General features: G+C 46.0%; 3 protein-coding genes across 3 annotated transcripts; 2 read left to right on the top strand and 1 right to left on the bottom strand.

The window, feature by feature from the left end:
• Window positions 1–23,527: 23,527 nt before the first annotated feature.
• LOC123397534 (pentatricopeptide repeat-containing protein At1g71460, chloroplastic) lies at window positions 23,528–25,716 on the top strand. The gene has a single exon (XM_045092061.1). The coding sequence runs from the start codon at window positions 23,585–23,587 to the stop codon at window positions 25,646–25,648; it is 2,064 nt and encodes a 687-aa protein (XP_044947996.1). The 5' UTR covers window positions 23,528–23,584; the 3' UTR covers window positions 25,649–25,716.
• An 84-nt stretch (window positions 25,717–25,800) lies between these two features.
• LOC123397535 (probable serine/threonine-protein kinase At1g54610) lies at window positions 25,801–30,332 on the top strand. Its single transcript, XM_045092062.1, has 9 exons — window positions 25,801–26,746; window positions 27,153–27,536; window positions 27,615–27,899; window positions 27,975–28,292; window positions 28,399–28,626; window positions 28,924–29,024; window positions 29,172–29,274; window positions 29,537–29,878; window positions 29,978–30,332. The coding sequence occupies exons 1-9, from the start codon at window positions 26,696–26,698 to the stop codon at window positions 30,119–30,121; spliced, it is 1,956 nt and encodes a 651-aa protein (XP_044947997.1). The 5' UTR covers window positions 25,801–26,695; the 3' UTR covers window positions 30,122–30,332.
• Window positions 30,333–32,318: 1,986 nt separating this feature from the next.
• LOC123396509 lies at window positions 32,319–33,446 on the bottom strand. The gene is made up of 2 exons (XM_045091425.1): window positions 33,093–33,446; window positions 32,319–32,939 (listed from the first exon to the last, which is right to left on the bottom strand). Exons 1-2 carry the CDS (start codon window positions 33,444–33,446, stop codon window positions 32,319–32,321), a joined length of 975 nt encoding a protein of 324 aa, XP_044947360.1.
• Between the last annotated feature and the right edge of the window lie 38,643 nt (window positions 33,447–72,089).

The raw sequence follows: 72,089 nt of genomic DNA, 5'->3' as shown, positions 1-72,089 counted from the left end.
ACTGATGAAATTCATGCTTACGTCAAATTTAAAAAAATTAAAGATCTCTGGGAAAGATTACAAGAGCGAGATAAGAACCTGGGAAAAGCATGTGGGTTATGGGGCCACTCAAAGAAACCACCGTTGAAAAGATTGCTCAGAAAGAGAGATACTGCACCGGTATAAAGAAAACTAGATTAGATGAGACCCTCAAAGTAATTGAAAGAATTCAAAACAAGAACTTATGAGATATCTTCAACACTCCGGATAGGGAAGAGAGTAATGAATAAACAAGATAGACTGAACAAGAATTTCAAACATGGGAAAGAATTTAAAGGATGAAAAGGATGTGATGACACGGATAATTTAATTAAATTCACCGGAAAAGATAACAAGATTGAATAAATATGAACACGAAGCTCCTGAGAATCTTCACAACGAATCACCGGATAGGACAAGGAAGAAAAGATAGCGGAAGCAACAATGAAAAGAAAACTCTTGGATGAAAATTGAATCACTCAAGAAAAGGGTGGGAGGGCGGGAAAACAAATACAACTTGGGACAGATGAGATGAACCCCGAAAAAAATGAGAGATTGATCTTGCAAAATTGGAGAGGACTGAATTCACTGAAGAGGAGCACACCGGTTAAAAAGAATTGACACAACAACTCCGGTTGATAAGAATTGAAAAGACAACTTGATTTGACAAAAAGGAATTAGCATTCCCATAAAAATATGAGAACACCTTTTGGAACAGATAGGAATTCACCACTTGACATCGAAGCAACTTGAATTACCATACTCCAACAAAAACAACACTGCGGCTTATGAAACAAGCCAGAACAAATTCATGAGAGAGATTTCGTCCGACATTTTCGTGGACAGGATCGCACGGGCTCGATCCTTATAGTAGCCATCCTGTGCAAGGCAGTGCACACGACATACGAAGCGTCCCCGAGTCGTATCAAGCTACAAGACTCTTTAAGACACAATGAGAACCGATGTAAGTCGAGCATGACCAAACAAATCCACTAGATGTCGAACCCCAACCTAACATCATGCATTTGTTGGAAGATTGTCCTATAAGTAACTACTTGAATTCCCACCTAAGAACTCCCGAAATTTCTGGTCATGCAATCTGGTCCACGGATACAAGGAGTAATATATCACTCAACTCCTATACTAACCCGTCCAGTGTATCATATCCGTCAACACATAACCAGAATCTTGGAAGTTCATCTATCTCAGACACTCGTAACCACAACGATACTAAGTATGGCCATATATCCGGAACTCTCTGCACGAGTACTGGAGAAGCCGGACTCCTCTCGCAACTACTAGTATTGAAGCAATTTCGAACATCCTTCGTCCTGAGATACTAAGAAATCTGAATGATAGCGATGTGTTCAAGAATACCCTGGAGCTCAACTCCCCGAAAGAATCAAGTCAGACAAGAGGCACCAAGACAGAACTTTGTCACATCGACATCATATAGATTCCAAAAATATCCGCGTGATCCTAATTTTTTTTTGAGTGAGAAGAGGGGTAGAATTAAAATTCCTAAGTCGTGAACCTTACCAGAGCATAGAAGAGGAGAAAAAAAAGAAACCTACTCTCCGATATAGCTAAGACTCAAAATAGTTTTTCACTAGACTCGACTCGGCCAAGTTTGATCAATCAAGGGGGCTCCTAGGTCGGTACTGCTCTGATACCAACTTGTAACGCCCAAGATGCGACCCTATCCTTAATTTGGCACGAGGGCCTCGTCAGGGATAGAAGTGCATCTCGTCGTTTCACAAGAATGGATATCGTTACAAGTACATGTACTGAAGAGAAGAGTATATGGAATTGGCTTACACTCGCGACAAGCTACATCAGAGTCACATCGGTACAATATATAAACATCATGATGAAGAGCAGGGTCCGACTACGGACGAAAACAAATAAGAAAAGAACAACGTCCATCCTTGCTATCCCAGGCTGCCGACCTGGAGCCCATCCTAGATCTATGAAGAAGAGGAAGAAGAAGCAACTCCAAATGAACAATCAACGCGCTTGCATCACGTAACCTTTACCTGTACCTGCAACTGGTGTTGTAGTAATCTGTGAGCCACACGGGACTCAGGAATCTCATTTCCAAAGGTATCAAGACTAGCAAAGCTTAATGGGTGAGGTATGGTTAAGTGGTGAGGCTGCAGCAAGCGTCTAAGCAATATATGAGGTGGCTAACTTACGAGTACAAGAATAAAGAGTGGGTGATCTACGCATAACGGATGTGAACTACTGTTGATCAAAAGAATGATCCTGAACACCTACTTACGTCAAACATAACCCCACCGTGTCCTCGATCGGAGAAGGAACTCGCAAAAGAGACAGTCACAGTTACGCACTCAGTTGGCATGTTTTAATTAAGTTAACTTCAAGTTGTCTAGAACCAGTGTTAAACAAAGTTTCCACGTTGCCACATAACCGCGGGCACGACTTTTTGAAAAGATTTAACCCTGCAGGGGTGCTCCAACTAGTCCATCACAAATTACCACAAGCCGCATAGAAATCCTCGATCGCGAAGCTTGCGATCTCGTCAGATTCCTTAGTGGAAAACCTCAACTTTGAGATTACCCAAAGCATCACCGGAATCTCGATGCACAAGATATTTCGTCAAAGGTAACACTAATCCAGCAAGGCCGCCCGACATGTCGACGAACCCGATAGGAGTCGTGTATCTCGTTCTCAAGACACGACGGATGGGTCACACTAGGTGAAACCAAACCTCGGGTTGCCCCGCGGTGGCCCCGTAGTCTGCCAGTTTGGACCAACACTCATGCGGAGCACTGGCCCGGGGGGTTGATTAATTATCTGCGGGTGCCGGCGGGTCCCTATGCATTATTATTAGGTTATTAGGCAAATGAAAACCAAAGTTGGGCCTTGCCTGACTGAAAGTGCATGCTATGCCCCTAATTGTCTTTTGGTGCTAATGACAACACAAACATAGGAAACTAATCCTATTTGTTGAGTCTATCTCAGGACGGCAAGTACTTTAGTAGATTAAGATTTATGTGCCAAAGGTTGCTGAAAAGATTGGTGAGTTATATTTCGAGAAGACTCGGGATTAAGAAGAGATGCTGTAGAATAGTCTTTTGAGTTTACTGATATTGAGTATAGGGATCCCGCACTATTAAGAGGGGATCACAGGCTTTGCGATAAACTTTCTCATACCACATCTCTACAACCATATCAAACACCACATACTGTCCACTCTCTACAATACAACATATGTCCAATCTCCTCGGACATCCGGCTCCCTCCGGACGTCCGAGGGCCGGACGTCTGGCTGGCTTCGGAAATCCACAGCCAGACACCAGTAGTTTGTTAGGATTATACCTCGGAAAGCCGGCTCCCTCCGGACGTCCGAGGGCTGGACGTCCGGCCAAGCTCCGGAAATCCGGAGGTCAACACCAGTAGTTTGTGTGCACTATACCTCGGAATCCGGCTCCCTCTGGACGTCCGAGCGCCGGATGTCCGACACCCATCAGACATCCGGAAGCCACCACTAGTAGAAATTGTGCTGTATAACACGGACTTCCGGGCCACTACGAACGTCCGTATGCTGATGAATTCAAATACGTTCAGGCACATCTACAGGCCTCGCACGACCGACTCCTGCCGGACGTCCGGCCGCTGATGAATTCAGAAGAGTTCCACGCATGCCTACAGGTCTCGGACGTTCGGCCCCTCACGGACGCCCGGACTTCCGACAAGTGTCGGACGTCCGGACCCTGTGTGACTTATTGCACCTCCAACGGCTGGATTTCACTCCACACTATAAATACTCTTCTCCCACCTCGTGAAAGGGTGTTCAACACAGCTAAGACACATCCAAGAACACCTTTCCTCTCACTCACTCTTGTCTACACCAAATCCTAGATCCCAAGAGCATTTGTGAGTCCTTTTGAGTGTTGTTCCAATCAAAAGATAGATCGTATCCCTCTCCTCCTTCCCACCAAAGTGATTTGTGATTTGAGCAAGTTTTGAGCAATCCCCGTGATCTTGTTACTCTTGGAGGTTGGAGACTCCTAGGCGGTAGGAGTCTTCAGAGAGGAATCAAACCATTATGATATCCCCCGAAAAGTTTGTGAAGGTTTGGAAGCCACCTCAAGGCTTACCACTAGTGGTTGAGAAACGCCTTCGTGGAGTTATCTCAAAGGGAGAATAGGGTGAGCCTTCGTGGCGTTAGTGTGCCTTCGTGGTAACATCCTCCCCTCTAATGGTGACGTAGCTTCCCTCCAAGGAAGTGAACATCGGGATACATCCTTGTCTCTCTCGGAGTTTCGGTTATTCCTAACCCTAACTCTCTACTTGTGTTAATCCTTATTACATACTTGTATTTGCTTATTGTTTACCGCTTGCCTTGCTTCACTCCTAATAGCTTACTCTTTGTCATATCAATTATTAGGCTTACACTTATATTCCGCACTTTAGCCTAAAATTGCTAAGTAATTGTTAAAATTTGGATTTGTACCTATTCACCCCCCCCCCCTCTAGGTCCATCTCGATCCTTTTCAATTGGTATCAGAGCCTCGTGCTCTATTTGTGTGGCTTAACCGCCCTAGAGCGAGATGGACGTGAATCCAGCTACGGTAGCTACAGTGCAAAGGGACGGGACTTCCTCGGAAGTCAAGTCTTTCACCTCTGAGGATCTGGAACGGGCCCTTGCCAAGCAAAAAGAGGAGCATGATGCTTCTCTTGAGACCATGATCCAAATGAGACTAGCATCACTAACCACGGGGACAACCACGTCCCCGAGGGCCTCAGGGCCCCACGTGCACGGTACTCCATTTGGCCAACCTCCTCCAGAGAGGAACCAAACCAGTGTTCCATGGCTTTATGCTAGATCTCAAATTGAGAAACCTAAGTACAATCCTGGAGGAAAACCTCCCTTGCTTGATGACAATTCCGATTTTGCTTTGTGGAGAGTTGGTATGCAGGATCATCTTAGGTACGCCAATGATGAGATGCTGGACATCCTCAAACATGGGTACAATCCTGTTGATCCAAGATGCCTCACGCCCAGAGAAACTTATGACAAGCATCTCAATGACACTGCGATCATGTGCATAAGAAAAGGAATGAATGACAAGCAACGAAGACCTTACATTCACATCACAAGTGCCAAGGAATTGTGGGACAGCATCATAAGGACCAAGACCGGTACCTCCACTCTTCGGCTTGCTCAATATGAAATTGCCAAGGGGCAATTACAAAATTTTTGTATGGAAAAGGGTGAATCTCCCAAGCAGCTACTAGAACGGCTCATGACTCTCGCCACAGACATTGAGTCATGTGACTGTGACAAGACGGAAGATGGTTTCAATCTGACCAAGAGATTCCTTGTGGACAAGTTACTTCACGCTCTTGCTCCATATCACCATCAAATGGTATGGGACATGAAACAGCATCATGCTTTCAAAGAAATGACTCCGGATGACATCATATCCACTTTCCAATTATTTGAAGAGTCAAAGGCAAATGCAACAAAGCACCTAGCCATGCATGGCACTTCAACATCAAAGATCAATCTTGCTTTGAAAGCCAAGCATGAGTATGATGAAGAAGAAAGTGAAGAAGAAGAAGGTGATGATGACTGTCAAGATGGTGATGATGTTGACTCTGATGAAAGCCCATCGTTTGAGGACATTACTCTCTTTGTGAAGAAGTTCAGTGCAGGGAAGTTCAAGGGAAGATTTCCAAAGAAGAAGGTAAGGAAATGCTATAACTGTGAGGAAACCAACCACTTCTCCAACGACTGCCCTTACGAGAAGAGAGAAGACAAACCAAGGTTTCCAAAGACCTTTGTAAAGAAGAAGTTACCAAACCCTATGAACTCCAAGTCCAAGAGGACAGATGGAAGAGCAATGGTTGCACAAGAAGAATCAGATCCAGAAGATGTTGGTGGAGTTGCCGGAGTAGCTCAAGATACACTGAGTACCTTGAGGCTAGTCAACAAAAGTGGTGATGTTGTTCACTACAACTATATGAAGGACTACAAGGGCAACGCTCACAAGTTTTTGATGGCAAAGACTGCCATGGGAGATGGGGAAGACCAAAGCTCCCATGATAAGGTTAAGGTAACCCCACGGTTAAACTCTTTCAGTCTAGTTTCTACCCACTCTGATGAGTATCTTGATGCGGAAGATCATTATGAGGATGATGATTTAGATCATCCCATGTTTGCTAAAATGAACAAATTTATGTGCTCTCTTAAAGGAAAGAAGCTCACTATGTTTCGCATACTTATGGAAATGGTGAGTAAGCACACCAATACCATCAAGGAACTCGAAACCCTCGTCACTGAGGAGAAGGAGAGAAATGAACTCCTTGAGCAGAAAGTCCTTTATGAGGAAGCACAAAATGATGCATTATGTTCAAAAGTAGGTGAAAACCTTGATAAACATGCTAATGATCTTGCCTCCTTGAAAAAGGCTGAAAATGTGTGCAGAGAATTACTAAATGATAAAGACCGACTTGTGAACTCTCATGCTTCTCTTTCTAAGGACTGTGAGCGTCTATCCTTGTCTCTCAAAGACAAGGAAGAGAAACTCACTGTTCTTACAAAGAGCTTTGAGGCACTTAAGGTCACTTATCTTGACACTCTAGCTAAGGCCTACTCCTCACCTATTATCAATGTTGATACCTGCACTACTAACCCTAGTAGTGAACTGACATCTATCCTTGAGGAAAACTGTACATTAAGGGCACAACTAGACAGAGGTATCATGACATGTGCACAAGGACAAAAGACTCTCAATGAGATCTTAAGTCGACACAATGGAGGTGTCGCCAAGAAAGGGCTTGGGTTCAACCCAAGCACTGCCAAGAAAAGTGCATCTCCTCTGAAGCGTACCACTCCTCTTAAGGAAATATTTGTACCAGAGGGACACACGGAGAAAGGTAAGGTTGTGAGTGGATCGGCCACTAGGGGTCCGTCTACTCACAACAAGACAACCGAATTCATGCCTCCATACTATGTACTACGCAAATCAAAAGAAGGAGAAGTTTATGCTAAATTCGTTGGTCCCCGTAATGCATTTCGATTCTATGCCATTTGGGTCCCTAAGACTCTTGTAACTAATGTGAAAGGCCCCATGACAAAATGGGTACCTCAAACCAAGTCTTAATTCTTTACACGCTGTTTTCTCCGGTGGAGCAAAATGGGTGATCGACAGTGGATGCACCAATCATATGACCGGAGATAGTAACTTGCTCTATGACTTCATGCAAGCCATTCGACCATACATGAGCATTGTATTTGGTGGAGGGTCGAAAGGGCAGGTAATTGGGTTGGGCAAGGTGGCAATCACTAATGACATGTCTATTGCAAATGTCATGCTTGTTCAATCTCTTCAATATCATTTACTTGCAGTTCGCCAATTGGCTTCCGTCGGTTATGACACACTATTTGGACTAACGGATGTGAAAGTCTTTAAGAGAGAAACTCTTGAAGTGGCTTTTGTTGGAGAGTTGGATGGCAACCTTTACACAGTTGATTTCTCGAAAGAGAGCACTTTCCATACAACTTGTCTAATGGCCAAGGCCGACATGGGATGGCTGTGGCATCGCCGGCTCGCCCATGTTGGCATGAAAAATCTTCAAAATCTCTTAAACGGTAATCACATTCTTGGACTAACAAATGTATCTTTTAAGAAAGATCGTGTGTGCAGTGCATGCATAGCTGGGAAGCAACATCAATCAAGACATCCACCCAAGAACGTTGTATCCACTTCGAGGCCGTTAGAGCTCCTTCATGTTGATCTATTTGGGCCTCCTTCATGGGCAAGTCTTGGAGGGAAAAAGTATGGCCTAGTCATTGTTGATGATTACTCAAGATATACATGGGTGTTCTTTCTCAAGTCCAAGGACGAGACGAAGGTCACTTTCATTGACTTTGCCAAACAAGCCCAGCGGAAGTTTGACAAGGACATCAAGGCAGTAAGAAGTGATAATGGCTCTGAGTTCAAGAACTACACTCTAGAAGAATTTCTTAGTGATGAGGGGATTGAACATCAGTACTCCGCACCTTACACCCCCCAACAAAACGGTGTGGTAGAGAGGAAGAACCGGACACTTGTGGAAATGGCAAGGTCCATGTTAGATGAATACAAGTCACCACATAGATTTTGGGTTGAGGCCGTCAACACAGCATGTCATGCATCAAACCGGCTCTTCCTCCGATCAATATTGGAGAAAACTCCATATGAGCTCCTAACTGGGAACAAGCCCAATGTTAAGTACTTTCGTGTGTTTGGATGCAAATGCTTCATCCTCAACAAACAGGAACGGTTAGGGAAACTTCAATCCAAAACAACTGAAGGGATTTTTGTTGGCTATGGGTCAAATTCTCACGCCTACAGAGTCTACAACAAATCCACTGTATGTGTTATAGAAACCTGTGGCGTGACGTTTGATGAATTTAACCGCTCCCATGGGGAGCAAGTTGATCTAAATGTTGCAGGTGAAGAAGACTCCCCACAAGATATCTTAAACATGGGTGTAGGTGCACTTCTGCCTATGGAACAAAGACCCCATGATGATGATGAAGATGATGAGAACATCTCGCATCCTCAAGACAGTTCACTACCCGTACCTCCAAAAGATATTAGCACACCCATCATGCCAGTTTTTGAGGATCAAGTGGGAGATGACACTCAAGAACAAGTTGATCTTCAAGAGGTAGACTAAAGTATGGGTATGCTTGATGATGAACCTCAACAGGTGCAACGCGAAGAGGAATATCTTCCTCTGCACATAAATGATCCATATGTTGAGGACATTGATGATGGAAACGAAGTTGAACCTCGTGAAACCTTGACCTCCATCATGCCATGTGTGGCCGGTCGTGTTGATATTGATCAAATTCTCACAGGCGTATCGGAAGGTAGAGTGACTCGTAAACAATTAACAAACTTTTGTGCTCACTTTTCATTTGTTTCTAGTATCGTGCCACACAGGATTCAGGATGCACTATGTGACAATGACTGGCTACTTGCTATGCAAGAAGAGCTAAACAGTTTCACACGCAATGAAGTATGGTCATTGGTAGAACGACCAACTGAGGAACATAATGTTATTGGAACTAAATGGATTTTCAAGAACAAGGAAGGAGAACGGGACTGTTCTACGCAACAAGGCAAGGTTAGTAGCACAGGGGTACTCCCAAGTTGAAGGTTTGGACTTTGGTGAAACTTTCGCCCCTGTTGCTCGTCTTGAGTCCATTCGCATTTTATTGGCCTATGCTGCTTTCAATGGTTTTACCTTGCATCAAATGGATGTGAAAAGTGCTTTTCTTAACGGTCCTCTACAAGAAGAGGTATATGTATCACAACCACCTGGTTTGTTGACCCTCATCACAAAGACCATGTATATAAACTTCACAAGGCACTTTATGGTCTTAAACAAGCACCCCGTGCTTGGTACGGTCATCTTAAGAAGTTCCTACTCGATGATGGCTTTGTGGTGGGGGTGATCGATCCCACTCTTTTTACTAAGAGGGAAAATGGTGATTTGATCTTATGCCAAATCTATGTAGATGACATCATTTTTGGTTCTCCTAACATCCATTTGTGCAAGAAGTTTGCGGCCTCCATGACCAAGACCTTTGAGATGTCACTCAACACGGACTTGAAGTTCTTTCTTGGTTTTCAAATACAACAATTTCAAGAAGGGATTTTCTTGTCTCAAACTAAGTACCTCAAGGACATTCTTGAGAAATTTGATATGACAAATGCTAAACCAATGAAGACACCCATGGCCACCGATGTAGTTTTAAATGAAGACTCAAACGGTATTCCTTTTGACCCATCTACTTATCGCTCCATGATTGGTTCGTTGCTTTACCTTTGCGCATCTAGACCGGACATCATGTTAAGTGTAGGAATATGTGCTAGATTTCAAGCTTCTCCTATGGAAAGCCATCACACGGCGGTTAAGCACATTCTTAGATACCTTGTTCACACCCCAAAGTTAGGCTTATGGTACCCTAAGGATGCAAAGTTTGATCTTATTGGGTATTCTGATGCGGATTGGGCCAGTGATAAAGTGGGACGGAAATCCACTTCCGGTGCATGTCAGTTTCTTGGATGCTCATTGGTAAGTTGGTCCTCGAAGAAGCAGAACTGTGTTTCTCTCTCCCCGGCCGAGGCCGAATATATTGCAGCCGCAAGCTGTGCTACTCAATTGCTATGGATGAGGCAAACACTGAAGGATTATGGTATCATGTATCGACACGTTCCTCTTCTCTGTGATAATGAAAGTGCCATAAAGATCTCCGTAAACCCCATTGATCACCCTCGCACAAAACATATTGATATTAGGTATCATTTCTTGAGAGACCATGTGCAAAAGGGTGACATCGATATTACCCATGTGGGTACCGACATGCAGTTAGCCGACATTTTCACTAAGCCACTTAGCGTAGCTAGGTTCTGTCAACTTAGGCGTGAACTTGGTATCTTGGAGCTTGACAATATATCTTGAAATCTTGCACACATACATACACTCACATTATGGTTGTGTCTTGATGTGCGCATATATTTAGGGGGAGTGCGTAGTAATTCTATGTGTTTTAAGCTTACAACGTACGCACAGATCATTTCATGCATGTAATGCTTCTAGGAAAACAGTGCTCATAGTTTGTCTTATATATATATATATACCATGCAAGTCATCATCATCAAAACACTCCCCTCCTCTATCTCTCGGACGTCCGGCGCCAGAGCATCCTTCGGACGTCCGACACCTCTCGGCCGTCCGACCTCCGGACGTCCGACGCCTCTCGGACGTCCGACGCCTCGGGGCCCCTATATAAAGCTGGGCGCGGGGCTGGGCCTTTTGCCCTAATCCCCTGCGCCCCCTTTTTCCCCCAGCCGCCACCGCCAGCCCTGGGAGCTGCTCGAGGAGCACCTCCCCAGCGCCGCCACCCCCGAGATCAAGCCGATCTCCTCCACGGATCCCCTACTTCTCCGTCCGCACTCATCACGGGATCCATCTCAGGTTGCTCCTCCGTCTTTTCTGGTGTGGATTTGATTTATCCCATGTCTCTCCTTGTTCGTTCCTCATTTGGGGATTCTTCATCCGCGTAGGGATCAATGGCAAGACCAAGCACACCGCTCGGAAGACCGTGGCCGGCTCATCCTCTCGCATCCCTATGAACACGAGGTCGGAATCGGATGAGCCACACCGTCCTTTCAAACGGGCTGCCGGCGTTCTCCGCCCCGGCGGTCTCCGTCTCCCTCGCCGTCTGATGATGCTGACCCCGACTTCGAGGAGGAGCTTGCCGCCGAGGAACTTCCTCAACCCGTCGCTCGAAGGTCCAAGCTCGGGTCTCGCAGGGCGTCCTACATGCCACAACCGCCTCCTGCCCAGCCTGAAGGTGAAGCTCGCCGCATCTCCTTAGAGCCTCCTGCCACGTTAGGTCATAATATCACAAACTTTACCACACTTGGGGCAGCTTCCTATCTTACTTTCCGCCGCGACGTAAATCAATACGAGGTCGGCAGTGATTCTACGGATTCACGTTTTCACACAAACGTCCAGGCGGACATCTTTTCCACCGTCATAGTTCCTAAGGGCTTATCTAATCATCTTTACATTGATATTGAGCATATTCGCAAGCACCCGGCGAAATATCCGGGTGCCATTGAGCTTATTGAGTCTTCGGGGCTTGCCGTCCCGTTTGCTTTTCATTGCGACTATAATGCTGCTGCCATCCACCAATTCTATGCCACATGTGACTTTGGCTCCGACAACACTGTCACCTGGATGACCTCTGACATTCGTTTCAAAGCCACTTATGCTACTTTTGTTGCCGCTCTGGGTTTTCCCCATTCCGGTTATAAAATACATAAGGATGATCCTAACCATGCGCCTAAGACTATTGACGTGTGTGGACACCTCCTCAAACCACTACGTGAGCTTGATGAGGATGAGCACCAGAAGGACCTTAACCAGGTATCCATCTGGCGCTCACCTTACTTCATTATCTTCAGTGTGTCATCCGCACCATCTATCCCAAGATGGATGATAAGGGTTCTTGCAGTGGCTATTGTATCGACATCATGTACCACTTGTTCTAGAACCCTAAGACCAAAATCAATGTGCCCCATTTACTATGGCATGAGATTCAGCTTGCTAGCTTTCAGTACAAGCGAGCCTTTCCTCATGCTCCTTTCATCCAGACACTTATTAACCACGTTGCTGATTTCTCTGTGGCTACCACTCACATCCATCGCAAGTGGTCCATTCCCGCTCACATGGCAAATGATTTTGCTCCCAAGCACGCCCCTTCTTCCTCTACTACCACTCGTCGCACTGCTGCACGGGCCGCCACCCCTTCATCTAGCTCCGCTTCTCTCGGTCGCATTGCCAAATTCCTTGGCAAAGCTCACTCTGCTTTGATGAAGGCTGTCTCCTTTCAGTGTGGTCAAACCCATGATGTGGTTTCCCGCTTAGTTTTCTCTCAGAATGCCCTCAAGGCTCGTCTGAGAGCCTCGGGCGATCTTACTGTGAGTGATGATGAGGCCCCTCCTACTGCTCCTTCCATTGACTTTGGCTTCCCTTCTGGTCCTGAGTGGTCTGAGTTCTTTGACGAGGCTGGGGGCAGTGGTTTGGCTGATGATGCTGATGATGATGGTGATGAGCTCTGAGTTTGGTTGGTGTTATTGATGGCTCCCTTTTTGGTACTTGGTGCCAAAGGGGGAGTAATGTATCGTAGTTAAAAATTTTATTCTCGTCATTTTTAGTCTTTGGAGATTTAATGTAATGGATAAAACTCATGTATGGCTACTTATGAATGGTTGTGATTTGCTATGATATCATCATAGACTATTATGTCTTGCTCCTTTATTTCTATGATGATCTGTTATTCTTCCATGTCGATCCATTTGGAGCTTCGATTTCTTTATCATGCATATCCTAAGGGGGAGCTTCGTACTAAATATCTCCTAGACTATAATGTATGGTTAATATTTTTGAGACCTATGTATATGTTGTCATCAACTACCAAAAAGGGGGAGATTGAAAGTGCATGCTATGCCCCTAATTGTCTTTTGGTGCTAATGACAACACATACATAGGAAACTAATCCTATTTGTTGAGTGTATCTCAGGACGGCAAGTACTTTAGTAGATTAAGATTTATGTGCCAAAGGTTGCTGAAAAGATTGGTGAGTTATATTTCGAGAAGACTCGGGATTAAGAAGAGATGCTGTAGAATAGTCTTTTGAGTTTACTGATATTGAGTATAGGGATCCTGCACTATTAAGAGCGGATCACAGGCTTTGCGATAAACTTGCTCATACCACATCTCTACAACCATATCGAACACCACATACTGTCCACTCTCTACAATACAACATATGTCCAATATCCTCGGACATCCGGCTCCCTACGGACGTCCGAGGGCCGGACGTCCGGCTGGCTTCGGAAATCCGCAGCCAGACACCAGTAGTTTGTTAGGCTTATACCTCGGAAAGCCGGCTCCCTCCGGACGTTCGAGGGCCGGACGTCCGGCCAAGCTCCGGAAATCCGGAGGTCAACACCAGTAGTTTGTGTGCACTATATCTCGGAAATCCGGCTCCCTCCGGACGTTCGAGCGCCGGATGTCCGACACCCATCGGAAATCCGGAAGCCACCACCAGTAGAAATTGTGCTGTATAACACGGACTTCCGGGCCACTCCAGACGTCCGTATGCTGTTGAATTCAAATACGTTCAGGCACATCTACAGGCCTCGGACGACCGACTCCTGTCGGACGTCCGGCCGCTGATGAATTCAGAAGAGTTCCAGGCATGCCTACAGGTCTCGGACGTCCGACCCCTGTCGGACGTCCGGCCCCTCACGGACGCCCGGACTTCCGACAAGTGTCGGACGTCCGGACCCTGTGTGACTTATTGCACCTCCAACGGTTGGATTTCACTCCACACTATAAATACTCTTCTCCCACCTCGTGAAAGGGTGTTCAACAAATCCAAGAACACCTTTCCTCTCACTCACTCTTGTCTACACCAAATCCTAGATCCCAAGAGCATTTGTGAGTCCTTTTGAGTGTTGTTCCAATCAAAAGATAGATCGTCTCCCTCTCTTCCTTCCCACCAAAGTGATTTGTGATTTGAGCAAGTTTTGAGCAATCCCCGTGATCTTGTTACTCTTGGAGGTTGGAGACTCCTAGGCGGTAGGAGTCTTCGGAGAGGAATCAAACCATTGTGATATCCCCCGGAAAGTTTGTGAAGGTTTGGAAGCCACCTCAAGGCTTACCACTAGTGGTTGAGAAACGCCTTTGTGGAATTATCTCAAAGGGGAATAGGGTGAGCCTTCGTGGTGTTGGTGTGCCTTCATGGTAACATCCGCCCCTCTAACGGTGATGTAGCTTCCCTCCAAGGAAGTGAACATCGGGATACATCCTTGTCTCTCTCGGAGTTTCGGTTATTCCTAACCCTAACTCTCTACTTGTGTTAATCCTTATTACATACTTGTATTTGCTTATTGTTTACCGCTTGCCTTGCTTCACTCCTAATACCTTACTCTTTGTCATAGCAATTATTAGGCTTACACTTATATTCCGCACTTTAGCCTAAAATTGCTAAGTAATTGTTAAAATTTGGATTTGTACCTATTCACCCCCCTCTAGGTCCATCTCGATCATTTTCACTGACCAGTCTTAATCTAAAACGAATTATCAAGGGGGTCCCCATAACAACCCCGATCGTGTTAGGAGCGCTCAATTATGGAACATAACACCGGTAGCCAAAACTAAGGGGGCAAAGGTGGAACAAAACACCAGGCTAGAGAGGCCGAGCCTTCCACCTTTTACCAAGTATATAGGTGCATTAAATTAAATAGCATTTAATAGGGTGATAAAACAAAGAACCCATGTCATCACATGGAAGCAACTACACCTGCAACTAGCAAGGCTAACACATGGTTAAGCAAGCGGTATCATAGCCAATCAGTGGTTTGCTAGTTTGTGAACAGGTTGAAGGTTTTCATGGCAATGTTGGGACGCTGATATTAAACATGTGGTAGGCAACGAGACATAGCGACAGAAACGATATTACTAGCATGGCAATGATAGTAATGGTATCTGGGAAAATGGTCATCTTGTCTGAGATCCCGCTTGGAAGAAGAATGACTCCATGAAGTAGACGAACCGATGTAGTCGAACGGGTCCTCACATCCGACACGCTTGCGGAAATCTATCGAGATGAAGCAAACCGAAAACAAGAATCAACACACGATATACACCACACGATGCACAACACATATGATATATGAACGGTTGGATATATGCAAGACATAGCATGTCAATTCACAACAATCAACTAATACACATTAAGTGAAGTTCAATATGCAACGTGTTGCATATTGACGAAACTCCACATACGAATTATTTAGTTCTATCCCGATTGTTTACTCGACAATATTAAATGTGGTTAAACATGGCAAGAGGTGAAACGTAATTGATCTACCTATCTAGGCATCTTAAATGAGGTCGGAAACGACATATAGCATCTCCAAGATGACCTCATACGTTAATTTATAATTCTGTCCAGATCTGAACTAACATGTTTTAATATTTGTTAAACAGCAAAATAAATAGGTTCACGTGATTCTACGTGTCGTTACAATCAATTTACACATAGAGAACATCTCCAACGGAGCTACGGTTCAAAAGATACGAACATCGCAAGATATGATGGCATGAATGCAATATGTGTGCAACGACAGTCACAAGCATTTCAAAACATACAACCAGAAAGATAAAATGAAACTACACGAGGTTCTAAGCAAGTTTCATATAGGACACGACCAAAACGGAGCAACGGTTCAACAACTACGAGCTAAACAAGAAATCACTACAATCTGTCAAAATCAGCCACATAGCATTTTCTACACCCTCGAACAACTAGCTAGACAAATCCAAAATGCTCAAACAAGGCATGAGGCAAAAGAGGTCAAGATCCATTACAACATACAACTAATAACACCTAGCATGGGAGCATGGATCACTAGGGAAAGGACTAATAAAATGGCATCCCACACATAGTTTCAGACTTCGAGAAAATATCAGTTTTAGACAGTGCAGTTTTTGATCTGAAGGCATATTGACAGCAACAAAACTATATGTTACAGGACTCCTAATGGCATGAAAATTTACAGCATGCTAGAGAATCTTAAGGGCTACAACTAACTCCATTTCACCAACCTCAAAAGAGCTACAGATCACCAGATAATCTCATGGAAAGACAGCAACAAAATATAATAGATTTCAGGCTTAGAAATATTTCAGCATCTACAAATCAGTACTATTTCTAGCATGTTAAGAGCAAGCAAACAACACCTAAACATGGATTTCTATTGCAACCAAAATTACCAGAGGCTAGCCTACATATCCAAGGACAAATCTCTAGTTGACAACTCCATCATATCATGCACGGATTAATTCCCACAAAATAAAAAAGGACAACATGGCAAATTATCACGCGCACTAACTTGCTCAAAAGCTAAAACTAATGCATAGTTAAATTCTATGGATTTTTCTACACCGAAAACATATATAACATGAGGGGTTGCTACATAAAAATATCGCCACACATATATGGGCGATTATGTCCTAAACATGATATAGCAAACTAGAGACAGAATCCTACATGCAAAAATACAAACAACTACTCTAAAATACATGGCAAAAGGTCCCTAAAATTGTGAGCATTATATCCACGGGGTTTGAGCAACCCGGACCCACGCGAAAATAAATACGGGATAAGCAACCTATTAGGACAGCACGCGTTTCTAGGCATAAGGCAAGTTAAATCACTTCAAACATGCATGCAAGTTGCAAATTATGAATCTACGTGAAAAACTACAAAAGTTTCATATATGAATCACTCCGATCCAATACATGGTTTAAAATCTACGGGTGTTTTAAAATACGACATATTTTTGAAATTAATAAATAAATCTGAATAATCATAAATAACTACACGTGCCGAAACAGGGTGCTATTGGCCCTACACAAGGCAGCACAAGATAATTAAGTTCTGCCCGGGGCGCAACATAGGGGGCCTCGGGATTCACCTTGGTGGGGCGTGGCCCAGGATGGCGGGGAAGGAGGCAGCCTGGTCGGACGGGCGAGACAGGCCTGGGGGCGGTGCAGCGCTGGCCTGGACCGGGAGGAGTTTGCCAGCTGGGCCAGGGAGGCCGCTGGGCCTGGGGCGGCCTGGAGCGTGGCGCGGCCCAGCGCGGGGTCGCGGCCCAGGTGGAGGAGCGCTCGAGCTCCTCCCGTCACTCTATTCGCTCCCGAGCGCGTCAGAGGTGGCGGCGGCAGGTTCGCCAGCAGCAGGGGCAACGACGAATGGCGCGAACTCGGCGGGACCAGGCCGAGGGGCTCGATCCCGGTTGGATCCGGGGGGCGCACGCGACAGCTGCCGGATCTGTCAAGGAACGGCGGCACGGGGCGGTTCCAGCGGCCAGGGGTGCTGCGGCGGCTCCGGTTTCTCGGGGCCGGTGGCGGAGGAAGACAGGCTGCGGGGCACAGGCGAGGCGAGGCGGCCGGAGGCTGGAGGCGAGCTATAGGCGGTGGGGCGGCGCGCTGCGGATCCGCGGGAGGAGGGAGCGAGCGCTAGGTCGGCGGGTCGGTTGCACTATGGTCACCCGGACATGTCCGAGTTGGCCATGGATATGTCCGGTAGGTGGGGTTTTGGACGAATTGGGGCAATTGGATCGAAATCTAATGGCTGAAATGGCTATGGGGCTAGGGCTGCGGCATTTGAAGGGTGTGGGCTAGCAGGTGGGGTTCTCTAGGGGGTGGCTGCAAAAATGACTAGGGGGAAACCCTAGTGAAGTGAGAGAGGTCTCTCCATGTGGTGGTCTTATATAGGGTTGGGCTATGGTGGGGTGGACCTCGTCCGTCCGATCGCAATCTGACGATCACGAATGGAGGAAGTGGCTAGATGGGTTTGATGGGCTGTGTAGGGATGATAGGGAAATGGATGAACCGACAACGATATTTAGAACCCCCGAAAAACGTCCGACGAATAACCGAAGATGTTGCCGCTACGGACGACCGTTCGGGTACCAGACGGACTCCGATTGCGACGAAATTTGGTAGGCGGCCTATCTATATCTAAATAAGACCGCACGTCAAGTTTCAACCCAATTAGAGAAATTTTTACACACACTTTTAAAACACAAGGTTTTGAGGATGCCGCGGGCACGTGCTAGTGTGGTCTCTCTCAAAACAGGCAACGACGATAACGGAGAGAACCGACAACTAAATAACGGATGCAAGTTTGAAAACTGGCGGCAACGGGATGCCGATGCAATGTAGATGATGCGCATGATGCGATGATGATGCGACAAATAAAATAAGTCACACGACAAAAACGGAATAAAGGGGGAATCTTCTGGGGCGTCGGTCTCGGGCTGTCACAATACCTTAACAAGATTTCAAAGGAGTTCAAAATGGATCAGCCAAAGAAGGACTTCTTGCTTGTATTGTAAGGTGTGAAGTAGAGTAAGACTCAAAGCTCGACCACGGCAAAAGCAAGAGAAAGGACGAAGGTCGTCCCCTATGCATCATTCATAGGCTCTATACCGTATGGCATGCTGTGTACCGCACCTGATGTGTGCCTTGCCATGAATCTAGCAATTGGGTACAAGAGTCATCCAGGAGAGGATCACTGGACAATGGTCAAAATTATCCTTAGGTACCTAAAAGGACTAAGAAATGTTTCTCGGTTATGGATGTGATAAAGAGTTCGTCGTAAAGGGTTACGTCGATGCAAGCTTTGACACCGACCGAGATGACTCTGAGTAGCCAACCAAATATGTACAGTGGAGCAGTCATTTGAAATAGCTCCAAGTGGAGCATGATAGCAACATCTATAGTATGACATAAGGATTTGCAAAGTACACATGGATCTGAATGTTGTAGATCTGTTGACTAAAACCTCTCTCACAAGCAAAACACGATGAAACCCCGCGACTCATTGGGTGGTAATCACATGGCGATGTGAACTAGATTATTGACTCTAGTGCAAGTGGGAGACTGTTGGAAATATGCCCTAGAGGCAATAATAAATTGGTTATTATCATATTTCCTTCTTTATGATAATTGTTTATTATCCATGCTATAATTATATTGATTGGAAACTCAGATACATGTGTGGGTATATAAACAACTCTCTGTCCCTAGTGAGCCTCTACTAGACTAGCTCGTTGATCAAAGATGGTTAATGTTTCCTAACCATAGACATGAGTTATCATTTCATAATGGGATCACATCATTAGGAGAATGAGGTGATGGACAAGACCCAACCGAAGCATGCATTTGATCGTATCAATAAGTTTATTGCTACTGCTTCCTACATGTCAAGTATCTCTTCCTAAGACCATGAGATCATGCAACTTGTTGACACCGAAGGAATGCCTTGCGTGCATGAAATGTCACTTCATGACTAGGTGATCATAAAGGTATTTTACATGTATCTCTGAGGGTGTTTGTTGGATTGGCATGGATCGAGACTGGGATTTGTCACTCCGTATGACGGAGAGGTATCTCTAGGCCCTCTCGGTAATATAACATCACAAGAATCTTGAAAGCAACGTGACTAAGGAGTTATTCATGGTATATTTTATTACACAACGAGTAAAGAGACTCGCCAGTAACGAGATTAAACTAAGTATGAAGATACCGACGATCGAATCTCGGGAAAGTAACATACTGATGGACAAAGGGAACTATAATGGGATTGATTGAATCCTTGATATCATGGTTCGACTGATAAAGATCTTCCCGGAATACGTAGGAACTAATATGGGCATCCAGATCCTGCTATTGGTTATTCATCATATAGGTGTATCGGTCATGTCTCCATAGTTCTCGAACCCATAGGGTTCGCACGCTTAATGTTCGATGATGATATAATATTGTTGAGTTATATATGGTGGTGACCAAATGTTGTTCGGAGTCCCAGATGAGATCACAGATGTGATGAGGAGCTTCGGAATGGACCGGAGGTAAATATTCATATACGGGAAGTCAGTATTCGGGTTCCGGAATAGTTTTGGGACTTGTCGGATTTAATATGAGAGATGTCGGAAGGGTTCCGGGGGTCCACGAGGAGGGTTCACCTACCCCGGAGGGTCCCATGGGCTGAGAGGTAGGCACACAAGCCCCTGGTGGGTTGGGCTCCCCACCTCCCTAAAGGCCCATGCGGCCAAGGGATAGGATTGGCCATGGGGTGGCACCCGCCCCTTGCCTTGGGGGACAAGACGACCCCTAGGGTGCCGCCCCCACCACTACGGGAAACCCTAGGGAGGCCAGACCTCCTCCCTCCTCTCTCTCTCTCTCTCTATATATATATGTATATGTATATATATATATATATATATATATATATATAGAGAGAGAGAGAGAGAGAGTGAGGGAAGCACCACCACAAGCCTTGGCGCAACCCTCCCTCTCTCCCTAGATTGTTTTCTCCTCCGTTCGCGGTTTCGGTAGCGCTCGACCAAGCCCCGCCGTGACAGCACCACCGCACCACACCGTCGTGCTACCGGAGAACTTATCTACTACTCCGCCCTCACTTGCTGGATCGTGTAGACGTACGACTACTTAAACCACGTTTCTTAACGCTTCCGCTTAGAGATCTACAAGGGTATGTATATACACTCCCCCTCTCATAGTTATGCATCTCCATGGATAGATCTTGCGTGTGCATAAGAATTTTTTTGTTTCCCATGCAACGTTCCCCAACAAGAACAACTACACCACGAGTGGGTGAAGCGATAGCTTGCTGAATGCGAACCAACTTGGGACAATCGTTGTGGGGGTGGTTGTTCCCGGGTCTTGGTTTTCCGGAGTCGTTGCTGGGTGATTCTTGCCTTGCTTCCTTATTGTATTGGGAAGGCTTGGGTGATGCATATTGAGATCTTTGAATAAAGGTATGCATGCCACCACGGAGCCTTGGTGCTTCCTTGACAAATATGTTGGGGTAGTTCTTGACGAATATCTGCATACCACCACGGGTTAAGGGAGAATAACTATCGTCAACACTTCGTCCATCTTCTTGAATCTTGGCCAGGGAACAATCGTGGGACGTGCGTAGTTGGGTCTGTGAACGCGTCTGTCATAGTACTGACACAAACTTTCTGCTGTCGTTGGAACCTTTTGGTGGATAAGAACTAGAGAAGATAATTCTATAAGAAGTCTCTATCTTAGGGCCTCGAAGGATATCTGCACGTACAAAGAGGGGGGCTTGGGTATAATAAACCTTCAAGTTATGAATCAAGGTCTCATCCAAGCCTATGCTTGGAGAATTGCTAACTCTCCGAGCTCCCACCTACATCTTGATCTTAAATCCAAATGTTTTTGGGACCCTTCTTTCTGGACTGCCAGCTCTAACACTCCAAAATAAGCCTTCTGGTCCTCCATTCTCAAGATGCTCCCTAAAATCAAAGCTCACTGCTTTTATCAGATTACTCAAGGGAATATTTTCCATTTGGAGTACTCCCTGGTGCCCGACTTGGACAAATATCTACGATCCCATTATCCAACCTACAAACTTTACTTATCCTACTCAAGCCAAAGATCTTTGGCTCCAAGGACAGAAAGCCTGGAACAATATCTCATCTATTCTCCTTTCAGGAACCTGCAACCTCTATTATTACTCAAACCAAGATCATTCAAGATGACAATGATGATATTATTTGTTGGGATCTCACACCTAATGGTAAGTGCAACACCAAATGTACTTACAAGTTGTGCTCACACAAATTTCTTACTTTTTCAAACATTTTCTTAATCAAGTGTGGATGTAAAAGCATATGGTGCCAAGGGTCCAAACATTTGCATGGAGATTCCTTAGGAAAGCCCTACCTATAGGTTGCAAAGCTAGCCGTTTTTCTAGGCACATTTGTAAAGTATGTTGTCGTTGTTCGTGAGATGAGGATGAAATGCATCTTTTTTTCCTATGTCCCTTTGTGAGAGTTGTTTGGTTTGCTCATCCTTGGTATCATAGAACAAATATTCTTATAGAGAACCATCATTCTATGAAAAATATTATTCATGCTTTGCTCAATATGAATCATCCTCATGCATCGATCCCAAACATTTTCAACTTCTTTTGGTGCCTTTGGAAATCAAGAAAGGATTTTCTTTTTGCTAGTAAATGTACTTCCCCTCATCAGGTACATATTACTGCAGTGACCATGAATAAATGGAACACTGTCCAAGAGGCTCCACATGATAATACTAATTCTATCTCCAAGCTCATATTAACAGGGACAACAAGTTGGTTCTACAACAGAGTTACACCATCAGGTCTGACCTTTTAATCTCACATGCCAAATATTCTCTGATGCTTCTTTCAAATGTGCAAAAAATTCAAGTTTACCAAATGGAGACGTAGCTACGGGAATTGGAGTTTTTCTCAGTTTTTTGTAGGACGATAGAAGTATCCAAGTTCAGATTCAAGCCTCCACACCACTAACTTCGTCACCTCTACACGCACTCTACACGTAGAAACACAAGCTCTTCTCCTTGCTTCCAAACCAACCCAACTCTTGAAAGTTGAGCAACCGAGTTACTCACCGACAATCTTTCTCTTGCTAAGGCGGCGACGAACAGGAATGTAACAACATATTTCACTCCTTGGGTGATTGGAGAATCTCATGTTGACTTCTACAGGACCACGCCACATCTACAACCACAAGTTTTTCATATATCGAGAGAAATAAATGGGATTGCGAAGAGTGTAGCCCACCAGGTTTTGAATCGCTCTTTGGAACCTGTCTACAATTGTTTCGGTTCAGCTCACAAGGACATAACATGCCCTGTCATTTCTATTCTTTCTACCTTAAATTTACAGGATTTTGTACTCCATGTTGTACACTGTTTTTGAGTTGAATGAAGTTGACGGTGATGATGCCTTTTTCATTCAAAAACATATATCTGAAAATAGATTATTATTATTTTATCAAGAATCTCTTATATTATTTTTTAGTACTTTCAATATTGATTTGCTATTTGATACTCCGTCAGTTCCTAAATATAAGTCTTTTAAGAGATTTCACTAAAAATACATGTACGAAGCAAAATGAATGAATCTATACTCTAAAAAATATATATATACATCCATATGTAGTCTTCTAGTAGAACCTCTAAAAGAGTTATATTTATGAACGAGGAAATACCTCATCCGTTCCTAAATACAAGTCTTTTAAAAGATTTCATTAAGAGACTACGTACGAAGCAAAATGAATAAATCTACACTTTAAAATATGTCTGTATACACCCGTATGTAATCTTCTAATGGAACCTCTAAAAATATTTATATTTAGAAACGGAGGAAGTAGTCGTTTAAGTGATAAATTGTTTTTCAGGTTTTCAAGCATTTTTTTCCCGTTGCAACGCGAAGACCCTTTTCGCTAGCAAACAGTGCCCATTAGCTAATTACTTAGTGAACGTTCTGTAGGTAGCCTAATAAATCTAGCGCCCTTAGTTCTATCCAGTCCGTCTGGTTGCTTCTTTCCTTCAAAAACCCACGCTCGCCATGGCCATTGCCATGGCCTCGACCTCCTCCCCTGTCGCCGCCCCCTGCCTGAAGCACCACCATTTTCTAAACTCCAAGCTCCTCAAGCCTCTCAAACGCTCGAGAAGCCGCTCATGCGCCCTCGCCGACGCCGACGCCGACGCCTCCCCCCGCACGTCCCAGGCGGAGCTCCGGCCGGACACAAAAAACGCGCCCGCCCTCTCTGCTGAGATCCGCCGTCTCGTTCGTGCAGGCCGCCTTCGCTCTGCGCTCTGCCTCCTCGACCATTTATCCCACCGCGGCGTCCCGGCAAGCCCCTCAGCCTTCACTGCTCTCCTCTTGGCATGCCACTCCCTTGCCCACGTCCGTCAGATCCACGCCCACCTCCGTGTCCACGGCCTTGACTCCAATGAGTTTCTCTTAGCCAGGCTCGTCGAGGTTTATCTTGCGGTCGGTGCTGCTGAGGAGGCCCGCCAGGTGCTCGGCAGTTTGCCCAGGGCCAGTGCCTTCTCGTGGAACGCTTTGCTCCACGGGCACGTTCGCAGGGGGCGGAGAGAGGCAGGGGATGCTGTCGCGGGCGGGTTTTTGGAGATGCGTGCTGCTGGGGCTAATGCGAACGAGTACACGTACGGCTGTATCCTCAAGTCCATCTCTGGGAGTACCAAGCCATCGATGGCCATGGCCACCGCCACGCATGCCATGCTAGTCAAGAACGCATTTGCAGGTGCGCCGGGCATGCTGATGACTGGCCTCATGGATGTCTACTTCAGGTGCGGGAAGGTGAAGCTGGCGATGATGGTGTTTGAGGAAATGCCAGAGAGGGATGTTGTTGCATGGGGGGCAGTGATTTCCGGGTTCGCACACAAGGGGATGAAGAGAGAGGCACTGGAGCATTTCCGATGGATGGCGGAAAACGGAGTCAAGGTGAACTCAGTGGTGCTCACCTCGATCGTGCCAGTTATCGGTGATTTACGTGCACGCAACTTAGGGAGGGAGATCCATGGGTTGGTGCTGAAGAAGTTTCCAGACCGTAAAGATGTAGCAAAGGTCCATGCAGGGCTGGTAGACATGTACTGCAAGTGCGGCGATATGGTCTCTGGGAGGCGAGTGTTCTATAGCACCAAGAAGAGGAATGCTGTCTCATGGACAGCATTAATGTCTGGGTATGCATCCAATGGGAGGCCAGATCAGGCTCTGAGGTGCATAGTTTGGATGCAGCAAGAAGGAATCCGACCAGATCTCGTTGCGGTTGGTAGTGTTCTCCCAGTATGCACAAAATTGCGAGCATTGAGCGAGGGGAAGGAGATCCATGCATATGCCTTGAGGAGGTGGTTCCTGCCGAACGTCTCATTATGCACTTCCCTCATCACCATGTACGGTGCATGCTGTAATTTAGAATACTCTCGCAGGGTATTTCATGCTATGGATAAGAAAACTGTACGAGCTTGGACTGCATTGGTTGATGCCTACCTAAAGAACGGAGCCTCTTCGACTGCTATTGAAGTGTTTAGATCAATGCTGCTGTCCAACCGTCGGCCTGATGCTGTTGCCATCACCAGGATACTGAGTGCCTGCTCTGATATTGGGGCATTACAACTTGGCAAGGAAGTTCATGGTCAGGTGTTAAAGTTGCGGATAGAACCTCTCCCGTTAGTTGCCACAGAACTTGTTAACATGTATGGCAGGTGTGGGGACCTTAAGGCAGCACAGAGGGTGTTCAATCGAACAGAGTCCAAGGGATCCCTGACGTGCACTGCAATAATAGAAGCTTATGCAATCAACCAGCGGCACAAGGAGGCACTGGATCTCTTTTCATGGATGCTGTCAAATAACTTTGTCCCAACTATTGTCACCTTCAGTGTGGTTCTGAGAATCTGTGATGCAGCAGGATTGCATGATGAAGCTCTCGAGATTTTCAACTCCATGGTGCAAGGGTACAACCTGGAAGCATCTGAAGAGAATTATGACTGCATCATCAGCCTTCTTACTAGTGCTGGCAGGACTTCCGAAGTACAGCGTTTTTCTGATTTGAAAGCTGCAATGTTTAGTTCACCTGCTCCTTTTTTGGATTTTGAACAGGCGTAATTTTGTAAATATAATTTTCGTCCTCCCTTCTAATATTAATAGAATAATTGTCAAAATGATACTGATAAGAATTAGTATTTCACAACTCGCAGAAAAGAAATATACTTTGTTACTAACCAGTAATGCCCATCAGTCGCTAGGTCGAAATTCAATATCAACCTCAACTGCTGCACCACACCAATACCATTATTGCCTTGATTCCCTCACAACATGATTATCGTATAAAAAAAGTTAGGGTTTTGGGTTCATGGCTTATTTGTTCGCTTCAGCTAGACTTTTTCCGGACTCATGCATGAATCTTCTTTCACATATTGAAAGCTTAGAGTTTGTTGCACTGCTTACTGAGCCATAATAAGATTTACCTTGTGAAACAGCCTCTTGCAGAAATCTAGGGAAAGGCTGCGTACAATAGATATAGACCTAATGTGGTCGGACCCTTCCCGGACCCTTCGCAAGCGGGAGCTACATGCACCGGGCTGCCCTTTTTTTCTTTTTTGCAGCAATAGGTGCTCATGTAGAAATGTACAGCTAGTAGTCTGATTGTCCACCTTCTTTTTACTGTTATGTGGAACATTGACCTTTTATATTGGCATGGTAATTAAACAGCTAACATTGATCCTTCTATCTACAAAAGGAGTATAACAGATTAAGAAACAAACCTGTTCCTATTTTTGGGACAGAACATAGCTGATAACTATTTTTAGTTCTCGGAAATCCCTCCTATCCATTCCTTTATTGTCAATTACTTCTAATGGCTTGTTACCGTAAAAAAAACTTCTAATGGTTTGCAGCATTTCCTTTTGAGAAATTTTTCCTCATTTTTGTCCATGCTACATTAGGAAAGAAATAAAGGAGGAATTTCAAAGGGAACTTCATTTTTGCGGAATCTCTATCTTCTGTTCTGGTCTTCTGAATTCAATTTCGCTTTGCATTGCTGTTTATCTTCTCTCCTTTCCATCCAAGGGCTGTAATGGGGAGTAGGCACCATGATGTTTTCTTGCAAGGGAAAAATAGATTGATACCAGGTTCTTGGTTCTTGTTATTGGCATGTGCCTTCACACCAAGCTGAAGTTTTCAGAGTTCAGCTGCCTTCCAAAGGTCAGAATATTATCAATGAATCGTGTTTCGTATTCCATATTTACTTAAAACTGGATTTGAAAGAATTTTTGTGGGTTACAAATCACAGGCAAATTTGCCACATTGGTCAGAATCACATAATTCGATGAAAGGATTTTTTCGACTGTCTTAGCTTGAGGTCCAATTTGGCACTATTTTCAAGGATTCAGTTTCTCTGGATTATTGTTTGGTTATTTATGCCACTTCATCTATTTTCTCAAATATGAACTTTCACATCAAAATTAAGCCTGTAGTTTGTTTTCCAAGAATACCATAAAAGTGTGAAAGATCATGTGGAAGTCTTTCAATCATTGTTTGGTTAAGAAAACAAACAAGCTTGTAGCAAGATTTAGAATCTGAGGCAATGGTCATTTCTTGTCAAGCGCAGATATTGGCTAGAAAGGCTGCAAAGATTGGTCTCGATCTGATTCATTTGTTCAAGAAGGCATCACATGTGCTTATGGGCTGCCTTTGCTCCAAAGGTGCCAAAGATCATGCTGATGCCACTTCCGAAAACAGAGAACCATCAAGTAAACATGACCTTAAGACTGCATCAGGTACGAATGATGGCAGCAAAGTCATGCCATATGCTGGAGAGAAGGTGATGGCAGCTTTTGATGCTAGGTTCAGCAGTTGTAACAATGCAGAGTTGAAAGGGCTCTCGGGTGAGCATGTTTTTTCTGGGTGGCCAACTTGGCTCGCAAATGTGGCGCCTAAAGCAGTAGAAGGCTGGTCGCCTCGACGAGCCGATTCATTCGAGAAATTAGACAAGGTGAGCAACTGATTTGATCACGTGGCTTATGTACAATAAAGAATACTGATTAATCGAATGCTTTCTTTTGAGTTGTAGATTGGACAAGGAACTTACAGTATTGTGTATAAAGCCCGAGATCTTGAAACAGGGAAGATCGTTGCACTAAAGAAGGTGCGGTTTGTCAACACGGATCCTGAAAGTGTTCGCTTCATGGCTAGAGAAATCCATATTCTTCGGAGACTGGAGCATCCAAATATCATAAAGCTTGAAGGAATTGCAACATCTCGTGTGTCACAGAGCCTGTATCTGGTTTTCGAATACATGGAACATGACCTTTCCGGTCTTATTGCAAGTCCAGGCCTCAAACTCACCGAGTCACAGGTGGTTAGCGTCCGACACTTGCATTGAACAGATAAGAAACTTACATTGACTAAAACAATTAAACATGAATATCAGATAAAGTGCTTCGTTCAGCAGCTGCTTCATGGCCTTGATCATTGCCACAAAAATGGAGTTCTGCATCGAGACATCAAAGGATCGAACCTCTTGATTGATAGCAATGGAGTACTGAAGATTGCAGACTTTGGCCTGGCAACATCTTACGACCCTGACAATCGGCAACCACTAACTAGCCGTGTTGTGACATTGTGGTACAGACCACCAGAGCTTTTGCTTGGTGCCACAGAGTATGGTGTTGCTGTGGATATGTGGAGTACAGGGTGTATTGTGGCAGAACTCTTTGCTGGCAAACCAATCATGACAGGAAGAACCGAGGTATTTCTTAATTTGCCTTTGAAGATCCAGAAACAACATCAGTTACCTTTCAGATTCTTATGCTGGTTGAAGTCTTATGATTGTTTTTACAATAATGTTACGGTAGGTGGAGCAAATTCACAAGATCTTTAAGCTTTGTGGGTCGCCGATGGATGACTATTGCAAGAAATCAAAGGTGCCAGAAACAGCAATGTTCAAGCGTCAGCAGCAATATAGGCGGTGTGTTGCTGAGACTTTCAAAGATTTTCCTCCTTCCACTGTAGTTCTCATAGACTCCTTGCTTTCATTAGAACCAGAAGTTCGTGGAACAGCTTCCTCAGCTCTGCAGAGTGATGTAAGTTTCAGATCCTCTCATAAGAATCTTTTGTATGGTGCAATACCTGGCTTACAAAACTTCTTCAGACTTTTCTTTGGTGTTGCAACTATTTGGAAGTTTAACATATTAGTGTAGTTCAAATTAGACCGCTGTTAGTATATTGTGAAATGAATAGCTACCAGTGGTTAGTGGTAACCTTAGTTGCTGCCGGTTTTCTGATCTCCCTTGTATGACTGTGCATCTACCTGTAGTACTTTGCTTACGCTAATATCTCAGGATCTGTAGTACTTATCCTATGTTTCAAATCTCTTTCAGTTTTTTAAAACAGAGCCACTTGCTTGCGACCCTTCAAGCCTACCGAAACTTCCAGCAAGCAAGGAGTATGATGTTAGACTCAGGCAAGAGGAAGAGAGGAGGTACACTTGGCAACATCACCATTTCTTGTTCCATCTGGACTCATTGCACCATTTCTTGTTCCATCTAGACTCGTTGCACCATTTCTTGTTCCATCTGGACTCATTGGTTCAATCAAATGCCAACACTCTGCATTGATATTCTTGCAGGCAAAGAAAGGCAACTCTTGGTGGACGAGGAGCTGAATCTTCCAAACCAGGAAATGAAAATCATGTAACCAGTTGTGCTGTCAATGGTGCTGCTGAAACGAAGGTAGCGATTCCAGATTATTGCTTGAGCTCCCAAATTAATAAATTATTATACAAAAATATTAAATACTTAGTCTGTACTGTTAATTATAAATATGTACAGCTAACAGGTATTCTGCTTTGAAAAACATGGGAAAATTTCTAAAAAGTCACCCTAAAACATGAGCATATCTCTTTATAAGGCATGCACCTTCGGAACTACATCTGCCCTCTTTATAAGGCATGCACCTTCGGAACTACATCTGCCTGTCCTTGTCACCCTGCAGGAACACGCGCATGCCATTTCAAAGAGCAGCAGCGTGAAGTTCTACCCCGAGGATAGCGTGCCCGGGTTCCGAGTGGAGCCACGCCCGTTGCCGACCACGGTGCAGGTTCCTGCATTTGGCTCTACATGTAACATGGGAGGTTACACAGATCATCCGACAATGCCTGGTTGTGCCTGCAGTTCTGTTCATGTCGCAAATTCCTCTACCTCGAGGACAAAGGCATCATCACATTCACATATACCACAGTTTTGCACGAAAGATCTGAGGAATGCAATTGAGGTTACATATCAGAATCAGCCACCTGATAGGCCTGCATCATCTCACAACAAGAACCCTCCAGAGGTAAAGGACGCTATGATAAGTGTGCTACTGCTAAGGGAAGTATTGAGGATACTTTTTTTTCATCTCACATGGCTCGTACCATTGCCTTTCTGTGATCAGAACCATGGAAGGAAATTCAGGAGGATCCACCACTCGGGGCCATTGGTGCCACCGGGAGGGAACATCGAGGACATGCTCAAGGAGCACGAGAGGCACATTCAAGAGGCGGTGCGCAAGGCACGGCTCGGTAAGACGAGCAGGTAGCGAGCAGCTGAACAGGTCGTAGGGTAGCTCTGCAAGCATGGACCGGATTTCAGAGGTGTCAGCACCACATTCGTCTGCAAAGCTGCTGTTTCATGTTTGCTGCAGGCCCCCTGTATAAAGTTTTAGCATGTAACTGTATTTTCATATAGGATATTTGGCTGTTTAAACTTTAAACTGAAAAAAGCGCAGGGCATGACTGAATTTATAGATCTCTCTGCTCTTTTTCCTTCTTAGTGTATTCTTTTATGATAATTCCTTGTTAGTGTATATATAGTACCTGAAACTAGAGTTTCGTTAAGGTTTGGTACACTTGAATTATGAGTCGTCCTGGCTGAGAAGTAAAACATCAGACCTGAAAGCAAGCAAAGACAGTTAGTTTGGTGGTTCTTCGGATTCTTTTTTTCAACAACCTGCAAGATGCATGTCTTTTTGTATTAAGGAGGTGTTTGGTACAGCGCAAGGTAACGGGACTGGTAATGGAATCAGGTAGCAGCGGGACCGTGATGTAACAGGACCATTTGCTTTTCTGTTTGTTTCATGCATGTAAAGGTATCAAGTTACAAGACTGCGTTTGAAAGATATGTGTAATCAGATTACATCACAGAATCAAACCGGCGCTAGCTTTACACATACATCAGTGAACATCATTTCAAAACCATCTATTTCGCATAGAACTTTTAAAAGCATTTTACATGAATAAACATAAATACTTCCCTACAAATTCTTAGGCAGGATTTAAACACACTTCAAAATAAAATAAAATGCCAGAATTGAAGAACACTCCAGAGTTATAAATGAGGATATTAAACCATAGATACAAATTCAGAATTAACATCATTTTTCAAGTCAAGACTCTTGCAAACCAGCTTCATCATCAACCCTGGAATGTTCCTTCAATCTCGCCGCACCAGTCTTGAAAAATAATGTTCATTTTCATCAACCCTGGCTATTTCTCTAATTTGCCAATAAGCATGGGTTGGATAAGAAATGATTAGCAAAAGTATTAATCATACAAATACACCACTGTAGCTATAACATACAACTACAATAAGTAGGTTATTGTCGTTGTTGTCGACTAGATAGACAAATATAAATCAGCCATTCTCAGGTGTAATGCACGCATATGGATTATTATGCAAGAACCAAAAAAATGAAAAGCACTGTCATATATTTTGGATTACTAACACAAACATCAATGTTGTATACTGCAAGAACATATAATCTGATAAATATTCAGGCCACGAAATATATTCAGACATTAACATAGTTGTCGGCTGCAGCAGGCCCAACAATAAAAGAACTGGCCAGCAGCCCTTAGCCCTTAAGGCCCTGTTTGGAACCATAATAGATTATGATAATCTGGATTATGAAGATAAATTATATAATCTGGTTTATAAAAATAATCTAGGTGAACATGTTTGGAGGCCAGATTATATAAACTGTAATCTAGGTTTTACATTGCATAATGACCTGTCTACCCTCTGTTTTATTTTAAAAGAGGAGGGTAGCGGTGGTAGAAATGTTATTATCTCCAACTTTACAAGGATAATGGGTCAACTTTATTACAATTGTAGCTGGATGGTGTATAAATAATTGAAACGGCACCAACTTTAAGCCAAACGCCACATGAATCATGACCAGCATCATTATCCACACCCTCAATCATCTATCTATCTATCTACAGACTTGAACATTTCTCCGTTTCCAGAACGGAGAATGGAACTGATAACAGTAGCTTTTGCAGTGGAATCTGCCGCACAAAGCAGGCATATGTTTATGGTTCAAATTTAAGCCAAACGCCACATGAATCATGACCATCATCATTATCCACACCCTCAATCATCTACCTATCTATCTACAGACTTGAACATTTCTCCGTTTCCAGAACGGAGAATGAAACTGATAACAGTAGCTTTTGCAATGGAATTTTCAGTGACTTTTGAGGCGGCAAAAACCGTGATCACCTGTCCACTGGTGAATTTTCAGTGGCACATCTGATGAGCCAAAACTTGGCACTAAGGAAAAGTAGGCAAGTAGAACAGTAGTAAAATGAGGTGGGTTTTATACACACCAGTCATGTCACACCAATAGTGGAGAAGGGCCTTCTTTCCCATCAACCTTGCTTCTTTCTTTCATCTGCCAATGAGCAGCCAACAAGCACGAGTTAGATATAAGGAACACAAGATAGCACATATTATCAAAGCTGATGATGTAAACTGGAGAGTTTAGAAAAAGGGATACTCGAGAGCATTTTGAGGACGAAGTCCCTCCTAAGGATTTCTGGAAGCACAAGCATCATGTTCATGTGTTCTGGAGTTTTAGCAAATATAGTTGCAGCGTCAACAATCTCGCTCCCAGTGAATGCAAGCCTAGATAATTCACTAATTGCCTTTTCTCTTGATTTCTGTTGAGGGTCCTCTTGGGTTGTTTCTCGTGCCATTGCTGCTGAAAATGTTGTTGCCATTGTACCAACATGTTGTGTCACACTGTTTAGCTGGTTGTTGACATCTTGAAGCATGGCTGCAAAAGGATCGCTTGGTCCCGTCGCCCTCTTTGGCCTTGGCTCCTTCTTTTGTCTCTTAGAACTAGTTGTATCAATAGAGCAAGTGTCAATGGACCGTCTAGCTGTCCCTGTTGAGATCATATCCTCTTCCTCATTTTCTTCTTCCTCCATAGCAATTTCCTTCTCCAAGTTTCCGACTGCCTCTCCAAAGCCTTCAGCATTTTCCCCTGTTGCGATGTCCTTGCCATAGATAGCAGCCAATTGCTCAAAGTATGGAAATGATACACCATACAATCCCTTAGCCTCATTGTGATTCTACATGATTTTTACAAAATAAGAAAGTTGGTTTTAGCATGGACAATAAGGAAAAAGTTACACTACAACAATAGGTAACCAAGGTGCAATTGCAAACAAATTCAGCACAATGCATTAGTGAGAAATTCAGTTTTAGTGGTTGAAGTGATCTACCTTACAATGTTCTTCATATTGTGCCTTCTCGCATTGAATCATCTTCCTATTTCCATCCCATGTAAAACCACTTTTGGATATCATTACTTCAAGAGCACCAAATTTCTTCCTGAAGTGCCTCACTCTTGATTCAATGTGTGGAACTCCGGTGATACCACGGCCTGGACACTTCTCAGCAAGATGTTTTTCCAATATTGCCAAGTACCCACCTTTGAATGAACCATCGGATTTCCACCTCGGATCCAAAGACAACTCATACAAGGCTTTAATTAGCTCATCGTCCTCATCGGAAGTCCAATTCCTTTTGTTCCTGCCTCTTCCACGCAACGTGGTTGAGCTATCCACGCGGTCCATATCTACACAAGAAAGAATGGCTACAAATCAGATGGCAAATATATATGAAAGAAAACAAATGCAAATGTGATGCAATCATAGCTTATCTATTAAAACTAAAAGAAACATAGAGAAAGAAAATGAACAAACACAAATAGTTTATACCTCAATGCGCCCTAGCAGCCCTATGTCTATTATACATGCTCTGAGCAAGACCATTCCGAAAATTTGTCCACTCATTCGAAGTAGATATAGAAGTGATGAATTCTGGTTGGTCTACTTCTCCGTCCATGTCTTCCAGTGTTTCTTGCATTAATTGCTCGTCCATATCAACTGGGTCGATAGGCATATTTTGCAATATAAGATTATGCAAGAGCGCGCATGCCATGATGATTCGACATTGGGTCTTCATAGGGAAAAATGAAGGGGACCTCAAAATTGCCCAACGACCCTTGAGCCTTCCAAAGGCCCTTTCTATAATATTTCGGGCTCTAGCGTGGCGCATGTTGAAATACTCCTCCGCACTACGAGGTGGGTTTTGTGGTGTCCAACCACCCAAGTGGTATCTTTGACCTCGGTATGGAGCTAGAAATCCTCTTGCGTTTGTGTAGCCAGCATCGACAAGGTAATATTGGTCTTCGGGGACATGTAACCCATTTGGCCTTGAAATGGCATCCCTAAGAACACGACCATCGTGTGCAGAACCCTCCCAACCAGGTAATATGTAGATGAACTGCATGTCAGGTGCACATACACCTAACACATTTGTATCTATATCACCCAACCTTGATCTATATCTTCCTTTCAGATTAGCTGGGACAGTTACGTCTATGTGTGTGCCGTCTAACGCTCCAAGGCAATTCTACAATATAAACAACAATGTGAAAATATTAGCATCTTTTACCACTATTGAGATCATCTGGTGAATAATATTTTTTCTTAATAGTTATTTACCTTGAAATACTTCCATTTATCATCCGTGCAATCCTCGGGTATAGGTTCAGGTTTCTTAAGTAGCAGATGGTGCAGACAGCTAGAAGACAAGCATTGAAGTTTCTACTAACCGGCTCCGGGCTTCGATAGAAGAATTTTCCTACTGTCCTATTTTTAAGATGGTGTGATAATACATACAAGAACGATGCCACTATCTCCTCTAAAGATGTGTTCCTCGTACCCTTTAGACCACTAACATCTCTCACCATCTCACATAATATATGAAATGTTCTCCTATCCATACGAAGCTGACTTATACACATAGCATCGCTCTCACCAATTAGCCGGTACAAGTTCTCTCCCCTTAACTCTCTAATTTTAATTCTCCTTTCTATTTTCCAACATTTTCTCTTATAAGCTAATGCAAACATTAACCACACATAATAATATACAAGCATGATGGAAGTGGTCAGATTCAAAAATGTTGCGTTTCTCCTTCCACGTCTCGCACTCAAGGGAAGACGAGCCATAACTGAAAAGTAGAATGTGATATATAAGCATAAGGAAAATATACATAATTAAGGTGCAATTAGTCATGCAAAGAAAGGAAGATAAATTTGATGTCACATTTGTCTGCACGGCACCAACAAAAACTGGTGTATGTCCTACTGTACACGAGCGAAAAATATAGCTCTATAACAACAGGCATCATCTGGCACCAACAAAAACTGGTGTATGTCCTTCATTCAGACAAGAAAAAGCCCCTTTTTCATTTGTTTCCAGGAACGGTTCTATCAGTTGATGAGTTAACTAATTGATCAAGAACAAATATATGCTACACATCATCCATCACAAATAACTAATTGATCAAGAACAGATAAAGAACATGCATTTTTCGGACTTCCAGATCAAGAACAGGGATCGGTAACCTAACCTCCAGATCCACGGCACGAGGTTAATGGAGGAGGGATAGATCAATTGGAAATCCGGAGACGGGCCTTGGTGCTCCTCGTCGCTAGCTTTAACCATACATCTCCGTCGGTGGCGTGGCGGCGGCGGCTGGCGTTCCGGCGGCGTGGCGGCGGCGGCTGGCGTTCCGGCGGCGTGTCTTCCTTCCAAGCGGCTAGACCAGGAGGAGAGGACCGAGGGGAGTCGTCGGCGGCTGGACGGAGATCGAGGGGAGGTGGCGGCGGCGTTGGACTTGAAGGAGATCGAGGGGAGGTGGCGGCGCAGATGGGGATCGAGGGGAGGCGTGGAGGGAGGAGGAGCGCTCGGGGTGAGGAGGTAACGCGCGTTACCGGTGGGGGGTGGGGGGCAACGAGGGATAACTGGCCTGGATCTGATTACGGTGGAAGTTGATTACAGTGTGTTATTACCAAACATGGGTAAAGGTATCTGTTTACACTGTAAACGGATGCGGGGCAAAAAAAGATGAAACAAACACCTTCTAAGAAGAAGGATACAAGTATAGAGAGAGCTATGATACGGGACGCCAATAACTGGCCCTCTTCAGCTGGAGAGGGGAAGGCAGCAAACGAATCGTTCGATCGGGTATGATTGAATCGTTCGCCAGAACGAGCGTCCCAGCGCGAACCACTGATAGCAAGATAAGCTCGAACCACTAATCGCCAGACAAGCTATCTGATGGGCCTCATCAGCTTTTAGGCGCGAACCACTGATCGCCGGACAAGCCATCTGATGGGCCTCACCAGCTTTTAGGCGGGTTGTAGTGGGAGTATTATATACTACTCCGTAGTATGGATACAATCCTAGTATATGATATTACATTCATAATGCATAGTATTATATGTTACATCATATGACAATTTATTTATTACCATGCATGACACATAATAGCATATCATTTAATATGATATGGTATCATGATATGATACTCAATTCTCATTTTTTTAATTTAATTCTATGACATCTCATCAAAATAGCCTAGTTGGCATGCATGATACCATCTATGATACTCCTATTACGATCAGCCTTGTGCCAAACAAGAAAAACATGGAATTTTCAAACCCGAAAAATAGTCCAAAAAACATGTACTAAGAAAACTATGAAAATGCTAGTTATTTACAATAAATAATCCACTGCGATAGAAAAGCCAATATACCTACAATAAAATTGCACTGGTGAAAAAAAGATTAGAAAAATTGACAACTGAAAGGATAGATACGGTTGACTAGAGGAGGGGGCAGGGGTGAATAGGCAACTACCAATTTTTAGGCCTTTTAAGCAAATTAGGTTTACCAACAAATAGGTTGTCTAGATATGCAACTAGGTGAACAATCTATATGATGCTAACAACAACAATAACAACACAAGCAAGAAAATGATACAACACAATGTTAACTTGCACAATGGAGATACCGACGATTGAATCTCGGACAAGTAACATACCGATGGACAAAGGGAACAACATACGGGATTAACTGAATCCTTGACATAGAGGTTCAACTGATAAAGATCTTCGTAGAATATGTAGGAGCCAATATGGGCATCCAAGTCCCGCTGTTGGTTATTGATCGGAGAGTGTCTCGGTCATGTCCGCATAGTTCTCGAACCCGCAGGGTATGCACACTTAAGGTTCGGTGACGTTTCGGTATAGTTGAATTATTTATGTTGGTGACCTAAGGTTGTTCACACTCCCATATGAGACCCCAGAGGCCATGAGGAGTTCCGGAGTGGTCCGGAGACAAAGATTGATATATAGGAAAGAGGTATTCGGGTTCCGGAAAGGTTTCAGGCACTGCTGGTAAAGTACTGGGAGTGACGAATGGGTTCTGGGGGTTCACTAGAAGGGCCACCCACAGGGGGGGGGGGGCACATAGGCCTAAGAGGTGGTGTACCAGCCCCTGATGGTCTGGGCGGCTTAGGGATCGATAGAAGGTGTGTCTAGCGGGGGGGGATAGACTACTTGTCAAGTTAAAAATGTAGCCTATCCTAATTTCTAGGAGGGGCAGAAATCTAGAAGTTGTAACAAGTCTAAGTCACCTTACACATGTAGTTCTAAGAAGTATAGTAGCGGAAGGTAAAACATGCAAGTGTAAAATAGAGGAGTAAGGTAGGGAGATCAAACGCATGAGGTTGACACAGCGGGTGGCACTATCGTACGTCCATGTTAGTGGAGACTTCAAACCACGGAGGGTAACGACTGTGAGAGTCCACACAGGGCTCCACCCACAAGGGGTCCACAAAGAAGCGGCCTTGTCTATTCCACCATGGCTTCCGTCCACACATGACTAGCCTCACTCATGGTAGATCTTCACGAAGTAGGTGATCTCCTTGCCCTTACAAACATCTTGGTTCAACTCCACAACACACAGTAGGAGGCTCCCAAGCGACACCTAACCAATTTAGGAGGCACCACCTTCCAAAAGATAATAGATGTGGTAGATCAATGAACTCCTTGCTCTTGTGCTTCTAAAGATAGTCTCCTCAACACAAATCACTCTCTCATAGAATATGCATGGCTAGGAGAGGTTGATTTGGTGGGAAGCAGTTTGGGGAGGTTAGAGATCAAGTTTCAAATGATTGGATTGGAATATCTTGGTCTCAACACATGAGTAGGTGGTTCTCTCTGAGAAAAAGGATTTGGAAATGAAGTGTGTGTTCTGAGTGCTTCTCCCACGGATGAGAGGTGGGTGAAGGGATATATATAGGCAACAGCCAAAATCCAACCGTTACACACAAAAGTGCAAACTCGATGATACCGAAGTGGACAACTCGATGGTACCGACTAGTACTAAAAGTGTGAACTTTGAATCTTGGTGAGACAGATATATAGAACTCGGTGGCACCGAAAAGGTGACTAACAGTCAGATGAACAAACTCGGTGGCACCGATACTCAAACTCGGAAATTCCGATTTTTTGTATCTTGGCAACAAAATCTTGGTCACACTGAACTCGGTAGCACCGATGCAGTTTCGGTTGCACCGATTTGGTGGGAATGGCTAGGGTTCTTGTCGGTGCACTAAAGACTGGGGTGTCTAGTGCCCCAGACTTGTGGACGGGCGCGAAGAGCCCCTCATGGTAGGGCGCAACCGAATCCAGACAAGACTCACCTCCAAGGTATCCAAGGCCCCGACAAGCCTGCCTTGTCGTGAAGACACCCAAGGCCGCGTCCGTTTAATGGACGTGATGAACACGCCTAGCACAAGACCCTGGCGAGCCTCCCTCGCCGGGAAGACAGCCGAAGCCCCCGGCAAGCTGTAACGCCCAAGATGCGATCCTATCCTTAATTTGGCGCGAGGGCCTCGTCAGGGATAGAAGCGCATCTCGTCATTTCGCAAGAATGGATATCGTTACAAGTACATGTACTGAAAAGATGAGATATATGGTATTGGCTTACACTCGCCACAAGCTACATCAGAGTCACATCAGTACAATACATAAACATCATGAAGAAGAGCAGGGTCCGACTACAGACGAAAACAAACGAGAAAAGAAAATGACGTCCATCCTTGCTATCCCAGGCTGCCGGCCTGGAACCCATCTTAGATCGATGAAGAAGAAGAAGAAGAAGAAGCAACTCCAAATGAACAATCAACGCGCTCGCGTCAAGTGACCTTTACCTGTACCTGCAACTGGTGTTGTAGTAATCTGTGAGCCAGAGGAGACTCAACAATCTCATTTCCAAAGGTATCAAGACTAGCAAAGCTTAATAGGTGAGGTAAGGTTAAGTGGTGAGGTTGCCGCAAGCGACTAAGCAATATATGAGGTGGCTAACTTAAGAGTACAAGAATAAGAGGGGGATGGTCTACGCATAGCGGACGTGATCTACTGATGATCAAATGAATTATCCTGAACACCTACTTACGTCAAACATAACCCCACCGTGTCCTCGGTCGGAGTAGGAACTCGCGAAAGAGACAGTCACGGTTATGCACTCAGTTGGCATATTTTAGTTAAGTTAACTTCAATTTATCTAGAACCAGTGTTAAACAAAGTTTCCACGTTGCCACATAACCGCGGGCACGACTTTCCGAAAGATTTAACCCTGCAGGGGTGCTCCAACTAGTCGATCACGACCACAAGTCGCATAGAAATCCTCGACCACGCAGCTCGCGATCTCGTCGGACTCCTTAGTGGAAAACCTCAACTCTGAGATTACCCAAAGCATCACCAGAATCCCGATGCACAAGACGTTCGTCAAAGGTAAAACTAATCCAGCAAGGCCGCCCGGCGTGTCGACGATCCCGATAGGAGCCGCGTATCTCGTTCTCTGGACACGACGGATAATCACAGCGTACGGTGGCCTGATAGACATCTCCCGAGTTGCCCCGGGTTGGCCCCGCAAACGGCTCTAGTTTTGGACCAGCACCATCAGCACTGGCCCCCCTGTATTATGTAGAATTACTCCTCGGGTTCATGACGCCCTATGCTTTCAGTATTAACAAAATTATTATGTTGGGCAACTGTAGTACCAATGTTGGGCCTTGCCAGACCAGCTTTAATCTAAAACGAATTATCAAGGGGGTTCCCCATAACAACCCCGATCGTGCTAGGAGCGCTCAATTATGGAACATAACACCGGTAGCCGAAACTAAGGGGGCAAAGGTGGAACAAAACGCCAGGCTAGAAAGGCCGAGCCTTCCACCTTTTACCAAGTATATATGTGCATTAAATTAAAATAGCATTTAATAGGGTGATATAACAAGGAACCCATGTTAACACATGGAAACAACTGCACCTGCAACTAGCAACACCAACACACGGTTAAGCAAGCGCTAACATAGCCAATCAGTGGTTTGCTAGGTTGTGAACAGGTTGAAGGTTTTCATGACAATGTTGAGAGGCTGATAGTTAACATGTGGTAGGCAACGAGACATAATCGATAGAAGCGATAAAACTAGCATGGCAATGATAGTAATGGTATTTGGGGAAATGGTTATCTTGCCTGAGATCCCGCTTGGAAGAAGAATGATTCCGTGAAGCAGACGAACCGATATAGTCGAACGGGTCCTCACATTCCGACACGCTTGCGGAACTCTATCGAGACGGAACAAACCGGAAACAAGCATCAACACAGATATTCACCACGGCACATGCACGACATGATGCACAACCTAATATGATGCATGATCAGTTTAAATATGCAAGGCATGGCGTGGCAATTCACAACAACCAAACACTACACGTTAAGTGAAGCTCAATATGCAACGAGTTGCATATTGATGGAACTTCACGTTTAATTACTTAGTTCACTCATGTTTATTTGCACGGCAATATTAAATGTTGTTAAACATGGCAAGGGGTGAAGCAAAAATAATCTACCTATCTAGGCATTTTAAATGAGGCCGGATACGACATATAGCATCTCCGAAATGACCCCATGTGTTAAATTCTAAATCTACCCAGGTCTATTCTAATAACATGTTATGTCTGTTAAACGACAAAACAAAGTGGTTCACGTGATTCTACTCGTCGTTCTAGTCCATTTAGATAGATGGCTCAACTCCAACGAAGCTACGGTTAAATAACTATGACCTAAACCGTTTCTATTGCGTCAACACGCAAACCGATGCAAACAGCAAGCTAAACAATTTTAAATATGCATGAGAGTTGGAAAATATTAATCTATGCGAAATTCTAGTCAAGTTTCCTATATAAATTATTCTGATCCGATGCACGGTTTGAAATCTACGGGGGTTTAAAAAATATGCAACTCCCTGAAATTGGAATAAATCGCTTGAAGGAAAAAAAATAACCACGGGCCTAATCTACCGCTACTGGGCCGAAACTACCTCGGCTACTTTATAAAACACAACGTGAGTTGAACCAGCTGAGCTAGCATGCTCCTCGTGATGCAAACCAGACTTAAAGTATGTAAGGCACTGCATCGAGCGGGAACTGCAAAACAGAGACAAACATGATGAAACTGTACATCGAACAACTCTGTATCAGGTCGGGGATGCAGGGGATGCCTTGGCAGGATCGGCTTGGGGATGAGGTCCGGCGGCACGGGAACGGCGGGGTTTGATAGATCCGACACCGGGGTTTCGATTCCCGGCGACGAGGAGGCTTGGGGCAACGCGGACGCGGAGATCGGACAACTGGCTGCAGCTCCTCTCCATGGATGTCAGCGGGAGAACAGGGGAGCCAGAGCTCGATGAGAGGGAGGGAGATAAGAAGAGGAAGGAGATGAAGCGAGGGTTCTGGCCTGGGACGCGGCGAGGAGTTCCTGCTGGAGGTGGTCGCCGGCGCTGAGTGCTCCGACGAGGGGCGTCCAGCTCTGGGCAGGAGGAGCGGGAGCTGCCTCGGGAGGTGTAGGAGGGGCATGGCATTGCAGCTGGAGGAGCCACTGGCTTCGGGCGCGAGCTCCTGGGGCGGAACGAAGGAGCTGAAGCAGGGCGCTGGTGTCTGCGCGGGGCTGCCCTGGATCAAACAGGAGGATGGAGGAGGCTGTAGCTGGTTGGCCAGATGGGAAAACAAGGTGGAGGGCGGCGGCTGCGGGACTAGATCCCTAGGAGTTAGGGTTTGTCTCTAATTAGGTAGGGGTGTTCTATTCATATAGTTAGAGGGTTAGGTTTAGGGGCATCCGGACCCTCCGATTTAGATCGGATGGTCGAGATGATTAGGTTAGGGAGTCCTATGGACAAGCCGATGATGATTTGGGATATAACGGGGTTGATCCAGACCCAACGGTTACGACCGTGTGTTTCGGGTACCGGAAGGTTTACGGACTAGGGTGCGCGTAGGGTCGGTGCATTGTGCAGAGGGGCTAGGCGGAGATGAGAGGGAAACGGCAACCCGACGATAGAGTTTAACGATGTCACAGGCGCGTGCGTGTGTGGTTGGTCTCAAAACGGTCAATGTCAAAACGGAGAGAACCGACAACTAATAACGGATGCAGTTTTGAAAACTGGCGGCAACGGAATGCCGATGCAATGCAGATGATGCGCATGATGCGATGATGAGTGCGGCAAACAAATATTACCCCGGTGACAACTGAATAAAAGGGAATCTTATGGAGCGTCGGTCTCGGGCTGTCACATAAGCTCCCTTGCCGGGACGAAGCACCAAGGCCCCAGCAAGCACCCTTGCCGGGATGACGTGGCAATACACTAGAGGTGACTGAACGACGTGAAGCTAAAGTGCATCCCCCCAGGAGGAAGGACTAGAGCTGTTGGCCAAAATTCACGGAGCAATATGTGGATCACACATAGGGTCGAGGGCCCTTGCCGGCAAGGCATTCCGGCAAGGTTTCTTCTGGCCCACAACCCTCCAGGATGCAACTGCACTAGTAACCAAGTGTGAAGCGTGCTAGTTCCATTCAAGAAAGCTTCATCAGCCAGCGTAAGCTCTCCAAGCAATCCCTCTCTCGTGGCCATTCTCGGTCTGTGGGCTCGATATCCTCGGGCCCTTCCCCCGCGCCGCCGGGGGCTTTGAGTACTTGTATGTCGCAATCGACAAGTTCATAAAGAGGCCAGAAGTGGAGCCAGCAAGAAGGGTAACAACGCAGTCAGCTGTCAAGTTCTTCAAGGGGATAGTCTGTCACTTCGGCGTCCCGAACAGGGTCATCACCTACAATGGCACCCAGTTCACGAGCCGCATCTTCATGTAATACGCCCAGGACCTCGGCAGCAAAATATGCTTCACTTCCGTCGCTCACCCAAGGAGCAACGGTCAAGCCGAAATAGCAAATGCGGAGGTACTACGCGGGCTCAAGACCAGAACTTTCGACAAGCTGTGCGAACATGGAAGGCACTGGATTGATGAACTACCGGCGGTTCTTTGGTCGATCAGAATGATGCCAAATCGAGCCACCGGCCAGACACCCTCCTTCTCCCTGGTCTACGGGGTAGAAGCAGTTCTTCCCACAAAACTCACTTATGGGCCACCTCAGGTGCTCGCTTATGATGAGCTGGAGTAAGAGCAGTTGCGTCCAGATGACGATGTGCTCCTCGAGGAGACCCGGATTCACGCGGCTGTGCGAGCCTCTCGCTACCAGCAAGCCTTGTTCCTCTATCATAGCCGCAAGGTACGAGCCAGAAGTTTCGAGGAAAGGCGACCTTTTTCTTAGGCACGTTCAGTCGGCCAAGAATACCAACAAGTTGACGCCGAAGTGGGAAGGCCCATATCGGGTAGTGCGAGTCACCAGGCCCGGCGCTGTCCACCTGGAGACCTGAGCAACTCCTGGAACATAGAGCATCTTTGAAAGTTCTACCTGTAGGGAGAGGTTGCTGGGCCACCCGACGACCACCTTTTGTAAAAGTCTTGCCGAAGCTGTATGTAATCCTTTGTACAAAGCCAGACGAAGACGCTGAGCGCAGTCAAATAAAGTATACCGTTCCGCATCATCATATAGATCCTCATGATAGAAAACATGCATGCATCTATGACTTTGTGAAACGCATGAGCTAACAAGGGGACCATAGCCCCGGTAGATATTTTCCCTCTATTCTTTCCTTTGAAAGACATGTATAACCCCTGCGCACAAGTTTGTCGGGAGGGGGAAGATAGTGGGGACGCCCACAGAAGATAGTGGGGACGCCCACAACAGCAACAAGAGCCAAGATAATCCACTCAAAGCCGAAAGAAGTAAACGCAGCTGGCGGGAAAGTTGCGGACACTTTGAGTAAGTTGTTGGGTAAGCCGTTAGGTGGGTACACTCCACTCCTCTCTAAAACGCCCTCACTCTCTCTCAAATGGAAAAACCTGTGCGCTAGGGATCGGTGTCACTAGCCTCCCAAGGGTCGCCTCGAAGCGCGCTCAACAATCAAGGTGGCTTGTCCAACACGCCTCTTTTGTAAAAAACGTGCTCGGCGGCCCACGACAGGGCCCGGAGGGGAGTTAAATACCCTACCGGCAGTGACGGCCCCCGACAAAGTATCGCAGGAAAGAGGGAAAGAGGCGATAGAGGAAAGGCAGCGCTGCTCTCCCAAATGGAGTACTGAGTATACTACAAATAGCAAAGATTATGTTCAGATCATAGATTACAATAACGAAAGGCGCGGAGGCTAGTCCCGACATGGACCTTGCACCCTTTTAACGTTGTCTATCCTATTGACGATAGGCATGACCTTCTCTTCAAAGGGCTTGGGTCCACTTCCTTTGGCAGATGTACCATGGAGAGATTCAAATCAGGTTCCTGTACGCCAGCTTGGTAAGCACTTTGAGGAGGACGTTCCAGCACAGCCGCCGGGCCTCACCCGCCAACCGCGTCGTCTCTTCGGCCTGGAGATGCTTCAAGGCGTCGGTCAGACTCTTGAAGAACAAGGCCAAGTTGATGCTCGGAGGAGCCTCCAGAGAAGGAGCATAGCCGGGGCCTTCAAGATCCATGGTGGCCAGCTGATCGGCGATGGCAGACGCGACGTTAACAAGGGCCTCGTCCACAACTTGACGACCTTCACGTACTTACCATGGTCGACGGAGGTGGCGTCAAGCTATTCTGCCGAGACCTGGAGCTTCCGAGTCAGATCCTCCTCCTGGGCCACTCCCTCCTTGAGTGCCTCCTCCACGGAGGTCAACTTGGCCCGTAGGGCGTCCAGGGAGGCATTGGCACTACGGAGTTGGGCGGCCTTGTTAGCCGTAGCGGCCCCAACCTCCTCCAAGCTGGCGAGAGCCTTGTCCCTCGCAGAAGACAGCACCAATACCTTGTCGCGGAGGCCATCGAGCTCTTCCTCGAGCTCATCCTTGGTGAATTGGGCAACAGATGCTCGGTCGGTGATCTCCTGGAGTTTGCCGGCGTACTCCGAAGCCTGGGCGTCGAGGTCGCTCTTGAACTGATCCGTCAGCTCCTGAGTGCGCTGCGCCACCAGTTTCTCGACCTCCTCGCCCTTGGCATGGAGCCCCTCGTTGAGCGCCTGCTCACGGTCAGCGAGCTCCTTCTCGTGATCTTCCAGACCAATCCAGATGTTGGTGAGGCGGCCTCCTCGACTGCGGTTCGGCGTCGAGACTCTTCCTCCTCCTTCCGGGCATCGCCCGACCGAAGGCTGAGCGCTTGATCCTCGGCCTTCAGGTTCTCGCGCTCGGCCTGCAGTGCCTTGTAGGCCTCGTCGAAGTGAGCCCACATTTCTTCAAAACACTTCTCAAATGCCTCCTCCGCAACCTTGATGACCGCCTCCCGGGAGTCCAACTTCTCCTTCCTGACACGGTACAAGGCTTCGAGCTGGCCGACGTGGTCTCTCATGGAGAGGAAGAGCCGCTCCTCGCTGAGTTTTCCGCCGCCGGTCTCCAACCCCACCGGGGCGTCGGGGCCAATGCCGGTGGAGACCTCCGCGTCGACGTTCTCCCCCTCAACGAAGGCCCTCGATCGCTCCGCCCCGAGTGGAACGACGAACATCTCATCGTCGGCGTGAAGGTATGCGCTACCCGGGATGTCCTCGGGACTGGGGGGCTGATCGCCGCCTACCTCCCCGCCGGTGGGGTGGGATTCTTCACCCTTGGCGGTCTCCCCGCCCCGGCAGGCGGGGGATCGTTGGCACGCGCCTCCGGGCCCTCCACAGGCCCCTCTGCAGGCTCGTGGATACCCTGCTACTGCTCCCGCTCCTCGTGGGCGGCCTCACGCGCCATGGCGTCGGAGGCCTCAGCCGCCGCTTCGTGGGCGACCTCCGTAACCACGACATCGACGTCCATCTCCTCCACGAGAGAAGGAACCGAGGGGCAGGAAAAGAAGAAGAATGGTCGAAATCAGACAAGAAAATCAAGAAGAAAACTCAAGACTCAACTTGCAGATGCTTCCGGGAAGGCGCTCACCATCCTGTGCTGGTGGATGGTAGCTGCCCCCTCCCCGGCGACGTCTGTTGACAGGGGCTCGTCCTCAAGCACCACAAGCTCAGGTGATGCACGCCGGGGGCTCTGCTGGGGGATGGGCACGAGAGTGGCCGAAGGCGCCGGCGGAGCTTCCGGAGCGTCTGCCAGGGGGTTGTCGCTGCTTGGCTCCGTGGCGCCCGCCTGGGGCCCCTCACCGGCCGACGCATCGACATCCACCGAGGGATCGCCCTCGGCCGTGCGCTTAGGGATCGCGAGAGGCACCCCACCAGCTGGTGCATCCGCCCTCGCTGACGACTCATAAGCGGCTCACACCCTAGCCCTCTTCGCCGACCATTGGGCCAGTGTTTGGGTGTCCATGCAAACGAGCAACGACACCAAGTCAGCAAAAAAAAGAGAGAGAAGCAAACACCAAGCAAGCAAGAGTGAGGGGGGGGGGGGTCGGAGGATCAAACTCTTACTCATCGTCCTCCTCCTCCGAGCTCAGGATCGAGATGTCATAATCCACCTCCGCCTCGACATCCATCGAAGGGTGCACCACCCTCGGATGTTTGGCGGGCGCAGCATGCGGACTTTGTCGGACCGGGATATTGGAGCCGACGCGACAGAGCACTTGCTTAGAATTTCGGCGGCCCAAGCACTCCTCCATCTACTCCTCCCTCTCTTGCGTCTCGTCGGCGGGCATCCGTTCTTCTAGATGGGCCCCGGCGACCGAATTACCAGAACCCCGGGCGAGCTTCGCTTGTGGTGGCGCCTCTCCGCCAGTCGCTTCCCTGCCATGGGAGCCCGCGTGCCCAGCCCCAAAGGCGAGGGTATGCTCCTCAATCCGGCGGGCAATGTGCGCCTCCTCCGCGGCAGTGGTATCACAGACGAGGCCTTTTCCAACCGGATGGGGCCCTCCGACAATCCATCAAAGAAGGACGAGACCACCTCAGCCGCGGGCTCCAGCCAGGTCGCGACCACGCCGTGGGCATCGCAATCCGGCATCATCGCCGTGAGGTTCCTCAAGGCCGAACTGTTGCACAACGGGAGGACCCCATGCGGCAGCCAGATCTTCACCCCAGAACTGAACAACTTCTGGCACAAGTACCCGAGCTCCATGGCGGTAAGGTTGTTGTCCACCCCTGGTCGCAGCCGCATGACATCCGCCGCATTCAAGAAGGTCGAAGCCAACCTCCCTCCCCTGTGCTGGAGGGGGGCGATGCGCCTGCGTATGAACTCGGCAGCCACCATCTCCATAGTCAACCCTGCGGCCCTGAGGCGCAGGATCCTGGTGGTGGTGATGGATAGCTTATCGTCGTCAGGGGACAGATCGCTCCAGCCCTCTCCCTGGGACCCAATCTTGGAGCTCCTGGGCTCGCAACAGGGCGGGTATCCCTCCTCACGGATCCAACACCACTTCCCCCGCCACTCGTCCCACTTCTCATGAAGGTTACCTCCCAAGTACGTCTCCTTGGTCCCGGCCCTTGGGACCCAGGCGATGGAGCCCGAAAGGGCGTCCCCGCCCTCGATGCGAGGAGTGAAGTAGTGGCAGGAGAGAGCAGTGTTGGGGGTGATCCCAACGAAGTTCTCACAGAGGTGCGCAAATATGGACATGCACGTCACTGCATTCGGCATAAAGTCGAGTAGGCGGAAGCCATAAGTGTGCACAAGGTCAAGGAAGAACTCCGAGAATGGCGGGCAAAGCCCACATAAGAAGTAGTCGGGGAAGAAGGGGAACTCGTCCGACCCCCCGCTTCCGTCCCGGGGAGCACCTCGGTGGCCGGATGCGCCTTCTTCTCGGCCTCCCACATGATTTGGTAGCGGCTCTTCAAGGCAGACATATCCAGGCCTTTGGGAAAGATGGCGTGCTTCTTCCGCAGCCTCGCCAACTCCTTCTCCGAAGTAGCGCCCTTTCCACCGGAGGTCTTCAGCGCCATGGCGACGGCGGAAGATGGACGCTGTCGCCCGAGGCAGAACCGCAGGGAGGAAAGGGAGGTGTGAGGAAGCTCTTGAAGAAGGTGGCGATGGCGGCGGCGTTTGAGATTGGAAAAGGACCGGGAATAGTGGGCTAGGAGAGCTCGTGTTTCCCCTTCTTATGGGGACGCGGGTTCCCCACGTTCGCGGCCGCCTCGATCACTGCGTGCACAACTCCCCACTCTACACGATCAATGCGCGGCGTGGGGAAAGGAAACCGCCAGCAGATCCAGCCACGAAGGCCCGTACACCTCTTTGGGCCCGACCCAACAATGCTCCGCGCGTGTGTGTGGCCCAGGCCCGGGGGCTCCTGCCGGTGCACTAAAGACTGGGGTCTCTAGTGCCCCAGACTTGTGCAAGGGCGCAAAGAGCCCCTAACGGTAGGGCGCGGCAGAATCTAGACAAGACTCACCTCCAAGGTATCCAAGGCCCCGGCAAGCCTGCCTTGCCAAGAAGACACTCATGGCCGCGTCCGTTTAATGGACGCGATGAACACGCCTAGCAAAAGACCCCGACGAGCCTCCCTTGCCGGGAAGACAGCCGAAGCCCCCGGCAAGCTCCCTTGCCGGGACGAAGCACCAAGGACCCGGCAAGCACCCTTGCCGGGATGACGTGGCAAGACACTAGAGGGCAATCGCCCTTGCCACAGTGCCACCGCCCCCGAGTTCCACGGCATTCCCCTTGCGCCAGCGGGGCGTCCAGGTGTCGAAGCACCTAGACACATGTCTTCCCCAGCACTTAGCTGACATGGATAAGACGTGCATTTAATGCACCTAACAGCGGTAGATGGATAAGCACCGCTCTAGGTTCACTATAACATCTCGTGAACCTACCATCGAGCACTGTATGTGACCCCTTTGCCTATAAAAGGAGGCCCTTAGCTCATTCATAAAGGGGTTAGACTTTTTGGAGATTGGCTAAGAAGACGGTTATCATCACTGTAAACGAACAATGAAAGAACACTTAATACGATCAGACGAGCAGGACGAAGGGTTTTACGCGTAAGCAGCCCGAACCTGGGTAAAAAGGCTTGCCGGGTGTTGATCGTTATGTCTGCTCTTGACGTTGTTTTTCCCCGCCCTACGATCACAAGGGTATCACGTTGATCCCCATACGTGTCGACCTAGCATCGCCGACAGTTCTATCTGAGGTTCAAACTCAGTGGGTCCAAAGTGGCAATGTTGGTTACACCGAATTTGTGTACGTGGATCTTGACAGAGTGGACACGTGGGAAAAATCACTGAGTGTTTCGGTGGCTAACTTCGAGCATTTGAGAAATCAGTTCATTTTACTACCTCATCTCCTTTTAATAGTATTGGCTTTCGTGTGGACTCAAAAGTGATTTCTCACAAATATAAAATGAAGAGTCTTCTAGCTTGAAGCTTGAGCCAATATTATTCCTTTATGGCATCCAGGGGTATCTCCACATAAACCTTTATCCAATGCTCTCTATGGACTTCTCCTGAAATATCTAGGTAAAAGTGTTAGTCCAAGAGACAATGTATGTTGTCATGAATTATAAAAATCACCAAGGGAGCATATGTGCTTTCAATCTCCCCCTTTTTGGTAATTGATGACAACATACAATCAAAGCTTCAAATAAAGATACTCATAAGGATATGACAACTTTGAAGGAAATATGACAAGTACAAGCTCCCCCTAGATGTGTGCAATCCCTTTAAAGAATAATTGCTTTGGAATGCATGGGCACACACAAGGTAGAAGGACAAGACAAGTAATAGGAATCTTCGCTATATGCATCAAACAAATGTGAATGAAGGACTTCCATGTTTATGACTCCCTCTTGCAAACAGTATGTGCAAGAAACAAGAGGTCATCGTAAACAAGGATATGATGCATATATTTACCTTGATGATCTTGAGCGTCTTGACATAGGAGTACACTTGGAAAACAAATGTTAGATAACACAAGATTGTTGGGGAACGTTGCATGGGAAACAAAAAATTTCCTACGGACACGCAATACCTATCCATGGTGATGATCATCTACAAAAGAAGAGAGTGGATCTACATACCCTTGTAGATCGCTAAGCGGAAGCGTATATACTGTGGTTGATGTAGTGGAACATCTTCATGATCCAAATCGCATCCCGTCCCGCAATCTCATCACGACCCGTCCCACGATCCCATCACGATCCATCCCGATCTAGTGCCGAACAGACGACACCTCCTCGTTCAGCACACGTATAGTTCGATGACGATCCCCGCCTTCATGATCCAACAAGAGGGGCGGAGAGGTAGATGAGTTATCCAGCACGGCGTCATGGTAGTTGTGGTGGTGAAATAATCCAGCAGGGCTTCGCATAAGCACTGTCGAACTATACTAGAGGAGAAACAAATCTAGAGGAAGAGAGAGGCAGCCGTGGCTGATTTCTGTGTGTCCAAAAACCCTCAATACCTCTAGTATATATAAGAGGAGGGAGGAAGGAGGATGCTCCCTAGGGTTTCCCCTTTGGTCGGCCGAAGTGGGGAGGAGAGGAGGAGTCCTCCTCCAATCCTAGTAGGATTAGGATTCCTTCCTTCCCACTTGGAAACTCTTTCCACCTATGGCCTTTTTGCCTTATTCCTCCACTCCATCCGCATGGGCCCTTAGGGGAGGCTTCGGCCAGCCCACTAGGGGTTGGTCTACCTCCTATCACAGCCCATGAAGCCTTTGGGTCGTCACACCCATCCCGGCGGTCCCCCGCTACCCTCCCGGCACTCCCGGTACACTATCGTTGAGCAAACTTTTCTGGAGACCAAAATATGACTTCCTATATATCAATCTTTATCTCCAAACCATTCCGTAGCTCCTCATGTTGTCCAGGATCTCATTCGGGACTCCGAACAACCTTTGGTCACCAACACCTATAACTCAATATACCGAAACGTCACCGAACCTTAAGTGCGCACACCCTGCGGGTTCGAGAACTATGTAGACATGACCGAGACACCTCTACCGTCAATAACCAATAGAGGGACCTCGATGCCCATATTGGCTCTGACATATTCTATGAAAATCTTCATCGGTTGAACCTCTATGTCAAGGATTCAGTTAATCCCGTATGTTGTTCCCTTTGTCCTTCGGTATGTCATTTGCCCGAGATTCGATCGTTGGTATCTCTATACCTAGTTCAATCTCGTTACCGACAAGTCTCTTTACTTGCTTCATAATACAAGATCCCTTGACTAACTCCTTAGTCACATTGCTTCCAAGGCTAGTTTGTGATGTTGTATTACCGAGTGGGCCCCGAGATACCTCTCCGTCACACGGAGTGACAAATCCCAGTCTTGATCCATGCCAACCAACCATACACCTTCGGAGATACATGTAGAGCACCTTTATAGTCACCCACTTATGTTGCGACGTTTGATACACACAAGGTATTCCTTCGGTGTCCGGGAGTGGCATGATCTCATGGTCATAGGAACAGATACATTGACATGTAGAAAACAGTAGCAATAAACTGACACGATCATATGCTACGTTCATAGTTTGGGTCTTGTCCATCATATCATTGTCCTAATGATGTGATCCCGTTATCAAGTGACAACACTTGTCTATGGCCAGGAAAGCTTGACCATCTTTGATCAACGAGCTAGTGAACTAGAGGCTCACTTGGGACATTGTTTTGTCTATGTATCCACACATGTATTTGTGTTTCCAATCAATACAATTCTAGCATGGATAATAAATGATTATCAAGAACAAGGAAATATAATAATAATATTTCCAACAGTCTCCCACTTGCACTAGAGTTAATAATCTAGTTCACACCACTATGTGATTGCAATGAATCTAACACCCATACATTTCTGGGGTTCGATCGTGTCTTGCTTGTGAGAGAGGTTTTTTAGTCAACATGTCCGAACCTTTCAGATCCGTGTGTCCTTTACAAATCTCTATGTCATCCTAGAGACGCTGCTGCCACGCATCATTTGGAACAATTCCAACCGACTGCTCCACTATATGAATCCGGTTTACTACTCAAAGTCATCCCGATTAGTGTCCAAGCTTGCATCGACGTAACCCTTTGCGACGAACTCTTTTATCACCTCCATAATCGAGAAAAATTCCTTAGTCCACTAGTTACTAAGGATAACTTTTGACCGATGTCCAGTAATCCATTCTTGGATCACTTCTGTACCCCTTGATAGATTCATAACAAGGCACACATCAAGTGCGGTACACAACATAGCATACTATAGAGCCTACGGCTGATGCATAGGGGACGACCTTCGTCCTTTCTCTTTCTTCTGCAGCGGTCGAGCTTTGAGTGTTACTCAAATTCACACCTTACAACACAACCAAGAACTCCTTCTTTGCCGATCTATTTTAAACTCCTTCAAAATCTTGTCAAGGCATGCATTTCGTTCAAAGTTCTATTAAGCGTTTCGACCTATCTCCATAGATCTTGATGCTCAATGTTCAAGTAGCTCAATCCAGGCTTTCCTTCGAAAAACTCCTTTAAAACAACCCTTTATGTTTTCCACAAATTCTACATTATTTCCAATCAACAATACGTCAACCACATATACTCATCAGAAATTCTATAGTGATCCCACTCACTTAGTTGGAAATACAAGTTTCTCATATACTTTGTATAAACCCAAAAGCTTTGATCACCTCATCAAAGCGCATATTCCAACTCCGGGATGCTTACTCGAGTCCTTAGAAGGATCGCTAGAGTTTGCATACTAGTTAGCATCCTTAGGATCGACAAAACTTCTGGTTGTATCACATACAACCTTTCCTCAAGGAAACCGGCGAGGAAACAATGTTTTGACATCCATCTGCAAGATTTCATAATTGAAAAATACAGCAACTGCTAACATAATTCCAACAGACTTTTAGCATCGCTGCGAGTGAGAAAGTCTAATCGCAATCAACTCCTTGAACTTGTCGGAAACTTCTTTGCAACAAGTCGACCATTCTAAATGGTAACATTTACCATCACCATCCGTCTTCCTTTTAAACATCCATGTGCACTTAATAGTCTTACGACCATCAAGTAGTTCTTCTAAAGTCCATACTTTGTTTTCATACATGGATCCTCTCTCGGATTTCATGGCCTCCAGCCATTAGTCAGAATCCGGGCCCACCATCGCTTCTCCATAACTCGTAGGTTCATTGTTGTCCAGCAACATGACCTCCAAGACAGGATTACCGTACCACTCTGGAGTAGTGTGTGTCCTTGTCGACCTACGAGGTTTGGAAGTAACTTGATGTGAAGCTTCATGACCACCATCACTGGCTTCCACATCAACTGGTGTAGGCGCCACAAGAACAACTTTGTGTGCCCTTCTACTCTCTGGTTGATGTGATGGTTCAAAACCTCATCAAGTTCCAGCATCGTCCCACTCAATTCTTTCGAGAAAAACTCTTACTCGAGAAAGGACCCATTTCCTGAAACAAACACTTTGCTTTCGGATGTGAGATAGGAGGTATACCCAACTATTTTGGGTATCCTATTAAGATCCATTTATCCGGTTTGGGTTCGAGCTTATCGGGCTGAAAACTTTTTCACATAAGCGTCGCAGCCCCAAACTTTTAAGAAATGACAGCTTGGGTTTGTCCAAACCATAGTTCATACGGTGTCATCTCAACAAAATTACGTGGTGCCCTATTTAAAGTGAATGCGGTTGTCTCTAATGCCTTAACCCAAAAACGATAGTGGTAATTCAATAAGAGACATCATAGTGTGCACCATATCCAATAGGGCACGACTATGACATTCGAACACACCATCACACCATGGTTTTCCAGTTGACATTAGTTGTGAAACAATTTCCACAATGTCTTAATTGTGTACCAAACTCGCAACTCACATATTCATCTCTACGATCATATCGTAGACATTTTTATCCTCCTGTCACGACGATCTTCAACTTCACTCTGAAATTACTTGAACTTTTCAATTATTCAAACTTTTGTTTCATTCAAGTAAATATATTAATATCTAGTCAAACTATCTGTGAAGTAAGAACATAACGATATCGACTGCGTGCCTCATCACTAATTGGACTGCATACATCAAAATGCATTACTTCCAATACGTTACTTTCTTGTTCCATCTCACTGGAAAACGAGGCCTTCAGTCATCTTGCCCGTGTGGCATGATTTGCATGTCTCAAGTGATTCAAAATCAATTGAGTCCAAACGATCCATCTGCATGGAGTTTCTTCATGCGTTTACACCAATAGGCATGGTTCGCATCTCTCAAACGATTCAAAAACGACCGAGTACAAAGATCCATCAGTATGGAGCTTCTTCATGCGTTTACACCAATATGACTCAAGCGGCAGTGCCACAAGTAAGTGGTACTATCATTATTACTTTGTATCTTTTGGCATCAAATATTACGAACATGTGTAATACTACAATCAAGATTCAATAAACCATTCATATTAGGTGCATGACCATTGAAGGTATCATTCAAGTAAATAGCATAACCATTATTCTCTTTAAATGAATAACCATATTGCAATAAACACAATCCAATCATGTTCATGCTCAACGCACACCAAACAACATATAAGTTCAACACTAATCTCGAAAGTAGAGGGAGCGTGCGATGGTGATCACATCAACCTTGGAAACACTTCCAACACACATCGTCACCTCGCCTTTAGCTAGTCTCCGTTTATTTTGTAGCCTTTATTTCGAGTTACTAACACTTAGCAACTGAACCTGTATCTTATATCCCGGTGCTACTAGGGGTACTAGTAAGGTACACATCAATAACATGTATATCCAATATACTTTCGGTGACTTTGCCAGCCTTCTCATCTACCAAGTATCTAGGGTAGTTCCGCTTCACTGACCATTCCCCTCATTATAGAAGCACTTAGTCTCGGGTTTGGGTTCAACCTTGGGTTTCTTCACTAGAGCAGCAACTGGTTTCTCGTTTCATGAAGTATCCCTTCTTGCCCTTGCCCTTCTTGAAACTAGTGGTTTTACCAACCATCAACAATTGATGCTCCTACTTGATTTCTACTTTCACGGTGTCAAACATCGCGAATAGCTCAAGGATCATCATATCTATCCTTGATATATTATAGTTCATCAGAAGCTCTGTAGCTTGGTGGTAGTGACTTTGGAGAACTATGTCAATCACTATCTTATCTGGAAGATCAACTCCCACTCGATTCAAGCAATTGTAGTACTCACACAATCTGAGCGCATGCTCAACGATTGAGATTTTCTCCCTTACTTCGCATGCCAAAATCTTGTCGGAGGTCTCATACCTCTTGACGTGGGCACGAGTCTGAAATCCCAATTTCAGCTCTTGGAACATCTCATATGTTCTGTGACGTTCAAAACGTCCTTGGCGCGTCAATTCTAAGCCGTTAAGTATTACGCACTGAACTATCACGTAGTTATCGAAAACGTGTATGTCAGATGCTCGCAACATACATAGACGACGTTCGGGGTTTAGCACACCGAGCGGTGCATTAAGGACATAAGCCTTCTGTGTAGCAATGAGGACATTCTTCAGTTTACGGACCCAATCCTCATAATTGCTACTATCATCTTTCAACTAAGTTTTCTCTAGGAACATATCAAAAATAGTAGAGCTACAACGCAAGCTACAATATAATTTGCAAAGACCTTTCAACTATGTTCATGATAATGAGTTCAATTAATCATATTACTTAAGAACTCCCACTCAAATTGACATCTCTCTAGTCATTCGAGTGTTGCATGATCCAAATTCACTAACTCAAGTCCGAGCATCACGTGAGTTGAGTTTAGCTTCAATGGTGAACATCTCCATGTTGTTCATATCCACTATATGGCTCATGCTCGACCTTTCGGTCTCCTGTGTTCCGAGGCCATGTCTGTGCCTGCTAGGCTCGTCAAGTTTACCCGACTATTCTGCGTGTGCAACTGTTTTGCACCCGTTGTATGTGAACGTTGAGTCTATCACACCCGATCTTCACGTGGTGTCTCGAAACAACGAACTGTCGCAACGGTGCATAGTTGGAGAGAACACAATTTTATCTTGAAGTTTTAGCGAGGGATCACCTTATAATTCTATAGTCGTCCTAAGCAAAACAAGGTGCCTAAAAGGATTAACATAACATGCAAATCATAAGTGACATGATATGGCCATGAACTTGTGCTTCTCGATCTCCATAACCAAAGCACCGACATGATCTCCATCGTCACCGGCGCCACACCATGATCTCCATCATTGTGCTGCCATCGAGGTTGTCACGCTAACTATGCTATTACTACTAAAGCTACTACTAGCGATAAAGCAAAACATCTCCAAGCGCAAAATAATTAAAGACAACCCTATGGCTCCTGTCGGTTGCCGTAGCATCGACGTGCTAGTAGATATTCAACTATTACAACATGATCATCTCATACATACAATATATCATATCATGTCTTTGGCCATATCATATCACATGCATACCCTGCAAAACAAGTTAGACGTCCTCTAATTTGTTGTTGCATGTTTTAAGTGGCTGTTATGGATATCTAGTATGATCGCATCTTACTTACGCAAAACCACAATGGTGATATGCAAGCTGCTATTTAACCTTCTCCGAGGACCGCCTCGGTCAAATCCGATTCAACTAAAGTTGAAGAAACAGACACCCACCAGTCATCTTTATCCAACAAGTTGCATGTTAGTTGATGAAATCGGTCTATCGTAAGCGTACGAGTAATGTTGGTCCGGGTCGCTTCAATCCAACAATACCGCCGAATCAAGAAAAGACTAAGGAGGGAAGCAAATTGAACATCAACGCACACAAACTCGTTTGTGTTCTACTCGAGATATCATCTACGCATGAACCTAGCTCATGATGCCAGTGTTGGGGAATGTTACATTGGAAACAAAAAATTTCCTATGCACACGCAATATCTATCCATGGTGATGATCATCTACAAGAGGGGAGAGTGAATCTACATACCCTTGTAGATTGCTAAGCAGAAGCGTATATAACGCGGTTGATGTAGTGGAACATCTTCGCGATCCAAATCGCAGTCCGTCCCGCTATCTCATCATGATCCGTCCCGTGATCCCATTACGATCCATCCCGATCTAGTGCCGAACGGATGACACCTCCCTATTCAGCACAAGTACAACTCGATGATGATCCCCGCCTTCTTGATCCAGCAAGAGGGGCAGAGAGGTAGATGAGTTCTACAACACGGCGTGGTGGTGGTGGTGGTGAACTAATCCAGCATGGCTTCGCCTAAGCAATGCCGAACTAGACTAGAGGAGAAACAAATCTAGAGGGAGAGAGAGGCAGCCGTGGCTGATTTGTGTGTGTCCAAAAATCCTCAATACCTCTAGTATATATAGGAGGAGGGAGGAGGCTGCGCCCTAGGGTTTGCCCCTTTGGATCGTTCAAAGTGGGGAGGAGAGGAGGAGTCCTCCTCCAATCCTAGTAGGATTATGATTCCTTCCTTCCCACTTGGAAACTCTTTCCACCTTTGGCCTTTTTGCCTTATTCCTCTACTCCAGCCACATGGGACCTTAGGGGAGGCTTCTCCAGCCCACTAGGGGCTGGTATACCTCTTCTCACAGCCCATGAAGCCTTTGGGTCGTCACACCCATCCTGGTGGTCCCCCGGTACCCTCCTAGCACTCCCGGTACACTACCGATGAACCCGCAACTTTTCCAGAGACCCAAACAGGACTTCCTATATATCAATCTTTACCTCCAGACCATTCCGGAGCTCCTCATAACGTCCATGATCTCATCCGGGACTACGAATAATCTTCGGTCACCAACACCTATAACTGAACTATAAGGAAACATCACCGAACCTTAAGTGTGCACACCCTGCGGGTTCGAGAACTATGTGGACATGACCGAGACACCTCTACGGTCAATAACCAATAGCGGGACCTGAATGCCCAAATTTGCTCCTACATATTCTACGAAGATCTTTATCGGTTGAACCTCTATGTCAAGGATTCAGTAAGTCCCTTATGTTGTTCCCTTTGTCCTTCGGTATGTTACTTGCCCGAGATTTGATCATTGGTATCCCTATACCTAGTTCAATCTCGTTACCGGAAAGTCTCTTTACTCGTTCCTTAATACAAGACCCCGTGACTTACTCCTTAGTCACATTGCTTGCACGCCTTGTTTGTCATGTTGTATTACAGAGTGGGCCTCGAGATACCTCTCGATCGCACAGAGTGACAAATCCCAGTCTAGGTCCATGCCAACCCAACAGACACCTTCGGAGATACCTGTAGATCACCTTTGTAGTCACCCAGTTACGTTGCGACGTTTGATACACACAAGGTATTCCTCTGGTGTCCGGGAGTTGCATGATCTCATGGTCATAGGAACAGATACATTGACATGTAGAGAACAGTAGCAATAAACTGAGACGATCATATGCCACGTTCATAGTTTGGGTCACATCATTCTCCTAATGATGTGATCCCGTTATCAAGTGACAACACTTGTCTATGGCTAGGAAACCTTGACCATCTTTGATCAACGAGCTAGTCAACTAGAGGCTCACTAGGGACGTTGTTTTGTCTATGTATCCACACATGTATTTGAGTTTCCAATCAATACAATTCTAGCATGGATAATAAACGATTATCATGAACAAGGAAATATAAAAATAACTAATTTATTATTGTCTCTAGGGCATATTTGCAACAAAGAGTACCCTGTTGTAAAGAAGCAAAATAAATTCAAAAGTACCAAGAAATTGAAGACATTGTTGAGATAGGATTTGATGAAAGAATATGTCTTCAAGGAACAAGAACTTTTTGGAGAACTTTTTCTCCCTTAAAAAATTAGTATGTCAATTTCCTATCCCTCTGAATAATGGCATGTAGATATTGCGAGTATGTAGGGAAAATAAATTCAACCAATAAATCCAACTAAAATGATACTTATCTCTCTCCCCCTTAATGTATAGGGTATGATACAAGTATCTCCCTTTGGTGTTGTTACTCCCTCCTTTGTATAAGATTCTTGATATTTCTCCCCTATAAATAGGTTCACTGAATGGAAGCTTTGATGATATTTCTCCCCCTTTGGCATTGATTACACAAAGAAAGGTCAGAGGGTAAGGGTTCCTTGAGAGTAAAAAAGGATGCTAGATACTTCTCTCTGTTGTAAGGGTTCCTAGAATTTGTCTTTTCTCCCCCTTAGATATTTTATAGGGTTCATTGAATGTTCTCCCCCTTAGTTATGGATAAGAGTTCCTCGAATGATCTCCCCCTTAGTTTGGGATCCTAGAGAATTCTCACTCTTATATAGCCTGGGATCACTGAGATTCCCCCCAACTAGAGAAGTTGTCTCCTTCTAAGACAATAGTCCAGAAAAATTATCAGAGCAACAAAGTCAGAAAAATTTGAGTCACCGAGGCATAATAATTCGGTAGAACCGAGATTGATATTTAGGCCTCTTAGAAAAAATCTGTTGGACTCAGTTTCCTAATTCGGTGAAACTGAGTTGCTATGATAGTCAACTTTTAAACATAAAATAGGTTGATCGGACAAATTGTTTCAAAAGGTCAAGGGTCCAAAAGAATGATAATTCCAATTGAGACAGATAAAACAAAAGTAGAACTATTTTTTTTATTTTTTATTTTTTAAATACACACATATAGATGAGAGTGGATTGGTTCTAAGGATGTGAAAGATCAAATGCGAACCATACGATATTCTCTATCTAGATGTGGGGCGGTGACTAGGTCACCTATATTAGAGTATTTGACTTGAGGAGTCAAGCAAGGATGCTTGATCTAGGTCATTCTCATCGTTAAGCGCGAAATGAGGTTGCCATTTTTTGATTAACATTTCAATGTCTTCATGTATATTGAGTTGCTGCACACCATGAGTTGATGTAGAGCTTTATCAAGGATATGATTACATACCTTTGAATGATGTTGATGACGTGGCATGTAGGTGAACTTGTTGTGGATGCTCAAAGTTGATGAAGATCATCTTGAGTTGGGAGCTATCCATGGCATTTTGGTTCACTATTTACCTACAATGGTTAGTCACGCAAGGAAGAACATAATATATACAAATGACATGGGTGAAATTCAATATCATAGAATTGTCAAGGATATGATTTTGTTGTCTTCTTCCTTCATCTCCGAAGAAAAAGGTTGTTGATACTTGGTCATGTCAAGATTGCTTTTGATGAGAGTTGGCTTGCAATCTTGTGGAGTGTATTTCTTCCAAGTACCTACAAAAGATTAGATGCAATACAAGGGAGCATAGCTTCCAAGACACAAGATAGTCATATCAATGGCATCAAGGAATAGTCAGTCAAGCTCATGACCTTGCATGCATCTGAGTGAGTCTATCTCAACTTTGAAGCATCAATGATGTTGAACTAACTCCTCAAATGACATAACACTTTCTCATCAAGTAGTTTGGTGAAAATATCAGCCAGCTGTTTGTCAGTACGAAAATGCCTGAGATCGATATCTCTTTGGTTAGATGATCACGGATGAAATGATGTCGCACTTGGATGTGTTTGGTTCTAGAATGTTGAACATGATTATATGCAATCTTAATAGCACTTTCATTATCACACAAAAATGGTACTTTTCTAACATGAATACCATAATCCTTAAGGATTTGAGACATCCATAGCAATTGATCACAACATGATCCATCGACAATGTATTCTGCTTCGGCAGTTGATAGGGATACTGAGTTTTGTTTCTTGGATGTCCATGATACAAGAGATCTCCCAAGAAATTGACATGTACCCGAGGTGGATTTTCTATCAACCTTCTCTCCAGCATAGTCTGACTCGGAATAGCCAACAAGATCAAAAGAAGATCCCTTGGGATACCATATGCCAAAGTTTGGTGTATGTATGAGGTATCTCACTATCCTTTTCACAGCCAGTAGATGACACTCTTTAGGTGTTTCTTGATAGCGGGCACACATGCAAACACTTAGCATGCTATCAGGACGAGAGGCACATAGATATAACAATGATCGAATCATTGATCGATAAACCTTTTGATCAATAGGTGCATCATCCTTAGTGAGCTCAAGATGTCCACTAGTAGGCATGGGGGTTCTCATACCTTTGCATTCTTGCATGTTGAAGTTTCTGATCAAGTCCTTGGTGTACTTGATTTGAGAGATGAACGTACCTTCTCTCGATTTTTTGATTTGCAATCCAAGGAAGAACTTCAGTTCACTCATCATGGACATCTCGTACTTTTCTGACACCAGCTTTCCAAACTTTTCACTAAAATGTGGGTTAGTAGAACCAAAGATAATATCATCCACATATATTTGACAAACAAATAGTTCGCCATTTACTCTTTTAGTGAATAAGGTTGCATCAATTTTCCAATCTCGAAACCCTTTTCAATGAGAAACTTTGTTAGACATTTGTACCAAGATCTAGGTGCTTGTTTAAGTCCATATAAGGCTTTATGAAGTTTGTAAACATGATTAGGTTTCTTAGGGTTCACAAAACTAGGAGGTTGTTTAACATAAACTTACTCTTCAATTTCTCCATTGAGAAAGGCACTTTTAATATCCATTTGGTAGAGAGTTATATCATGTTGATTGACATGAGCTAGAAGAATACGTATGGCCTCAAGTCTAGCAATAGGAGCATAAGTCTCACGATAGTCCATACCTTTGACTTGCGTGTAATCTTGGGCTACGAGACGTGCTTTGTTGCGTAAAACTTGTCCATCTTCATCTTACTTGTTCTGAAACACCCATCTTGTACAAATGATATTCTGCTCGCCTTCTGGTTTTTCAACAAGTGTCCATACTTGGTTCCTCTCGAAGTTGTGTAGATCTTCATGCATGGCATTCACCCAATCTGGATCTTGGAGAGCTTCTTCTACCTTCAAGGGTTCAATGCTGGATATGAAAGAATAATGCTCACAAAAGTTAGCTAAACGAGATTTAGAGCGAGTGATTCTCCAGTTGTTTATGTCGCTGTAGATTTGTTTCAGCGGATGATCTCTGTCCACTCTTTCTCTAACTCTTGACAGCTTCTTCTTGTTGGATGGAGGAGCTTCTTCTTCTTCATCTTCATCTTGAGATTGTCCTTGGCATCATCTTATCCTTGAGGTGGTGGTGATAAAGGTTGATGTGGATCATCAAGATGCTTCTCTTCCTCTTCTTCATCATGTCGTGTACCGCTTGTACATGCTTCCATGTTGTTTTGCGGTTCGCCTTGACGCGAAGTAGGATCTTCCACTTGAGTTGATGAAGTGTTTTCCTTCACCTCCATGGGACGAATCTTGCCAATGGACAAATCTTTGATAGCTTCTGAAGGTTCCTTATCTCCTATATCAATCGGCACTTGTTCGACTTGCGAACCGTTAGTCTCATCAAACTTCACATCTACCGTCTCTTCAACTTTTCGAGTGAAGTTGTTGTAGACACAGTAAGCGTGAGAGTTTGATCCGTAACCAAGAAGGAAACCTTCATAAGATTTAGGTGCAAATTTAGATCGACGATGCTTATCAAGAATATAGCACTTAGAGCCGAATACTCAAAAGTATCCAACTTGGGGTTTGTTACCGATGCGTAGCTCGTATGCTGTTTTACCTAGAAGCTTGTGTAGGTAGAGTCGGTTTATGGCATGCAAGCTGTTTCCACGGCTTCTACACAAAAATGTCTTGGAGTCTTGTATTCGTCAAGCATCGTTCACACCATATCTATGAGCGTTCGGTTATTCCTCTCAACAACTCCATTTTGTTGAGGTGTGTACGTTGCCAAGAACTCATGTAGGATACCTTCTTCGTCAAGAAAAGTATCCACATTTGTGTTCCTGAACTCCGTTCTGTTGTCGCTCCGAACCTTCTTGATCTTCACTTCATACTTTGACGGGGATATAGCCCTAGGGTAGGGTCATAGGTCTGACCAATACGTCCTACCCAAGGGCACCTCATTATTAGTTTAAGGACTACAAGGGAAATTCCTACTGGATCGTGACAACATCTAATCCACTTGGTATGGATCCACTCAGACAAGTACATTCCATCCACTCGGATGACAGTCAACCACTCGGCCCTATGACTCACTCGGTCATGCAAATACCAACGGTCGGCAAGACATCTGTAGTGGGCTGACATTATGGCATCAATGCCCCATCTTGTAACATAAGAGGTGAGGAGGTGGCACACTCTATATAAGCCACCTCCCTCCACATATCTAGGCACATCTTCTTCTTCTTCTCCTCCAGCGGGCTCATTCCTTCCCTCGAGCTCTGGCTCTCTCTATACCATGTAACTCATGTCCATGACAGATAAAACAAAGCCTCTCCGGAGCACGAGACGTAGGGTTGTTATCTCCAATGTGAGAGGCCTGAACTCGCTAAAACCACCGTGTCACCCATGTGCATCTTGATAGATCATGCTCCGTTATCTTACCCCTTTGTACTGTCAGACTTATACCCACGACAGTTGGCGCCCACCGTGGGGCATAGCGTTTATTGAGCCATGATGCATATGGTTATTTCTTCAACCACCAACGGAAGATCGATTTCCGCTAGTGCCCTCTATTCGATTAGATCTTCACACTTGCACACATTTTTCATACTGTTCATCTCACCACAAACAAAGAGTCTCAACAAAAAGGAAGCACACATCCATCCGGTCACATACAAGGAAAATTATCAACCTTTAGCTTCGTCCCTGCCACTTCGTCGTCGCCACGCGCGGCCTCTGGCGCTGCCCGCTTCGTCGTCACCACGCGCGGCCTCTCGCGCTGCCCGCTTTGTCGTCGCCACGCGCAGCCTCCAGCGTCACCCGCTTCGTCGTCGCCACGCGCGGCATCTGGCACTGCCCGCTTCGTCGTCGCCACGCGCAGCCTCCGGCCTCACCCGCTTCATCGTCGCCACGCACGGCTCCGGCGCCTCCCGCTTCGTCGTTGCCATGCGCAGCCTCTAGCGCCGCCTGCTTCATCATCACCACGCGCGGCCTCCGGTGCCGGCTGCTTCATCGTTGCCACGCAAACGGCCACCGAAGCGTCGATGCATCATACTCATTTGCGACATCATTGTCGAGCCCCTGCAAACGGCCACGACGCGATCCATCCCGTCATTTTCGGCCTCTAGGACACCACCGTCGAGCTTCCACACATGGCAGCCCCGTTTTGTGGCATCAGATCTGCGTGCAACCCATGGAGCGACATCTCAGTGATCAGGTCCGTGCATTCGACACAAGATTTCCTGCCTTGTATGCATACAATAATTATCTATGCCAGACTTCATGCATAGACTGAATGCGATCAGTTTCGCATGCATGGATTAAACGTTTTCAGTTTCGCATGCATAGAGTAACTAGCTTTACCTCAGTCATGCATGGAGTAAATATCTTCAGTTTCACATGCATGGACTAAATAACATTACCTCTCGTCATGCATGCTGGACAAAACGTCACGTTGAGAGTAACTAGCCGGTCGTTCAATGCCGATGGTAAGTGCATGCGTTACATGACCACTTGGTCGATCAATTAACTACATGCAGGAAAAACGAAAACGGAAGGACGTGGTGGCCTTCAACGCCGGGTTAATTGGCTGGAGGATCAACTTTATGCAGTAAACGTGGGCTAACCATTTTCGCTGAGATGCGTCATCATCACTCGGTCGCCTTGCATGCCGTTGCTCAGTCGAAAGCATCGTCATCACTCGGCCGCTCTGCGCGTCATCACTCGGTCGGATGCGCGTCGTTGCTCGGTCGGACGCGCGTTGTCATCACTCGGCCGCCCTGCACATCGTCGCCGAGTTAGACGTGCGTCGTCATGACTCGGCAGCTCCGCGCATCGCCACTCGTCCGGACGCACCATCGTCACTCGGCCACTCTCCGCGCCGTCACTCTACTGGACACGTCGTCATCACTCGGCAGCTCCGCGCATCGCCTCTCAGCCAGACGCTCCATCGTCACTCGGCCACTCCGTGCACCATCACTCTACTGGACGCGTCGTCATCACTCGGCAGCTCCGCGCATCGCCACTCAGTCGGACGCTCCATCCTCACTCGGCCGCTCCACGCACCGTCACTCTACTGGACGCGCCGTCATCACTCGACCGCTCTGCGCGTCGGTGCTTGGTCGAACACGCGTCATCATCACTCGGCCGCCCTGCATGCTGTCACTTAGTCGGACGCGTCGTCAGCGCTCGGCCGCCCTGCGCACCATCCCTCGCTCGGATCCGTCGTCAGCACTCGGTAGCTTCGCGCATCGCGAGTCAGCAAGACAAGCCATCCTCACACGGCTGGAGACTCCTTCGTCACTCGGCAGCTTCGCGTGTCGTCACTCGGCTGGAGGCTCCTTCGTCACCTGGTTGCTCTGCGCGTCGTCACTCGGCCGCGCCACGTGTCGCCACTCAGCTAGACGCGTCTTCATCGCTTGACCGCCCAACACGTCGCCACTCAGCCGGACGTGTCTACTTCGCTCGACCGCCCCGCGCGTCGTCAGGCAGCTAAGTAATTTTTTCATAGACTTCATTCTATTAAATAATCGTTTCTACATTACCGAGTGTCGAGGAAGTCGCACATGACGTTCACTAGGAGGCCACGCCACTGAGTGTACCTCTGCACTCGGTTGTTTATTTTTATGTGAGAACACTTCACTTCCGCTTCGTTTGGGTCCAGTACTCAAACGAGTTCAGCCGGATCCTTCACTCTTTTAGACTCTTGCTGGTTCCGAACCAGCAATCACGTGGCACACCCAGCGGGTGTCTATGGGTGAAATTTACAGAAACTATTTCAGAAAAGATCATATTACTTTGATAATTTTTTATGCTGGCTTGTGCTATTTTTCATACACAGGTTACTCGACGCATCCGTGCGCCATCCTCGTCGCTGCTTAGGTTCAGTCGCCGCAACGATCATTCATGCGTTTTCACGTGTTCGGAAGCCCTTCCAATGACGTAGTGGACACGGCCGCCCCGCGTGCCGTCGGTGGGTCGGACGCCTTCTCGACATACATCACTTGGCCGCCCCGCGCGTTGCCACTCAGCCAGAATCGTCTACCTCACTCGGATGCCATGCGCATCGCCACTCCGTGTGGCACGTCTTCATCACTCAGACGCCCCGCGTGCCACCGCTCGGCTTAGCTGCGATTCAGTATCGCCTAAGTTAAAACTACTCCGAGTGTGGACATGTTCCACACTCGGGGACTTAGCTGCGACTCCGTATCGCCTAAGTTAAAAACAACTCCGAGTGCGGACATGCTCCACACTTGGGGACTTAGCTGCGACTCCGTATCGCCTAAGTTAAAAACAACTCCGAGTGTGGACATGCTCCACGCTCGGGGGCTTAGCTGCGACTCCGTATCGCCTAAGTTAAAAACAACTCTGAGTGCGGACATGTTCCACACTCGGGGACTTAGCTGCGACTCCGTATCGCCTAAGTTAAAAACAACTCCGAATGCGGACATGCTCCACGCTCGGGGGCTTAGCTGCGACTCCGTATCGCCTAAGTTAAAAACAACTCCGAGTGCGGACATGCTCCACACTTGGGGACTTAGCTACGACTCCGTATCGCCTAAGTGAAAAACAACTCCGAGTGCGGACATGCTCCACGCTCGGGGGCTTAGCTGCGACTCCGTATCGCCTAAGTTAAAAACAACTCCGAGTGCGGACATGTTCCACACTCGGGGACTTAGCTGTGACTCCGTATCGCCTAAGTTAAAAACAACTCCGAGTGCAGACATGCTCCACGCTCGGGGGCTTAGCTGCGACTCCGTATCGCCTAAGTTAAAAACAACTCCGAGTGCGGACATGTTCCACACTCGGGGACTTAGCTGCGACTCCGTATCGCCTAAGTTAAAAACAACTCCGAGTGCGGACATGCTCCACACTCGGGGACTTAGCTGCGACTCCGTATCGGCTAAGTTAAAAACAACTCCGAGTGCGGACATGCTCCACACTTGGGGACTTAGCTGTGACTCCGTATCGCCTAAGTTAAAAGCAACTCTGAGTGCGGACATGTTCCACACTCGGGGACTTAGCTGCGACTCCGTATCGCCTAAGTTAAAAACAACTGCGAGTGCGGACATGCTCCACACTTGGGGACTTAGCTGCCACTCCGTATCGCCTAAGTTAAAAACAACTCCGAGTGCGGACATGCTCCACACTCGGGGGCATAGCTGCGACTCCGTATCGCGTAAGTTAAAAACAACTCCGAGTGCGGACATGCTCCACACTCGGGGACTTAGCTGCGACTCCGTATCGCCTAAGTTAAAAACAACTCTGAGTGCGGACGTGCTCCGCACTCGGAGGCTTAGCTGCGACTCTGTATCGCCTAAGTTAAAACTACTCCGAATACAGACACTCTGCACACTAGGGAACTTAGCTGCGACCCCGTATCGCCTAAGTTAAAAAATACACTTGGAGACTTGACTTTGATCCAGAAATCATATAATGCAGATTCAACAAACATTCAACATGACAAGCACTGGAAGTCTTAAACCCTCTGCCAGACTCATCTAGTCCGACAGAGGCTCGGGGACTACACCCAGTGGGCGCACTGAGCGTGCCCCCACAGGAAGAGAAATACAAAAAAGAAACATTCTGCTTGGTTAGGTCCACCAACAACATCCAAGTTCAACAGATTCAACAGATTCCAACCGACTACCAGCAGTCACTCAGAGTCTCAAGATCCTGTTGGTCACTCGGATCTACTTCAATTCTTAAGTTCACTCGGACGTACTACTCAGCGGAATCGATCAGGGCGAATGATGAAGACTTCAATCAACGCATAATTTCGCAAGGCCCTGAAGCACGTTCAAGTTCGGTCTACTGCTACAAGATTTACATCGACACCTTCACCACTCGGACCCTGATCCATTCGGGGGCTAATGACAGGGATATAGCCCTAGGGTAGGGTCATAGGTCTGACCAATACGTCCTACCCAAGGGAACCTCATTATTAGTTTAAGGACTACAAGGGAAATTCCTACTGGATCGTGACAACATCTAATCCACTCGGTACGGATCCACTCAGACAAGTACATTCCATCCACTCGGATGACAGTCAACCACTCGGCCGTATGACTCACTCGGTCATGCAAATACCAACAGTCGGCAAGACATCTGTAGTGGGCTGACATTATGGCATCAATGCCCCATCTTGTAACATAATAGGTGAGGGGGTGGCACACTCTATATAAGCCACCCCCTCCACATAGCTAGGCACATCTTCTTCTTCTTCTCCCCCAGCGGGCTCATTCCTTCCCTGGAGCTCTGGCTCTCTCTATACCATGTAACTCATGTCCATGATAGATAAAACAAAGCCTCTCCGGAGCACGAGACGTAGGGTTGTTATCTCCACTGTGAGAGGCTTGAACTCGCTAAAACCATCGTGTCACCCATGTGCATCTTGATAGATCATGCTCCGTTATCGTACCCCCTTTCAACTGTCAGACTTATACCCACGACATACTTGTTTTGAGATTTTTGAGCAAAGTTCTTGAAGATAATTTGTACCTACGACTTATCATTGACAATGAACACCCACATAAATCTGGAAAAATCATCAACAATAACTAGACCATAAGAGTTTCCACCGAGGCTCTTATAAGCGTTGGGACCAAAGAGATCAATGTGAAGCAGCTCGAGGGGTCTTCTTGTGGTCATGATGTTCTTTACGGGATGACTTCCTCCAACTTGTTTTCCTGTTTGACAAGTACTTCAAAGTCTATCTTTGTCAAAGATAACATCTTTAACACCAAGAATATGATCACCTTTGATAAGTTTATCAAGATTACGCATACCAACATGTCCAAGCCTTCTATGCCATAACCAACCTTTAGAAGATTTTGCAATAAGGCATGTACGAGGTTTGGAAATTTTGGAGAAATCAACAATGTATAGATCACCTCTATAGAAACCAGTAAAGACGATGTTATGATTGTCACTACGAAACACTCGACATTCAACTTTCGTAAATAGCACATCGAAACCAAAGTCTGCTAGTCTAGATAGGGAATGTAGTTTGTAGCCAAGAAATCCAACAAGCATGACATTCTGAATGGAACTGTCATGAGATACGGCCACCTTACCAAGACCAAGTACCTTACCTTTGGAGTTGTCTCCAAAAGTCACATACTTCCGAGGTCCACGATTTGGTGTAACCTTATGGAACATGTCTTTATCTCCGGTCATGTGATTGGTGCATCCACTGTCGAGAACCCACTCCTTATGCCATGTAGTCTTTTAGGTTAGCCGTAAGACTAAGGTTCTTCATGGTCTTCTCATACTCGGTGTTGAAGTCCTCGTCATCATCGTAGTAGCCACGTTCTGCATAGTCATCATCGGATGAAGTTTCCTCATAAGAGACAAAAGTTTCATCAGAAATTAAATATTACAATATTCAAGTTTATGCATTCGAATGGCTTCAACAATGATATTGTTGATGGTAATGACATTTCCTTTAGCACACATGAGGTCACGAAGCTCAAATAGGCATTTATCAAAGTTAGTATCGGTTGGCTTCATCTTATGGAAAGCAATGTACTTGTGAACAATGATATCAATATTTTTCAAAGAATAATTTGGATATATTTTCTCTAAGTATTTCCACAAGGTATGAGCACACTCAAAGTTTTGCAATTGATTAAGCACATTTATTGGCAAACCTCTAATGATAAGATTGATAGTGTTGAGGTTACCAATCATGTTAACTTCATCATCATAAGAAGGATGTATGGGGTCAATGGGAGGTGCATAGGGATACTCAATATACTTGCGCAAATGGAACTCATCGAATATGCAAGTATTTCGTCTTTCCATTGTCTAAAGTACTCCCCATCAAGAATAGGCACTCTACAACTAAAAATCTGGGAACTAGTCACATTCATCTTCCTCCAATGGCGGTTAAACCAAGGTTTTGGAGAGCTTGCTATCATACCAATTGAGGGATTGATAGAATATTTGTATAGGGGGGGGGGTGAATAGACTACTTGTCAAGTTAAAAATCTAGCCTATCCTAATTTCTAGGAGGGGCAGAAATCTAGCAGTTGTAACAAGTCTAAGTCACCCTACACATGCAGTTCTAAGAGTATATCAGCGGAAAGTAAAACGTGCAAGTGTAAAGTAGAGGAGTAAGGTAAGGAGATCAAACGCATGAGGTTGACACGACGACTTTTGGCATGGTTACAATAGGTGGCGCTATCGTACACCCATGTTAGTGTAGACTTCAACCCACGGAGGGTAATGATACGTCCATTTTGCATCATGCTTTCATGTTGATATTTATCTCTTTATGGGCTGTTATATTACCTTGTGGTACCATACTTATGCCTTTTCACTCTTATTTTGCAAGGTTTATTTGAAGAGGGAGAATACCGGCAGCTGGAATTCTGGACTAGAAAAGGAGCAAGTCTGAGTCCTCTATTCTCCGCAACTCCAAATGCCCTGAAAATCAACATGGAATTTTTTGGGAATATATAAAAAATACTGGGCGAAAGAAGTACCAGAGGGGAGCTACCAGGGCCCCGCAAGCCTGGTAGCCGCCGCCCCCCTGGTGGCAGCTACAGGGCTTGTGGGCACCCTGACGGCCCACTGTCCCCCTCTTTTGCTATATGAAAGGGTTCGTTCCAGAAAAATCAGGGTGGAGCTTTTTCGTGGATTCTCCGCGGCCACGAGGCGGAAATTGAGCAGATCCAATCTAGAGCTCCGGCACGACGATCCTGCCGGGGAAACTTCCCTCCCGGAGGAGGAAATCGTCGCCATCGTCATCACCAACACTCCTCTCGTCGGAGGGGAGTAATCTCCATCAACATCTTCATCAGCACCATCTCCTCTCCAAACCCTAGTTCATCTCTTGTAACCAATCTCCGTCTCGCGACTCCGATTGGCACTTGTAAGTTTGCTAGTAGTGTTGATTACTCTTTGTAGTTGATGCTAGTTGGATTACTTGGTGGAAGAGTTTATGTTCAGATCCTTGATGCTACGCATTACACCTCTGATCATGATTATGATTATGCTTTGTGAGTAGTTACTTTTGTTCCTGAGGACATGGGATAAGTCATGCTGATAATAGTCATGTGAATTTGGTATTCGTTCGGTATTTTGATATGCTGTATGTTGTCTTTTCCTCTAGTGGTGTTATGTGAACGTTGACTACATAACACTTCACCATGTTTGAGCCTAGAGGAAGGCATTGGGGAGTAGTAAGTAGATGATGGGTTGCTAGAGTGACAGAAGCTTAAACCCCAGTCTACGCGTTGCTTCGTAAGGGGCTGATTTGGATCCACTAGTTTAATGCTATGGTTACACGTTGTCTTAATTCTTCTTTCGTAGTTGCGGACGCTTGCGAGAGGGGTTAATCATAATTGGGATGCTTGTCCAAGTAAGGGAAGTACCCAAGCGCCGGTCCACCCACATATCAAACTATCAAAGTAACGAACGCGAATCATATGAACATGATGAAACTAGCATGACAGAAATTCCCGTGTGTCCTTGGGAGCGTTTTTCCTCCTATAAGACTTTGTTCAGGCTTGTACCTTTCTACAAAAGGGATTGGGCCACTTTGCTGCACTGTTGCTACTACTTGTTACTTGTTACTTTTCACTTGCTACGTTTCACCTCGCTACACCATCACTTGTTACCGCTACTTTCAGTGCTTGCAGTTATTACCTTGCTGAAAACTATTTATCAGAGCCTTCTGCTCCTCGTTGGGTTCGACACTCTTACTCATCGAAAGGACTACGATTGATCCTCTATACTTGTGGGTCATCAGGTAACGGCTGCGAGAGTCCACACATGGTTCCACCCACAAGGGGTCCACAAATAAGCGGCCTTGTCTATTCCACCATGGCTTCCGTCCACACAGGACTTCCCTCACTCATGGTAGATCTTCACGAATTAGGCAATCTCCTTGCCCTTACAGACATCTTGGTTCAACTCCACAACACACAGTAGGAGGCTCCCAAGCGACACCTAACCAATATAGGAGGCACCACCCTCCAAAAGGTAATAGATGTGGTAGATCAATGAACTCATTGCTCTTGTGCTTCTAAAGATAGTCTCCTCAACACAAATCACTCCCTCAGAGAATATGCATGGGTAGGAGAGGTTGATTTGGTGGAAAACAGTTTGGGGAGGCTAGAG

This window comes from Hordeum vulgare, chromosome 5H, assembly GCF_904849725.1.
Source record: "Hordeum vulgare subsp. vulgare chromosome 5H, MorexV3_pseudomolecules_assembly, whole genome shotgun sequence".
Taxonomy (NCBI): Eukaryota; Viridiplantae; Streptophyta; class Magnoliopsida; order Poales; family Poaceae; genus Hordeum; species Hordeum vulgare.
This window is presented reverse-complemented; position numbering and strand designations above follow the sequence as displayed.

Bases quoted from the DNA above. Each gene is read 5' to 3' on its own strand.
- LOC123397534 (XM_045092061.1), top strand. From the start codon at position 23,585: ATGGCCATTGCCATGGCCTCGACCTCCTCCCCTGTCGCCGCCCCCTGC.
- LOC123397535 (XM_045092062.1), top strand. From the start codon at position 26,696: ATGTGCCTTCACACCAAGCTGAAGTTTTCAGAGTTCAGCTGCCTTCCA. The intron at 27,900-27,974 runs GTGGTTAGCGTC...CATGAATATCAG, and splicing joins TCAAACTCACCGAGTCACAG to ATAAAGTGCTTCGTTCAGCA. The intron at 29,025-29,171 runs GTACACTTGGCA...ATATTCTTGCAG, and splicing joins AGGCAAGAGGAAGAGAGGAG to GCAAAGAAAGGCAACTCTTG.
- LOC123396509 (XM_045091425.1), bottom strand. From the start codon at position 33,446: ATGGACCGCGTGGATAGCTCAACCACGTTGCGTGGAAGAGGCAGGAAC. The intron at 32,940-33,092 runs GTAGATCACTTC...AAAATCATGTAG, and splicing joins AATATGAAGAACATTGTAAG to AATCACAATGAGGCTAAGGG.